The 72,089-nt window shown below is 36.5% G+C and overlaps 2 protein-coding genes, 1 long non-coding RNA gene, 1 other non-coding gene and 1 pseudogene across 4 annotated transcripts; 4 read left to right on the top strand and 1 right to left on the bottom strand.

The window, feature by feature from the left end:
• Positions 1-25,988: 25,988 nt before the first annotated feature.
• On the bottom strand, positions 25,989-26,061 carry TRNAA-UGC (transfer RNA alanine (anticodon UGC)). Its single transcript has one exon. It is a non-coding gene; the product is annotated as a tRNA-Ala (tRNA).
• A 72-nt stretch (positions 26,062-26,133) lies between these two features.
• Positions 26,134-27,446, top strand: LOC145112235 (uncharacterized). The gene is made up of 2 exons (XM_079048426.1): positions 26,134-26,573; positions 26,994-27,446. The coding sequence occupies exons 1-2, from the start codon at positions 26,177-26,179 to the stop codon at positions 27,344-27,346; spliced, it is 750 nt and encodes a 249-aa protein (XP_078904552.1). The 5' UTR covers positions 26,134-26,176; the 3' UTR covers positions 27,347-27,446.
• Positions 27,447-34,601: 7,155 nt separating this feature from the next.
• Positions 34,602-36,937, top strand: NFD3 (Ribosomal L18p/L5e family protein). The gene is made up of 4 exons (XM_079048331.1): positions 34,602-35,239; positions 36,074-36,168; positions 36,292-36,342; positions 36,906-36,937. The coding sequence occupies exons 1-4, from the start codon at positions 34,602-34,604 to the stop codon at positions 36,935-36,937; spliced, it is 816 nt and encodes a 271-aa protein (XP_078904457.1).
• A 1,122-nt stretch (positions 36,938-38,059) lies between these two features.
• On the top strand, positions 38,060-40,735 carry LOC145112119 (chaperone protein ClpC, chloroplastic-like; annotated as a pseudogene).
• An 11,122-nt stretch (positions 40,736-51,857) lies between these two features.
• On the top strand, positions 51,858-53,768 carry LOC145115284 (uncharacterized). Its single transcript, XR_013711494.1, has 3 exons — positions 51,858-51,969; positions 52,060-52,144; positions 53,730-53,768. It is a non-coding gene; the product is annotated as an uncharacterized LOC145115284 (long non-coding RNA).
• Positions 53,769-72,089: the final 18,321 nt, after the last annotated feature.

Raw genomic sequence — 72,089 nt, 5'->3', positions numbered from 1 at the left:
AGGTAAGATCAATAAGGGTCATGTCGTGGTCTGTCATATAGTAGTCGTTAATGAACCCGCTATATGACTCAAGAAATAATTGAAGAACCCAGTTAACAACCAACTTCCTCGAGACTTCGAAACCCAACTCTCCCAGCCTATCAATATGTAACTTCATCTCCAAGATGTAAGCACATACATAATTTCCATCTTTGTGTTTGCTTGCCAATAGGGCTTGAAGGATCTTGAACTTTTCAAGTCTTTGAACATGTGGGTTAGGGAGAATAATCGGAGGAGGTGGAGGAAGTGAAGTATGATTTCCAGTCCCATTAATGCACGGCAAAGGGATTAATCTTTCACCTTGATCACCATGTGAGATATCATCTTTATTAGGAAAGCTTTTTCCAAAAGAATAAGGAAGACCATAGTTGTCAGAACTAGACATCTATTTGGGAGAAATTCAAGTTAGTTGATTTAAGTCTTTAATATAACACCCAAAATGAATGTATTAAGGTTAGGACCCAACACAATATTTTACAATTCGGAAGGGGGATGCCGTAATCCAATTGCAAAATATTTGAAGGTAGGTAAATGACGACTTACCAATTTCCACCATGAAAAATGAAAATGAACTTTAGGTTTTAAATGAATTAAAATTCCTAGATTCTTTGAGATTCATTGAACTTTTCAATGCCATGTTTAATCTCGATTATGCCCTTCAAGTTTGTGACTGGGATGCCGAGGATCACAAAAAAAAAGTGTGAATAACCATGCAAATTAGATTGGTACTCTCGATGTCATTTATCACCTAATTAATGTGTCGGTTAACCACACACGCTCCATTGATCTATGACAAACATCAAGCTACCATTTTCCACACACTGTCAGTCCCAGATTAGTGTGTCGGTTAACCACACGCGCTCCACTAATGACTTAACAAGGTGCAAAGTGAAATTTCATGGGTTAGCACCAAATTCATATTTTTCCTAAGTAACTAAGATTGGGAATTTATAAGTGTTTAGTAACTTGGTATTTTCATTATACTTTTAATGAGAATTAATGTCCTATCCTACCCATTCGGCTAACGACCCTCCACCAGTCAAGGAAGCGGTGGGTGAGAGTGGACACCCATTAAACCGCCATTTTATAGGCAGTAACCTTATACCCCCCCTTATAAACCGGCTTCGTGAATGAGGCCTACTAACGGCAAGACTGAATTTTTACTTATACATATAATATATTAAACTTTTAATATTATAATAGTATAAGGGTGTATTTTAAACTTTTAAAATACTAAGTGGTTTAATCTATTAATTAAACTATAATCTTAATTTAATTAAACTTAAAGCATGTCATTATGGAATAATTAATTCTCTTTTAATTAAACACTTTAATTAACTATTAATAAAGTTCATAAAGATGTAATATGAATTATTCAAAACATCAAGATGCTAAAACAAAATTAAAATTATTTAATTTATTATGAAGTTATGAACCCATGAGTTACACTTTTGAAAAGTTTTAAATAACTTTAGTTTTAGAATTCAATGCCTCATAAAAAAAACTTTTCAAAATCCAAAACTTGAGGGCAAGTTTTGGAACTCTTGAAAACTTTTAGAATTCCATAAAAGAGACTTTCCAAGTTCCATAACTTGAGGGCAAGTTATGAAACTCTTCAAATCCATTTATAACAAATTTTTTAACCTTTGAAGACTCTTGGAATTCATAACTTAAAGAGTTAATGAATGAGACTTTTCACATCCATAACTTATGGAAGTTTCAAAAGTCTTAAGATCATAACTTTTAAAAAAGACTTTTCAGTTCCAAAATTTTATGACAAAATTTGTAACTCCTTAAAAACATTTAGATCAAACTTTTAAAACAAATAAAATAATTTTATCATTCTATCTTTTAATAAATTGACCTAATTCAAATCTTGTAGTAAAATGACTCAAATTTTACAAATAATTCGTTTTTCATAAAATCAAGTAATTATCTTAAAATTTTACAAACTTCATGTTTTTTTTCTTTCAACTTTGAAAATCAAACATTTGCATCAATATAACAGAAAACAACCCATGACTCTGATACCACTATTGGGTTTTTGTATACTACAACATCCTATGGTGCACATACAACCCTAAATGCTTTGGATCTATGTTTTCTCTAACTATACATGCAATATTGTTTCCAAAGCATTAAGCCTACAACTAGCATACAATTGACATAAACAACATAAAATACTAGTTAGGAGTTTACCTCTTTATGTAGCTTGTAGAACTTGTTGTATTTGGCCTTAATGAACTTAGCACCCCACGTGTGATGCCTCAAACGGTTCACAACACACCTAGGACAAAGAAGAACTTGAGAGAGATGTTGCTAGCTCCAAAATCGGCTCTAATGAACTCCAAGAACTCTATTCACGATTTTGGGTGCTAAGGGAGCCCTTTTATAGTGTGGCAAAGTCTAGGGTTACATCTATGCAAACCCTAATGCTCATGACCTTTCATATTACTTATGCTCCATGGGCTAAACCTCCATGGACTACCATATTGGTTTAGCCCATACTAAATAACAATTGGCCCACACTATAAGAATCATTGATTTACCAAATCAATCCCCATATATTTAATTAGTCTCTTTTGATCACAAAATTAATTCCAAATTAATTCTTGATCAATACTAGTTAAATAATATGATTTCATATTAATATATTAGAACTTATAATATATTAATAAATCATAAGTAATCTCTTACTCAAGTATCTATCCTATCAAATTGTCCTGGTGATATGCAACCAGAAATGGACCATGCTACTCTCGGGTCAAGTACATACCAATTATTATTATGGGCTTAGACACCTAATCTAACAAGAGGAGCCTGTAGATCTGACTCTACAACATCTTGACATCATTTTGAAGGTAACAAGTCGTTACCTTGGCTTATCTTTAGCTAAATCTCTTCATGTCTGGGTTTAGGGCTATCTTTAGCACAATTGGGAGTCATTTCGAGTATTGGGGAAAGATCTGAAGTTGTACAGTCAGATCTGGACTCCCCTTGGTCCCTATATCTATAAAGTTATGAGGTTTGGCAAGCTTGGGCCTTTTTCCTTTGAGTTAACCTTCCCCTTAGTATAGTTTTGGCATTTAGGACCATGCATGTACGTAAAGTTTGCAACTTTATGTGGAAACCATGCCCTAGGAGGTTGGATCAGCAATATGGAGCTTTGGGGTAGCTTAAAAACATTTTTTTAAGAAATGGACTGCATTAACTCGACGATTCGCTTAGCCGACTCGACGAGTCGGATGAAGGTTGTCGTATTTGATTCTGCATGGACTCGGCGAGTCAGGAAGAGGGCTCGACGAGTCAGTTAGGGTTTTCCCCGACTTCTGGACACGCATGGACTCGACGAGTTGGTTGGAAACTCGGCGAGTTAGTTAGGGTTTTATGCCTTTCTGAGTTCTTAAGGAACTCGACGAGTTGCTAGCTGCACTCGATGAGTTGGGTCAACATGGACTGTTGACTTTAACCGTTGACTATGACTTTGACCAAGAGTTGACCAGTTAGACTTTTGGGGGTATTTTGGTAATTTTTGAATTTATGGAAGTGGATCATCGGTGGATGTAGGTGTTGGATTTGGAGTTGCTTTTGGTGGAGTTTGACTTTATCACTTCGAGCTACTTGTGAGGTGAGTTCTCCTCACTATATTAACAGGGTCTAAGGCACCAATGCCGAGCCTTTTCGGATTTGTATCCGGGTTATTGCATGATATGCTTATTGATTTACATCCTGGTAGTTAGGATGGTGATATGCTTAATGACCTGGTTAGGTCGGTATCCTGGTACATAGGATGATGATATGTTAGTGACCATTTAGGTTTGTATCCTGGTTATAGGATGTTGCTATGATTGATGATCTTTTAGATCGGTTTGACTGTTATATATGCTAGCATATGATATTATGTGCACATGTTTGTTTGATTGGGGGTTGGGTTGAGGCGGTCCTGCTTTGTGCTGAAGGCCAACATACCCAGGGCGGTCCGGATAGACTACAGGCCTAAGAGGGCATATTAGTCAGACCGAAGGCCCGACGAGCTGTTCGGAAAGGTTGTAGGCCCTGATGTTGGGTTTTTCGTACTATAACACTCCTATGGTGCACATACAACCCTAATAGCTTTGGATTTAAGTTTTCTCTAATTATACATGCAATATTCATTTTCCAAAGAATAAAGCCTAAACTAGCATATAAGGTGATATTTGAATCATAAAAACTAGTTAGAAGATTACCTTGTGTAGTAGCTTGTAGAACTTTTCCCTTAAGAGAGCAAGCACCCCAAGTGTTGTGCCTCAAACAAGTCACAAACACCAATAAACAACTAGATGGATATGAGAGAGATTTAGGAGACTAGAAATCAGTTTCTACTTCTCGGAATGCCAGGTGTAACCGATATTAGCTTATGAATACATACATACATATATATATATATATATATATATATATATATATATATATATATGTGTGTGTGTGTGTGTGTGTGTGTAGAGTATATATATATATATATATATATATATATATATATATATATATATATATATATATATATATATATATATATATATGTGTGTGTGTGTGTGTGTGTAGAATATCAAGGGTCATGTGTAACCCTAATCCATACCCATAAGCTTATGATCCACCCATTTGATTTAGATAAATACTTCATGGATTAACCCATAAGCCCATCACAAATCAAACCATGGATCATTAGCCCAACTCATATGTATCAATTTAATTAGTCTCTTTTGATCACAAAATTAATTCTAAATTAGTTCTTGATCAATACTAATTAAATAATATGCTTCCTCAATTAATATATTATACTTATAATATATTAATAAATCATAAATAATCTCTTACTCAAATATCCATCTATCAAATTGTTCTGGTGAAGGTAACCCGAAATGGACCATGCTACTATTGGGTCAAGTATATATCAATTATAGTTATGGGCTTAGACACCTAATCCAACAGTCTCCCACTTGGATAAGTCTAATAACTATAATTTCCAATGCAACTTAAAATCCGATTAGCAATCGTAGCTCTCAAAAAGCTGTTGTCGAACTCTGAACAAATCAATGACGCGTCCATTAGATAAGGGATCATATATTCCTCCATTCTACAAGATATCGTATGAACTGAGACATGGATTATAATCATTCTCTCTGTTCATGTGTTGTTTCCCGATTTCCGATTTATGATGACTGACTAATTGAACAAATCATATCAGTCCAGGCTTGGCCAAGCGCTTAGGGTTGTCATCACTAAATCATCGAGGGGCCCACATATATCGCTTTTATCCCACATTAGGTAAAAGGAATGGATAAACTTCAACTCATGTGCTTGCTCTATTTACTCATCAAATCACACACAACAATATGTTTTATAACACCAAGTTACTGGTGCGTTTACATATGTCAATGTGCAATCGACTTGTAAGCTACAACTCACATGTCTTGGTTTCAAGAATATAAGATATTATCGTCTCATGATCACTCGTGATAAAATCCATGAAGTGATTCAAATGAGAGTGGGTTGAATTCAATACTCAAATCTTATTACAGGGGTACTCATGAATATTGCAGCAAACTTGTGCTATGTCTAAACACCTTTAGACAATCTACAGACCCATTCATGACAGTCTAGCTTCAATACCTACTTTCAAAGTATGATCGACTGTGGATAGTTTGAATAATCTAGTTATTCGGGAATTCAAAACATGCAAAGTGAAACACAAGAATAATCGAATCCAATATGATCTCAAAACTTTTGATTATAAATAAAACACCTTTTATTTAATCACCATATTGATTACACATTATTCATTGTATAATGTTTCGATTTATCAACTTTATACTTGAATTAAAGCAATAGTTATCCCATGCTCCAAGCATGCAAACTATGTTTATCTATGGTCCTTACTATGTGAAATAGATCAATCGAAAACATTTCAATGATGCTCATTTCACAATTCCAAATTCTTATTGCAAGTGTAAGAATACCAAATTCTTGTCACTGCTAGAATGTGTTAGGATCTAACCCTTATGCAATATTCTTAATGTCAATGCACCAAAGCCACAGAGACTTGGACAATGAAATTACAAAGTATTCAACTGGAGATTGATAACAAAAGCAATTCGATGGAAGCGAAGTTTCAAATTCAAAGTACATTCCTTTGAACATCATTCTTTCATAAAAGTTTCTAACCTACACATAGATTCTTAATATCCAACTCCCATTATGGAAACATTTCGATATTTCCCATACGACAACTCATTATTAATAGAATCATGTCTATTCATAATAATGTCAATATGGTCCATCCATTACTATACTTCCAATTGCCCACAAGCAACCAATCTTTGGCGAACCTTAGATTGTTCTTAGCAATTGTTTAGCAACTTTAGTCATATCCGATTCTGGTCCTTTTTCCTTCTTAATGCCCTAGGCATTTGTAAAATTCAGAACACATAAATATTATAGCATATGCAATCGATCCTATACCCGAAGCATGTGGGATACGATTCATAATGTTTTACATAAAGACATGATACTTTACCATTCTCTTGCTATAATATTTCAATATATAGAATTTCCTTATGTTGAACTATTCCAACATAACATTCATATATATCCTTGACTAAATTTGATTAAAATCTCACAATCTAAACTTTTAAATTTGAAATGAAGTATAAGTTCCTCTCCCTTAATTATAGCAAAACAACTTTTCAAACCCTGTAACTTTGCGAATTGAAACCTTTGTTTTCTATAATTAACATTGCTGACTCGCAACACTTACCATAATAATTATGCTCCCACTAGCATAATAATTATTATCTTAATAACATAACACTTATGCTCCCACTAGCTTTGACATGTACCCAGAAAATAGCTAGATTTCTAGAAATCAATGCCTATTGACTTTCTTACCAAAATTCAGATTTCTGATACGAGATGCTTCGATAAGACTTTATCTAGGCTTCTCAAATTCATACACCTTTCCTTAGATAGCTCACATGTGTGTCTAAACAAATTTATAACTTACAGCAATAAGTCTCAAATGTTTTAGACCTTTTGTCATTTCTCACAATTCGAACTATGAAGAGGGATGTCGTAATTATAATCGAATTTGAGAATGTAAATGTCACAAATGCTATCTCCTTAAAATCTACTTAGTGATAATGTTTCCTCACAATCATTTTAATGAAGCGGAGAGAAACCTTTGTCACTTAGATTAATGGTGTATGTGTTCCTATCCATCTGAATTTGTCATAACCATAATCACAAGACAAGGTTAGTGACAAATTCAAACTCATATGGATTGAACTTGTTCAATCTAAATTTCTTGCCACTTGGCACCACGAGGGCCTACCATTGCTTCCAGGTTGTTATGCAAACAAGTTTGAACTCATAGAACTCACATGCATAGTCAACTTAACTGGAATGGGCACAGAAACAAGAATATGTCAACATGATGGGTTACAAACCTTAAGTCGTGTGCTAGTGATTAATAACAGGTTTATTCTTGATTAGTTCTTAAAACTTTTCAAGATCTTTAAGACTCCCACTGACCTCTTGACATATAAGATTCTCTTTGTCAAGAAACATTCCTTGACAAACAAATATTCAAGAATTAGTGTGGATTCTTAACAAGAATAACACTTCACACAATTGGTCTTAGTTGGTCTTTGTTTTATCCAAAACATCACAACTTACCAATTTCAAATGTACAAGAGTAAGAAAAATTTTACTCTACATTTGACAAGTGTTATAAACCTTTCTTAAGATTATTTCACTCAAGTTATAATCTCAGAGTATGACTCTAAGACTTAATTTTGGAACAAAATATGATTCACCTTCTGATTTGACCATTTCAACAATTCTCGATTCATCTTCTTAGCCATACAAGTGTACTTAGAGGATCAATTGTGACATGGTTCCATAATCACTAAGATGATCATAAAACATGATACTCAAGTAGTTCTCTCTTCTTTTCAGATTGGAGAACCTTTTATCTATCTGTCTATTTTATTCTTCTTATTCGTTCTGCTATACATTGAAACTTTTTCAATGATTCACAATTACACTTAATCTTGTAAGTATAATCGTATTCACTAAACTTTTAGTAAATCATAACGAATAGTCTTATTGTTCTTTGTGGTGGACCTGACCAGCGCACAACCAAGTGTACCCGATCTCCTAATCCTTCACTCGACTCACATATACATGTGAACAAGGAATTAGTCTTAATTTCCCAAAGACGAAGGTTCTCATTCATCACACAATACAAGTTTTATGATTCCAAGTTTCTATCCAATTGAAATTTGGTTGATGATAATCTTTCCTTATTTGGTAAATTTAGACACTACCACAAACGAAAGAATCAAATCCATTTTCCAATATTGCTAACAATAGAAATATATAATCATCAATTGTCACAAATGCCATTGCAAGGATATATAAAATAAGATAAAACAAAATTTTCTTTATTTATAAAATTTGCAGAAAAAACTTTTCCTTACAATGCAATTCCAAATGAAAACTATGTTACTACATATTCCTAAGCAATCTATCATAACTCCTAAGCAGCAGCTCAAAATTCTGATCATTGAATCATCCGATCGAAATCCATTTCTTCGCGATCAGACTCAGCCTGCTTTTTCTTTAAGTTTTCATTCTCTTCTTCGATCCTACAAAACATCAAAATTTAATCTTATCACATCATGTATTAAGAATCTCCAAATAGGAACTTAATAGAGTTAGATAGTGGACTTACCTGAAGCAGAGTCAAACATTTTGACTTTACCATCCTTGTGGTCCTTCAGGTAGCTACGGCAGCTTCGCAACCAATACCGCTTCTCTTGATAAAAAAAGCAAACGGACTCTTTTGGAATGGTACATAGGACAATCTCAGACTTATCATTTCCCTTTCCCTTGGAAAGAGAAATCTTTTCTGGACTTCCAATGATTCCATTGTCATTGACCATGGAAGTTTGGGAAGTAGATCTTCCAATCAAATTTGCATTACCAGTGCACCAAATCACTTCTGATTCAGCATCAATTAGCTAATAGGTAAGATCGATAAGGGACAAGTCGTGGTCTGTGACATAGTAATCTTTAATGAACTCACCATATGACTTAGGAAGTGATTGAAGAACCAAGTCAACAGCCAACTTCCTTCACACAACGACTACTAACATTCCCAGCCTATCAATGTGTGACTTCATCTCCAAGACATGTTGTAACAAACTGTTATTTCAAACCTATGTAATAATGTAGGTCAATTTGTAGTTCTTTTTAAAATAATAAAGAGAAATTTTAGCATACTGTGTATATTTACATAATTGATCCTCAAAAATAAAGTATTAAACAATCTAGATTGGGATAAACAAAGTGGTAGAGATTGTAACAAGGTTTCCAAAAATATAAAGAACACTAAAATCTGAGTTATAACGAAGAAGTTATGACCAATCGAAGATCTGCGACAAAACCGGCAAAACACTGTTCAGTGTAAAAAATGAATTTTCAATAAAAGGCTTTTTTTACATAACAATCTAAATGAAAGTTGTAGATTATGTTAAACCGAGAACTTTCATAAAAAGAACGTCAAAATCTGACTTCGTATGAGGAAGTTATGATTTTTCTAAGTTTCAATATAACAGTATACAACTAAAAACTCGAAATAAAGATCGAGTGATTTTTCGCCAACACAACCTAAATGAGAATTTAAGGTCTCGTCAATAGTAGTACAACGGTAAAAAGACAGACAAAAATGGACGTCGGATGAAGAAGTTATGAATTTTTAACGGATTTTCCTGTCCCGATCTGTTAAAAATAATAATATTAAAAATAAAGTCAAAGTTAGCCGACGAAGTCTAAACTAAAGTCGTAGAGTATAATTTTACCTACGCGTGTATATAAAGAACATCGAAAACGGAGCTCGTATGCGAAAGTTATGAATTTCGCAAGTTTTGGGCACGAAAATCGAAAAATGTTGAAAACCAGGAAAAATCGCATGATGCATAATCAGCCACGTCACCTCGCATGCGAGGCTTCCTCGTGTCCGCCCCGTGTCATCTTCTGATTGGACCGAAGCCGCGGTCATGTGGCCATCCGACACTCCCTTCGCACGCTGGAGCTTCCGAACTCGCACCGTGCCCTCTTCCGATTTGACCAAAGTCCGGTCCACTCCTGATCTGACGCGCCTCACCAGCTTTCCGAAGCGAACCCTCCCCCTTGCCACATGTCCGAACATGCGTCTGCTTCTCCTTGCTTCGGATCCGAGGCTTCGGCCTATATAAGGCATGCGAGACCCTCCGGATTTTTCACATATTTCACACCATTTTCCATTTCTTTTCACTTCTTTCACCACTTTAAAATTTCCTACAACCCCTAAAGCCCCGGTATCAAGTCTAAAACCCTAAGCAAGCCTCGAAGCCCCAAGATTCCCGAGAAAAACAACTTTCTCCAGTCGAAACTCTGCCCGGTTAAAGCCGGTTTTTCGTCAAATAAACTCCTTTCAAGAAACCGAAACGCTGTCCAAATCACCACCTATCAAGTGAGTTCATACCCTCGTATTTTCATAATTTTTACTGTTTTAAGGGGGGGGGGGGGGAATACAAGTATAACACAAGAACTTTGTGTTACAAATAAATGATTTCAAATCATGATAAAACGACATTAAGTCATCAAAAATACTCAAAATATTAAACTCTTTTATAAACTTATATTTTTCCCCAATTTTCATATTTATATATATATATATATATATATATATATATATATATATATATATATATATATATATATTTATATAAAATAATTTAAAAGGCTTAGGACTGATAACACATTTTGGGTCCTTTTCCTTGTTTGGATGTGAGCTTATATTACCGGTTATTTGTCTGAATGTCGTTTAAATTTTACTCTATATAATTGTATATGTATATAAATATAGAAGTTATTTCATTCAATTTAAATACCCTTTGTAACATGTTGAGCAAAAGGGGTTTCCTTCAAGAACAGTAAAATACCCATTTAGAAAGTACATATAAATTATAATAGGTATAATTTATGATACATAGAACAATAATACATGATTCAAGTATACTAGAATACACAGATTTACAAGAAACAAAGGTTTGGTTCAAAACAAATCAAGGGATATACAATTTTCAAAAACATGTTAAGAATACTAATTCATGAACATACAATCAATCATTATTTCAGGATGATTAGGTTTTCATAACTAATATACATGTAACGTTTATATGCTTTTTATGAGTCATTCAATTCAGGTTGTTTAATTCATTTAGACAACAAAGTTAAAGTCTTGATATTATAACCAGAGTCTCCAGTCAGGGGATCGAAACAAGTTGTGTGTAGATCTATATTGGGATTGACAACCCTGCACTCAGGCTGCTAGCTACAGTCAGGCATACACGCCAATGAGTGACAATTGTTATCAACAGTTTAAACGCGTACAAAGCGTTTGTTTCAGGCCATCCAGTCTCAGTATGGTTATAATAACTCATTAAAAAGCTTTTAACAATACGTTAGTGTATAATCAACTAAATGTAAGTACACCTTCAAAGTACTAGTTTACAGAATAAAAACTACAATAGTACAATACAGTTTTCAATAACAGCTGGTGAAACCAGGCACACTCTCAGTTACAAGTTTTACATAAAGGAATACAAATACAAAACATCGATTTACAAATAGAACGGTTTTATGGGAATAAAACTACTTTTCATATACAACAGAAAATATAGGATTTTCTGGAACAGTTTACATATGCAAGATATAGAGACATCCTTTCAAACATAAACACTTATGCACTCACTCAACTTTATGTTGATACTCTCTTTTCAAATTAATTTTATTCTCAGGGAAATAATAAACAGGTATTCCCCGAGCTTTTTGAGAAGATGGAGCTATTTTGAGTCATATCTTCTTCTTTTGTATAACTATTTTGGTTTCAATATACAATGATTGAACACATGTAAATACTTACACTTTTTAAATACAATGGTTGTTTGTACTTTGATTACTATGATGCATGTGTTGTGATATTACAAATGAAGTCATCCACCCCCAGACGTTTCTGTCGTCTGGTTTGAGGGTGTGACACATGTGCACACATAGACCTTCCATCTTGGTGTTTGCTATCCAATAGGGCTTGAGTGACCTTGAACTTTTCAAGTCTTAGAACTTGTAGGTTAGGGAGAATAATTGGAGGAGGTGGAGGAAGTGAAGTATGATTTTTGGGAACATTATCTTCATGAGGAAAGCTTTTTCCAAAAGATTCGGGAAGACCATAGTTGTCCGAACTAGACATCTACAAAGGAGAACTTCAAGTTTAGTTGATTTAAGTCCTTAATATAACACCCAAAATGAAATATTAAGGCTAGGACCCAACACAATATTCTACAATTCAGAAGAGGGATTCTGTAATCCAATTGCAAAATATTTGAAGGTAGGTAAATGACGATTTACCAATTTCCACCATAAAAAATGAAAATGAACTTTACGTTTTAAATGAATTGAAATTCCTAGATCCTTTGAGATTCATTAAACTTTTTCAATGGCATGTTTAATCTCGATTATGCCCTTTAATTTTTTGACCGGGATATCGAGGATCACAAACAAGGTATGAATAACCATGCAAATTAGCTTGATACACTTAATGTTACAAATCATCCAATCAATGTGCCGGTTAACCATACACGCTCCATTGATCCATGATTAACACCAAGCTACCCTTTTCCACACAATGTCAGTCCCAAATTAGTGTGTCGGTTAACCACACACACTCCACTAACGACTTAACAAGGTGTAAAGTGCAATTTTAATGGGTTAGCACCAAATTCACATTTTTCCTAAGTAACTAAGATTGGGAATTTATAAGTGTTTAGTTACTTGGTATTTTCATTATACTTTTAATGAGAATTAATTTCCTATACTACCCGTTCGGCTAACGACCATCCACCAGTCAAGGAAGCGGTGGGTGAGAATGGACACCCATTAAACCACCATTTTATAGGCAGTAACCTTATACCCCCCTTATAGACCGGCTTCGTGAATAAGGCCTACTAACGGTAAGACTGACCTTTTAATTATACATATAATATATTAAACTTTTAATTTTATATAGTATAAAGGTGTATTTTAAACTTTTAAAATACTTGATGGTTTAATTAATAAATTATACTCTTAATTTAATTAAACTTAAACCATGTTATTATTATGGATTTATTAATCTTCTCTTTTAATTAAACATTTAATTAACTATTAATAAAGTCCATAAGAGTTTATTGAACTATTCAAAACATCAAATTAAAACTATTTAATTAATATTAAGTTTTTGAAAGAGTAATTAATATTAAGTTATGAACCCATGAGTTACATTTTTGAAAACTTTTCAAATTCCTAGGGTTTTTATGAATTCAATGTTTCTTAATTGAGACTTTTCAACTTTTAAAACTTGAGGGAAAGTTTTGTAACTTGTCAAAAACTTTTGACATTCATAACTTATGAACTTTTATGTTCCATGAATGAGACCTTTCAAATTCCAAACTTGAGTACAAGTTATGAAACCTTTCAAGACTCTTTGAATTCTATAACTTACATTAGTTAATGGTTTAATAAATAAAGACTTTTCATATTCCATAACTTGAGGACAAGTTATGGAACTTTTCAAGAACACATATAGATCAAATTAACTAATCCAATTATGATAGGATGATTATTTACCAACTTGACCTAATTTGTTCATGTTACATGATAACTTCAAATTTTACAAATAACTAGTATATCACAAAAACAAGTAGTTATCTTAGAATTTGATAAATATCATGTTATTGGATGGGGATAGACATTACCATATCATTAAAATCGAATTTTATGAACCAAAACAGTTTGTGGTAATGTTCCTAATGCAAAACAGGCCAAAAACTCGAAGATTCTGCCCACTGACTGTCCAACTCGTCGAGTGCACTTATGAACTCGACGAGTTCATCATCATAGGGCACCTACTCGTCGACTTCATAAGTGGACTCGTCGAGTAGGCCCTGGAAGAATCCAGCTTTGCAGTTTTTTCAGCTTTAAAAATTACACAGTTGCATCAATACAATAGAAAACACCCATGGCTATGATACCACTATTGGGTTTTTGGTACTATAACACTCTTATGGTGCACATACAACCCTAATAGCTTTGGATCTAAGTTTTCTCTAATTATACGTGCAATATTCATTTTCCAAAGCATAAAGCCTAAACTAGCATACAAGGTGATATTTAAATCATAAAAACTAGTTAGAAGATTACCTTGTGTATTAGCTTGTAGAACTTTGGCCTTAAGAGAGCAAGCACCCCAACTGTTGTGCCTCAAACAAGTCACAAACACCAATATACAACTAGATGGATATGAGAGAGATTTAGGAGACTAGAAATCAGTTTCTACTTCTTGGAATGTCAGGTGTAACCGATTTTAGCTTATGAATACACACACACACACACACACACACACACACACACATATATATATATATATATATATATATATATATATATAATATATATATATATATATATATATATATATATATATATATATATATATAGGTGTAGAATATCAAGGGTCATGTGTAACCCTAATCCATACACATAAGCTTATGATCCATCCATTTGATTTGGATAAATACTTCATGGATTAACCCATAAGCCCATCACCAATCAAACCATGGATCATTAGCCAAACTCATATGTATCAATTTAATTAGTCTCTTTTGATCATTAAATTAATTTTAAATTAGTTCTTGATCAATACTAATTAAATAATATGATTCCTCAATTAATATATTATACTTATAATATATTAATAAATCATAAATAACCTCTTACTCAAATATCCATCTATCAAATTGTTTTGGTGAAGGCAACCCAAAATGGACCATGCTACTATCGGGTCAAGTACATACCAATTATAGTTCTGGGCTTAGACATCTAATCCAACACCTGCGAGGCGGTCCAGACGTGCCGAAGGCTCGGAGAGCGATCCAGATGGGTTGAAGGCCTGCGAGGCGGTCCAGTCAGGCTGAAGGCTCATTATGCATGTTGTTTGCTTATATGTTATTGATATGTTTTATGTCGTTGGTATTTTGGGGGTAACTCACTAAGCCTTCGAGCTTACATTTATCGATTATTGTTTTAGGACCTTCTGATGATGGCGGAAAGGCGAAGGCGTGATCGTACAGATCCTCATATTTCATGATTTTATGATTTGATTCTGGGTTACTCTGACATTATACTATTTTCATAACAAGTTTTGTAATAATCATTGGTTTTGAAATGTTTAAAAAGTTTAAATTTGGCATGATTTTTATAGATGTTACAATAAACAATAAAGAGAAATTAAAGACAAGAACGAAGAACAATATAGTGTCGAATGCTTAGATTAACAAAGCTCTAGAAGAGTTCAACGTGAACTTCTCTTGTAACAACGTAAATTTTCAAAACAATTTTTCATTTTTTAATCATATTTTCAATCATCAAAAACGATATCAAACAAACTGTATCCAATATCATCATAACAAACAAATCCCAGAATCTCAAAACATAATCTCTATGAGTGTGTACGGATCATGCCGGCGCCTTCCCACGACCCTCGCTAGTACCTGAAACACATAACACAGCAACTGTAAGCATAAATGCTTAGTGAGTTCCCCAATATACCACATATAACACATACGCCTTTCCAGGCCATAACTCTGTAGGATCTTCCGACCCAAGTGTCTCAGGGGACTTCCGTCCCGAATCCCGGTAGACCTTCCGGTCCTACCCGTATCGACCTTCCGGTCCGTGACCTCCTGACCTTCCGGTCCATGTCATCTTGACCTTCCGGTCCATAACATCTTGACCTTCCGGTCCTTATCATACATAACATACATAACACATACATATCACATAACAGCATATAGCACATACATCTCATAGCATACAAGACCTTCCGATCACACATAGGTACCCTTCCAGGTACAGTATAGTGAGAAGACTCACCTCGTACGAACTCGGATAAACTCTCGTGCTTGACGTCCCGACCTAGCCTCCTCCTATCATACGAATAAGATTGGGTAGAAGGCCATTCTACCCCTCCCTGAACTCTCCTGAATCAGCTTGACCAAAAACCTTAAGGTCAACTGAATTCAACAGTCAAACTTTGACCCGACTCGTCGAGTGCACATGGGCGACTCGGCGAGTCCATGCGGGTCCTCTGAATCCTTCTAGCCTCACTTGGCACGTCGAGTCATCCTTTCACTCGACGGGTTACACCTGTCACGAATCGCGGGGCAAACTCGACTCGACTCGTCGAGTCCACTTATGAACTCGGCGAGTAGCGTCCATGGCAACACTCAAATGACCTTCTGAGGTCAGATCCGCTTCTCTAATCTATAGATCTGACCTTTCCATACCCACTAATCATGTAAAGGTGAAACCTTTACAATCATGCAACACATATATGGTTCCTTTTGAAGAAATAGCCCCAAAAATGGCAACCTATGTTCATTCCTTCCATAACACTTCATAAAGCAAGGTGGGTAATGCTCTCTGGACCTCTATGGGTCCAGATCTAAAGTCTAATCACATAGAGGGACCATAAACTCATCAATTCAAGCCATAAAAAGGGTATAGAAAACCCTAGATTCATAGATCTTAACCAAAACAGAAGGAGAGTTCGATTTGCTACCTCAATACTGCATATCCAAGCTTGAAAACCACGAATTAGCAATCCTCTTGACCTCCTCTAGCTGGAAACACCTTCTTCTTTGCAAAACAACACCAAAAATGATTAAAATGGCTTGCTCTCACACACAACTCGCCCAAGCTCTTTAGGTTTTCTCTCTCTGGACTGGTAGCCACAAATGAGGGCTATAAGGACCCTTAAATAGGGCACAGGCCTAAAGATTTAGGGTTTATGTCCACAGCGCGGACTCGTCGAGTCCACCCATCGACTCGTCGAGTCCCTGCATTAATCCAGTCAGCAAATCGCGATCCTACTCGACGAGTCTAGGCGTCAACTCGTCGAGTCCCTCCTCATAACTCAAAAAGAAATACTCAAATTGTCATGCCTGGAAATCCGGATGTTACAATTCTCCCCCACTTGAAATAGATTTCGCCCTCGAAATCGCTCCTCAACCACAGAGATAGAAACCAAACACTCGAAAAGCACCACTGAGAGGTTCTCACACCAAAACGATATCTTTCTCCATGAATACCTGGATCCGACCAGGAACTCCAAATTTGGAACAAAACCGGTCCCTCTGACGCTAAAATACCCCTTTCTGACCTTCCCAGAATCGGGAAACTCTAGTGGCCTGGCCCGCCGCCAGACCGCCCACTCACGCTATCACCATGATATTCGCTCCTCGAACATCAAACCCTGATAACTCACTGCTCCTCTGATTCTCACAAGACAAAATCCGACAATCGGCTACCGATCACTCATACCAACGTACCAAAACAGTCTGAATCACGCCCCAAGGAACGAAAGGGTTTACACCCCACCAGGGCTCATCCACTGAACTACTATCAGAATCCATCCGAACAATAAACTTTCAACATCCTGTTCTCTGACACAAGAGGATCATGCTCGCTCAGAAGTCCTCAGACATCTAAAATCATAATCCTCAGCTGCATCCCTCGTATCCCTTTTTATCACTGAGTATCAGGTCTGATCTCGACCCAACAGTTGAACCCCCAGGGTCATCCGATGCATTATCCCAACCATCTCCATGGTTTCCTTCTTACTATAACTACATCGGCCCAATGTGACACACAAGCAGCGAAGTTTGCTTAACCCTAAGCGAATGATACCTTCCCAACTGGAGATCGACTCAACCCCGACCTCTGTCATCTGTTACTCATCGTTCCATGCAACTTGCGGTACCTCCCGTACCAAAGTACTGACCCACACAGGTCTAAGACATCAGATAACAAACAATACTCCTCAACATGGAACCCACCTCAGAATCCAAGATCTCATCTCGCCTATCCAACTCACCACCAGAGCCAAACTCAAACTCGAGAGTTTGGTCCGACCCAGAGTTGGAACCACTCGTCTCAACGAAGCACTCAACTCAAAACTCATTTCCCGCAACCCATGCGTACCTCACTTATCCCATTCTTTCGGATTGCGATGATCACACCTTACTCAGAACATAATGACTCCCTATCATTGAGGAGACCCCGGTCTCGCCCCTGGTCCGACCACCAGGTTCCCAAAAACTCATAAATTAGGGCCACCCCATGCCTAAAACTCTTCTGCGCCATGCTCTGATCAAAGAGTACTTTATCATGACAACTTCTTGCTGACTAGTGTGTTCTACGTCTTCCCGTAGCATCACATCAACCTCTCACTGACTGGTGAGTACTACGGCTTCCCGCGGTATCACCACAACCTCTCACTGACTGGTGAGTACTACGGCTTCCCGTAGCATCACAACAACCTCTGACTAGTGAGTACTACGGCTTCCCGTAGCATCACAACAACCTCTGACTAGTGAGTACTACGGCTTCCCGTAGCATCACAACACCCTCTGACTAGTGAGTACTACGGCTTCCCGTAGCATCACAACAACCTCTGACTAGTGAGTACTACGGCTTCCCGTAGCATCACAACAACCTCTGACTAGTGAGTACTACGGCTTCCCGTAGCATCACAACACCCTCTGACTAGTGAGTACTACGGCTTCCCGTAGCATCACCACACCCTATGACTAGTGAGTACTACGGTTTCCCGTAGCATCACAACAACCTCTGACTAGTGATTACTACGGCTTCCTGTAGCATCACAACAACCTCTGACTGACTCACAATCCGCGGATCAATCATAGATAGGTGCATGCACTTACCCAAATTATGCATCACTATATCTGGCGGCAATCGTCATAACAAAACACCCTTCCCTGCTATGATCCATAGTCTTGGACAATCTCACTTGCTGTCATTAACCGAAAGGGCTCCCACTGGAATCATCGATGCTTAACCCACCACTTGCCGTCTCCACTCAAGTCTTAAAATTATCCGAATCCAATGCATTAAATTCGGATACCTCGATACACCACATAGGACCTCACGACGTCTCGTCTCATCCACTGATCTTCCTGTTCCACAACCTGAAATTGGTTGTCTAATCAACTTCTCTCCTTTCCAAGCTGAATAACAGCCCCATCATCGAACCAGAATTTCTCAACCGCCGAACTCACCCTATGAGCCAACCATCTCGAATTCACCATTATGACCTTGAAGAATTCCCGTTCACCCCAAGGTCTCCGATCAACGGCCACTTGCCGTGGAGGCACTCATCCTTTTCATAACACATGCATTATCTCGTTCTGCACCTCGTCTCAATCACCAACAACCTTGGGCTCAAAGAATTCGCACCGCCGGTCTCTATATCCGGATCTCTAACCATTCTCAATCGAATCTATGATCTCCTCAAGAAAATACCCAGTTCTCCCCCACTTAGGGTTCGAACCATCCCCAATCGGTGCACCAGCAATCTATCACACCGACTGTTTCCACCAGAATCATCGCACCTACTCTTGGAAAGTGCTACGCAACGCTCGATGATCTCCCGACAGAGATAAAGCAACTCCAAATGACCTGAAACTCAGATGAAATCCTCAGAACTTCCCACCATGACTGCCTCTAGTCATTCAGAATCTCACACCATTCCATCACCGGACCTCCCAACTATCCAGTATTAACCCTGACCCTTAGTCTTGAAGTAATGATCTACCGTACTTCTCGTCATCGACTCCTCAACCAACGTTCCATCACGTCACTTATCATAAGAGCAGAAACCATATTTCCACTCTTAATACCCATCAAATACAATAAGGGCCACCGCCCTGATATATTCCTCTTGATCGTCCAACGTTGCAGCTAACACATGCCCTACTATACTCAATTAAGGTGTATCCTGGTCCTTGACCATATCAGTCCCCACTGACGACCGGTTCAAGCTATATCTTTACCTCGCGGCAGACCTACTGCCATATACTCTGGTTGGAGATCACCATCCGTGCAATCCCACAGGGCTCACCCCCAAACTCAATAACCGAAATCTCATCACCTCTTACGTCTCCCACAGGAAACAGAAATAGCACCACTCGGGTCACAGAAAGTGACCTCTCCACTATCGGTCGGTTGCCCAGCCCAGACCGTATTCTCCCATAATACACCATCCCTACTCATCTATGAGTCTTGCGACTCCAACTGGCATATCACCCACAATCCCTCGGAGCTCACTCGATTTCCTTTTTCAAGGGATGCTCCACTAAAACTTGTTCATCAAGGCCTTCTGGCCCCATACTCATTCACCTCTGATCTCAGTCTAGACAATCCCCACGGAATAACCGGTAGAACCAGAAATACTAACCGCCACATGCCATGGTACTCAAACCGCGTGGCCACCTCTCGATCTGCTATGAATCATGGTACCTGCACCATGTTATCTCCTCTTAATCTTCTACGAATCCTGGTACTCGAACCATGTTCCCTCTTCTCATTCCACCTCACATCATGGCACTCGAACCATGACATCACCTCTCGACTTGCTACAACTCATGGTACTCGAACCATGACGTCACTTCTTAATCCTCTACTTATCATGGTACTCGAACCATGTCATCACTTCTCAATCCGCTACTTATCATGGTACTCGAACCATGACATCACTTCTCAATCCGCTACTTATCATGGTACTTGAACCATGTCATCACTTCTCAATCCACTACTTATCATGGTACTTGAACCATGTCATCACTTCTCAATCCGCTACTTAAAATCCTCCGGATTAGCCTTCCGGATCGCCACGGTCATCTCGTCATGAATCATACGGCGAATCTCATCATCGCTAACACTGCTGCTCTCTGGTGTGTGTGGTGTACCAACCATGATGTCTCTGAAACACAAAACAAAGATACCAGAGACTCGATCGAGTATACTCGCACTCGATCACCCAACCCTACTTGTTCCTTAGTACCCTAAGGATTCTTACTTGGACTGTTCACTGATCCGGTGTTTCCAGTAGTACGGGCCCTATACCACCTTTCACACCGCATCAGTATTCATCCCAAGTCCTCCTCCTAGGATCCCAGATCACAAGTACTCTACACCTCGCTAAGCATAGGCTACCCTTCGGTAGACCTCTCATAAGCTCCTCACTGCTACCTACTCACTCTCGAAGCATCACATAGCAGCAGTAATCTCCTAGGCTAAGGCATCACAAATCAGGCCACTCTAGTCCTAATATGAATACCTAGCCTACTCTAGCATGCATAGCATATCATATCATATCTCATAATACATAATGTAAGGGTATTTTGGGAAATCACCGTTCGGGCGTTGGCTGATCGTACACACTGCTCCTTTCTGCTTTCCTCAAAGTCTTTTACTCTTTTAGAAAAATTGTTCCTTTTATGAAAAACTTTCTAAAATCCTCAGTTTGAGTTCAGATACGCCCGAAGGTGCATTCGAATCACTCAAACCAAGGCTTTGATACCAACTTATAACAACGTAAATTTTCAAAACAATTTTTCATTTTTAAATCATATTTTCAATCATCAAAAATGATATCAAACAAACTATATCCAATATCATCATAACAAACAAATCCTAGAATCTCAAAACATAATCTCTATGAGTGTGTACGGATCATGCCGGCGCCTTCCCGCGACCCTCGCTAGTACCTGAAACACATAACACAGCAATTGTAAGCATAAATGCTTAGTGAGTTCCCCAATATACCACATACAACACATACGCCTTTCCATGCCATAACTCTGTAGGATCTTCCGACCCAAGTGTCTCAGGGGACTTCCGTCCCGAATCCCGGTAGACCTTCCGGTCCTACCCGTATCGACATTCCGGTCCGTGACCTCCTGACCTTTCGGTCCATGTCATCTTGACCTTCCGGTCCATAACATCTTGACCTTCCGGTCCTTATCATACATAACATACATAACACATATATATCACATAACAGCATATAGCACATACATCTCATAGCATACAAGACCTTCTGGTCACACATAGGTACCCTTCCAGGTACAGTATAGTGAGAAGACTCACCTCGTACGAAGTCGGATAAACTCTCGTGCTTGACGTCCCGACCTAGCCTCCTCCTATCATACAAATAAGATTCCTGATCAATACCCTCTCATAGTCTCATCTCTAAAGATTGGGTAGAAGGTCATTCTACCCCTCCCTGAACTCTCCTGGATCAGCTTGACCAAAAACCTTAAGGTCAACTGAAGTCAACGGTCAAACTTTGACCCGACTCGTCGAGTGCACATGGGCGACTCAGCGAGTCCATGCGGGTCCTCTGAATCCTTCTAGCCTCACTTGGCACGTCGAGTCATCCTTTCACTCGACGGGTTACACCTGTCACGAATCGCGGGGCAACCTCGACTCGACTCGTCGAGTCCACTTATGAACTCGGCGAGTAGCGTCCATGGCAACACTCAAATGACCTTCTGAGGTCAGATCCGCTTCTCTAATCTATAGTTCTGACCTTTCCATACCCACTAATCACGTAAAGGTGAAACCTTTACACTCATGCAACACATATATGGGTCCTTTTGAAAAAATAGCCCCAAAAATGGCAACCTAAGTTCATTCCTTCCATAACACTTCATAAAGCAAGGTGGGTAATGCTCTCTGGACCTTTATGGGTCCAGATCTAAAGTCTAATCACATAGAGGGACCATAAACTCATCAATTCAAGCCATAAAAAGGGTATAGAAAACCCTAGATTCATAGATCTTAACCAAAACAGAAGGAGAGTTCGATTTGCTACCTCAATACTGCATATCCAAGCTTGAAAACCACGAATTAGCAATCCTCTTGACCTCCTCTAGCTGGAAACACCTTCTTCTTTGCAAAACAACACCAAAAAGGATTAAAATGGCTTGCTCTCACACACAACTCGCCCAAGCTCTCTAGGGTTTCTCTCTCTGGACTGGTAGCCGCAAATGAGGGCTATAAGGACCCTTAAATAGGGCACAGGCCCAAAGATTTAGGGTTTCTGTCCACAGCGCGGACTCGTCGAGTCCACCCATCGACTCGTCGAGTCCCTGCATTAATCCAGTCAGCAAATCGCGATCCTACTCGACGATTCTAGGCGTCAACTCGTCGAGTCCCTCCTCATAACTCAAAAAGAAATACTCAAATTGTCATGCCTGGAAATATGGATGTTACATCTCTGTAAGAGCTGGTAGGGCGATACAATTGTTAAAACCTAATGTTACATGCATGCAATATTTATAGCCTAACCCTAGAAAGTAATAATCACGGAAGGACAGGCCCAACCTGAAATAAATGAGACTACAAAACATTTGACACAACACATTAATAACCCAACAAACCTTAAACCTCTTACTGGAACCAGAACCGGAAACACTATTTCCTTAGGTGACGGGAATTGGATTTGGCTTTCCGCTTGTGCTTGTTGATTGATTATGTTATCGTATTTGGTTTCACATTCTTTCTATAGATTTAAAATGCTAGCAGATCCTAATGTTAGCGGTGGTTGCATTTGATTGATGTAGCTGCATATGCAATGTTCAAATCAATCAAAATCATAATTCAATAATTATATCATCTCCTATCTAGAATTGGTAAGAAACATAGAACGGGATCTTAAATCTGAAATTGATGACGATAACAACTTTCTTATACATCTAAACAAAGAAATAAACAACTCTTAAATACTACTTCTAGTCATCTATCTACTAGGCTAAAAAGCAGGAAACAAAGTTGTCCATATGCTCTTGAAATTTGCACCCATTTAGGCCTTATTCTTTTACCTAGTCATATTAATCAACAGATAAAACATGTTGGCCCACTTATTTCCCAAAGAAACGGGCACCACTTTTGACTAAAGTCAGAATTAAACCCAACACAATCCGAATACATCAATCAATCGAGTATAGTGCTAAAGAAAATGGTTGAAGCACTTGTGGAGAATGTGGGAGTCCATGTAGTAGTTGTAGGTCGGTCGGGTTTTGACTTGAAACAGAGAGAGAGAGAGAGAGAGAGAGAGAGAGAGAGAGAGAGAGAGAGAGGGAGAGGATAAGGTAAGGAAAGAAGCCATTAAAAAGAAGGTCGATAAACTGGAAGCCCAAAACAATGAGGAAATGGCAAAGAAAAGAGAAGTTGATGATGCATGCAAGACACACAAATCTCCAAACTCCAACTCAAATATCAAATTAACACTACGAGAGGTGATGAATGAGAAATCAGAATACAAATATCATAATGTGACTGTTGGAATCAGGAATTGGTTAGATAAAAAAAATACATACAAAAGGCCTCTGGTCTTCTCTTTTCATAAAGCAGAAATACATGCATTGTATATCTTCAAAATCAGAATTACATAATCAGATAGTATCTCTAAAATATACCACAAATCAGATTGTATAATTGTATATCATCCACAGAGAAATAATTGATGCCTAGAACATTAGAACAATAACTTAACCAGAACATAATCACAGTCTACAAGACCAGAAGTCAATAATTAAAGAAACCAAAACTTCACATTACTGAAATTAGACTATTTTGAAATTAGAACTCGACTCATAAACACTTTGGGATCTATGTATTCGACTGTTAACTAAGAAATTTTAAAAGCAGAAAATCATATTTAGAGAGAAATCAGAAATCGACAAATCAGTTCTTACTTCTTAATACTGAGATTTAAATCCATACCAACAACATAAAAATTAAAAAGTTGTTACTAATCAGTTTTCTTCCTTCCTGTGACTTATTTTTTCTTCTGATTTGGGCATTTCATCATTATAGATATGCTTTACAAATGTTGATCTTCTAATTTGCACATGAAGCACGTATAATTAGTTTTATGGAACATATGTTTGGGAAATATGAACAAACAAGAAGGAAGAAGAAGTATAATAAAAAGAAAGAGAATAAAGAGAAGGCAAAGACAAGAAGAAGAAGATACCTTGGAGGCATCGGTAGAGGGTAGAGGGGTTGATTCCATAGGCGAAAAGGGGAGAAAGAACAAGGGGGGGGGGGTAGTTTTTTGGGATTTCATTTCCCCCGCTATTAAAAAAACCTAAAGCGCGTTCATGATTTTTTTTTTATAAAACAAAACTTTTACATGACACACATTTAAGATAGGCGCCCTCCCTGTTTGTAATTTTGTTGGAAACTAATTTTAGGGCACGCACAAATGCGTGTCCTCTATCTTCAAACTTTGGAAAGATGACATTATTTTTAGGACACACAAAAAATATGTATCGTAAATCAATGTGTGCCATTGTTCGCGTGTCATTAAAGGATTGTTTTCTAGTAGTGATACGTAAATCCACCAAAATCCACTTCACGAACAGTTTTTTTACCTGGTCCAAGTATACCAACGACTTTGGCACAAATATCCCCTTATAATGAAAATCTATAGGTGCATACATACCTGTAGAAGATTGGGATGCCTTCTTACAGTCGACTTCAACTCGAACCTTCAATTGCAAACCATAATCTTCGATTTGTTGTATCGATTTCTCCCAAACTGTTAATCGAAGTGTTTTTGGAGCAGACGAACCCTAATTAAGTGAAAAAGGGGTGTAATAGCCACGTACGAATCCACATAATACGTTTTAGTTGACCTCAATCGATGTAACCGGCTAAAACTTGTGCTTGTCGGTAATAATGTGTATTTGTGAACATATGAAACAAGTTTGTTGGATAAATGAGAAAAAAAAAATATTATCTAGATGTGAATATACCAAATAGTTAGTGATTAAGTTATTTTCCCTTATAATAATCAATTTTTAAATAAAAAAATTACTATATTATTCGTAGTTTAGTTAGTTACAGACTATTACTTCTAATTGATTATTGTCGTTTACAAAAATGCAAAAAGTCAAATTTGGAGATGCGGGGGATCGAACCCCGTGCCTCTCGCATGCAAAGCGAGCGCTCTACCATTTGAGCTACATCCCCATTTTATTTTTACATTCGATATGGTTCTTAAAAACACGAGAATATAAATATGATATCCAACGCATCTCTATCGCGTAATCTAACATCACACTCACCATACCACCATACCAATACCATGGAGCACGACGGCGTTGGTGCCCTCCGTACTCGGTCGAAGGTGGCGCCCGATTGGACCGTGGAGGAATCCCTAATTCTGGTCAACGAGGTCTCTGCGGTGGAAGCTGATTGCGGCGACACCCTCGCTTCCTTCCAGAAATGGAAGATCATCGTCGAGAATTGCAACGCGTTGGGCGTGAATCGCAACCTGAACCAGTGTCGTAGGAAGTGGGACTCTTTGCTCTCCGATTACAAGAAAATCAAACAGTCTGGATCCAAAAAGGTGAGTTTCAATTCGGAGTTGTTTAAGGTGATTGAATGGTACGTGAGGGACTACGAAGGTGGATATGATACGGATCCCGATAGTGATCCTGAGGCGCTGCCGGAGCCTGTTCTTGCTTCCTTTCTTCAATCTGGTATGTAATTTATACATTTCATAGCTTTTCCATTAAGTAATTGGGCTTCAACTTTGAATGTCGAATCGATTCCTATTCAGTTATGTTATGATGATGAAAATTGGGAATATCCGCCTCACTCAAATCACCAGAAAGTTCGTATGAATTCTAACTAAATTAAAAAAGGATTAGGTTTTGTTATGTTGCCATTCGTCTTAGCTCTTTAAATTAATTCTTCTTTTTTATAATCCCCATTGGGATCTTCAGTTTGAGCTTCTAAAATGTATTTGTAGCTCACTGAATTCTAAATTTGAACTGATTTTGCTCCAATTTTGCATACTAATCTGCAACTAAACAAGCCTGTTGGTAATTCAGGGAAATGAGATTTTCCCCATTTAGTCCAAACTTTTTACATTTTGCCCTTATTTTGTTTCCTTGAAGCTTCAAAGAAACAAAGATCAAAGATAATGCCTCAAAAACGCACCATAGAAGAGACACCAAAGTCAAAGAAACCCCTCAAAACCGAAGAGAGGAAAGTGGAGGAATACAGTTCAATACCAACAAACAACACTTTGAATATAATCTCAAGGCCCGAAGAAATCAACCATGAGGATCAAGAACAAATCATGGCTGAAAATCTTAGAGAAAATGCAGAGTTAATCGAAGCTATTGTGAAACAAGATTTAATCAATGGTGGATCTAATGAGGAGTTGACTAGAATCAATGGTGATAAGTTGATCGTTTGCCTTAGCAATCTTGTTGTTGCCCTTGATCGCCTTTCTAAATTTGTTTGATAATCTTTTGGTTTATGAAAACTTGTGTTTAGGGTTTACTTGTTTAGGTGTTGTTTCTTTTTTATTTAATGGATTTAGTATGTTATTGTTAAGTTATAAATATGGATCTTTCTGTTTTACTTAATGAAGAAACAACACTTCATAGAAAAAATGGGGATAGTAGATTTTTACATTAAGTCCTATTTTTTACATATTTGTTCTCATTTATCTTTTCCTTTTGAATTTCTCAAGTATGCTATTATCAAAACTTGTAAGTTTATGCCAAGGAATTGCCGCTATTATTTTTGCTTATTGTTTGCCGAGCTTAGAAAGTAACACAACAAACAATAAAAAGAAAAAAGACAATAGCCATTGTAAAGAATGTTAACGGTTCATTAAGCAATTCACTTTATTTTTTTAATTTTACATTTCTAAGGTTTTTGTGGTCACACTATTTCCTTCATATTAAACAAATGAAACATTCCTCGATTGCATCAAGATATTAAAATTAGTTTGGTAAGCATAGCCGACTCACCAAAACATATTAAGGAGTTTAATGTAAGATTTTAGTTTATGGATCTAATTAACATGTCGTTAAAGGGTTTCATTGGCATTCTAAATGATTGATTTGCAACATTGAGAAGATCCAACACCTCTCATTGATATCGATCACATTGCTTAGCAAGGAATCAGACAACATTTTTCAAAAGTGAGGTTGAGCCATAAGCGCCATATGATTTTCTTTTTGTTTAGGTCATTTACTTTGTCACTATCATATGTATTTCTATATTTTCTTGTCATAGGATAAGCATATCACACATATCATATACAAAGCTCTCATTTTTGTCGACAACCAAAGCCACATTAAACTATTTCTATTCACAACCAAAATAAACTCAACTATCTATTAAAAAATTAATTTTTATCTCTTCTACATATACAATCAAAGTATCTGGAAAATTTACACCCATTAGCAACTTTATCCAATCAAATCCAATCCAATATACTATATAAAAATATATTAATAAAAATATCAGAAAAATATATCAATAGTGATATCGTTTTGTAGATAATTGTTTTCTACAAATTTTAATATATTTTATTTATTTATATTATAAATATATCATTTAATTATTGATAAAGTACATATATTAAAAACCTAAATTAAAAGGAAAATTAAGAAATAAACAAGTGACAGAGAGAGGGAGAAAGTTCAACTATATGTTTGGTGGACCAAACCATTGTTGGGTTTTTGTGATTATTTAATTTCTTTTTAATTGTTTTGCACAACGAACCAAACTTTTAATCGCCATGAGAATGGTCTTATAACAAGTATCATCAACAACTATAACTATAACTAGAATCGGGACACACAAGAATACAATTCACTCATCAACTATAACTATAACTAGAATTGGGACACACAAGAATACAATTCACTACATAAAGGGTGGACATTACACAATACTATTTTAGTAGACAAATTATCTAGTTTTGTTCTATTTTTTCCTCTCTTTTAAAAATCTAAGGATGATCGTGGGACGGAACCGGTACCAACCAGTATCGGTTCTGATTTTTCAAATACCGAGTTCGATCTAAATTCAATCCTAAGTATCGTACGTAATTAACGTTATTGGTATCGGTACCGGGAATGGTACAGATTTTCGGTACTAGTACCGGTTCCGATGGTACCGAATCCCAAATTTCATGATTTTGGAGTACCGAGTATCATCCCATATTTTTAAATTCGGTACCTGTTTCGGTATGAAATCAGGATTTTGTATAAACTGCTCATCCCTAATAGAATCTAGAGTCATATTGTCACACCCCCAAACCGGAACGGCGGAAACGTTCGGGGGCGGAGGACGTCATATGTAGTATCACAACACATGCATCATAGTAATCGAAGTAACAAACAACCATTGCATTAATATTAAAGTGTTTACAAAGTATGTGATTCACAAAAGATTGACTCCAAAAGTATATAACAAAACAAGACATGAAGCTACTATACTCCATCTTCTGAATCTCAGAGCGCGTACCTGTCTACTAGTTTCCTGAGAATACAAGTTATTTTGAAAGAGTAGATCAGCATTTAAGCTGGTGAGTTCATAAGTATTTTAGTTATGAAAGTAAACTGTAAGTTCTTTAGAAAAGTTCGCTTGTTCCTCCAAAAAATCCTATATTTTCTGATGTGGTGAAAGATAAGTAAAAATGACTCTACAATCCCTTCTATGAGTATTAAATGGATACGAGTTATATACAATCTAGAGTAAACAGACAATCGATTGTGTGAATCTGCCCTAAACCCACAACCAAACAAGGAACAGGAAGTAAGGCGGAAAGCACACATCCCATTGTTTGTTAGATCTTCATTTTATATAACTCTGGCGTATTCATTTGGTACTTACGGAGTTAACTGTAATAGTTCTTTATATTTGGTGAAAACGTTCTTTAAGAAAATCATATATTTTCTTTAGTAAAAATGGTAACCACAATAGTTCCTTCTATAATCACTTAGTTTATACTAGTTATATATAACCTAATATCGAACGGACAGTTAAATGGGTGAATCTGTCCTAAGCCCACAACCAAACAAGGAACAAGAAGTAAGGCGGAAAACACACATCCAATTGCTTGTCGGATATTAATTATATATAACCCTGATGTATAAACTAAGGTATTATAGAATTAACCACTAAAGGTCCTTTAAGTTATACTGGTTTAATAATGTTTATCAAACCCTTTTACGGATGAGTCTCTAGTTTAGCCTACTTAATGTTCTATCTGAAAAGTATGTTTTTGTACTAGAAAACGGTATATTGAATTTGTATACTATGACCTGACCCATACCTGATACTCCTTATGATCACTTGGTATATATATATATATATATATATATATATATATATATATATATATATATATATATATAGCTGAGATCGAATAGATAGTAGGCTGTGTGAATCTGCTCTAAGCCCACAACCAAACAAGGAACAGGAAATGAAGCGGAAAGCACACATCCTACTGTCTGTCGGATCCTATTAATATATATCCCTAATGTATCCACTAAGGAATCATAAAGTTAGCATTATAGGCCCCCTTCTAACTGAATGTACCAAGACCCGACTGTTCTGTTTGTTTGTCTTTTGTAATAATGTATGTTTTCCCAAGTTTAAGACTATCTTTACTAGAAAATAGTTTACATTACCTTTTATGTGAGAATATCATTATATGAATGTAATGGGAAAATGAAAGTATTCAGTAATGTTGTATAAAGTAACTACTGAAGTACTAACTACCTTAAAACCAGTTTGTTAATTAAGGTTAAAATGTGATGTGGTTATAACCATACTGATTGACGAGTGTTTAACACGACGACCTGCTGGCGTCGAAAGTATGTGACATTTGTCACCCTTTGGCTTGCCTGCCAGACTGTAGCTAACATTTGGGATGTGTGATTGTCAGTCCCGTATAGATCTATACTCACAATGCCCGTTCTCCCTCCAGGAGACTCTGGTTACAAAACGCGACATAACAAGTATATTGATATGTCGTGAAGTAGTGGTTTCACATTAATGTTATCTTGTTCTTGTAAAAGGATGTATGTTCCTTTCTGTTCTTGTTATTGTATGTTCCTTTCTGTTCTTGTTATTGTTTGTTCCTTTCTGTTCTTGTTATTATATGTTCTGAACCCCTAAACTATACCTATTATAGTTTGCTAGTATGTTTGTTTTGAACTGTCTCTGATTTGTAGAAAAGACTCGATTATCTACTGAGTTATACTTGTACTTTAAAACAACGGAGTTTTATAAACAACAAAGTAACATAACTTAAAAGAGTTTTTGAATTGATTTGATCACTTACAAAAGCATAAGAAATCTTTAAAAGTGATGGTTATCACAGGTAAATCTTAACACAATAATATTGTGTTCAACTTGTATTCCCCCCTTAAAAGCATTTAAAACATTTAAAAGATTGATTATAGGGGTATGAACTCACCTTATGTGGGTGATTCAATTGAAGATTCGAGTAAGGATGATAAGTTCCACGAATGAAGTCCCGAGACACAAACAAGTCCTAAATGACATATATTGATACATATAGGCATGTAATTAGCAAATCTAACTACAAAAGATATTGGGAAACAACCTAGGATGCAAGAATAACTCACCAAAAGAGTGTTAGAAGAAAGTTAGGAGGTTGAAGGAGTGTTCATGGCTCTATGGTGTGATCACGGCCCAAGAACACATGAAGTGTTCACGACCCAACAAGGTTCACGACCCAAATGATGGGTGGTTCACGACCCAAGATGATGGTTCATGGCCCAAAGATGAGTGGTTCACGGCCCAACTTGATGTTCACGGCCCAAAGATGAGTGGTTCACGGCTCAAAATGGTGAAGAACACTTGAAGATCTTTGTGATTTGGCTAGTGTTTGAAGATCCTAGTAAGCTTCTATGGAGTATCTAAGGAAAGGGGTGTTTTAAGAGTGAAAGATTGAAATGTTTATGGATGATACTTGAGAGAGACTTAAGGGTTCACGGCCAAGGGATGAGAAATGAAGAGAAAATGGACCAATCTCTTATATATAAGAGTAGTTCACGGCCAAGTGAGGGTTCACGACTGTGAACTCATTTTGATGGTGATTCCATCTTGATTGCAACTCATAGAACTCAAGTTAATACTTCCTAACACACAATCCTTGAGTGTACTAGGCTTAGAACTCATTAAAATGACCCTTAACAAGGCTAAAAGGTGATAGAAACAAGTCTGACTTTTGGTTGATTGGATTGACTTACGAGGTAGAAATTCTCGGGTTGTCACACATATGGTAGAAACTATCAAAATAAAAACATGAAATTAGGTCTCAAACCGAAGCCGACCCGATATCAAAAAATGAATCGGTCTAGTTCCGACACCGACCCGATATCAGTCTAAAAAACGACCGAAAGCCAAAATATATACACACAACATTTCTGTGTTAACCGAAAAAGACCGAGAATAATCCCAACAAGACTGGTTTGAAAAAAGTCCAGAACAAGAAGAAAACCTCTCGAGACCGACATTGGTCCATAAAAAGACATGATTGTTCCAAGACCGGTTCCAAAAATACAATACCATATTACGAATGGACACGAACCGATCCATTTCCAAGACTGGCCCAGTCCAAAACAGTCTAGATAAATGTGTAGACTTGCACAAAAAGACTGGTCTCATATCAGACCCAAAAAAAGACTGAGACCGAACCGGTTTAAAACGAGACCGGACCGAAAAATGACGAGCTCGAGACTGTCCCAGACTGGATCGTTCCGAGACCGAACGAGACTGGTCTGGAAAAAAAGACCGGTAACCAAACTTTATAAATATATAATTTTTGTGTTAATTATACAAATTTTAGTCACAAACTATCTACTTTATTTCATTTTTTTATTAAATTTAAATTATCATTTTTAATAAATCTTAATTTATCATTTTGGTGATAATCTCATATTTGCTAATGGAAAAAACTCGAAACCAAAACAAAAGAATCGAAAAATATTGAAATCGAACAAAAAAACCCATAAATCGATCCGAAAAAGGCGCACAGAAAGACCGAGAGTCGAGACCGAAAAAGACCGGTCTAAAAAAAGACCAGTCCGAAAAAAGACCGGATCAAAAAAAGACCGAACGGGACCGATTTGAAAATAAACCGGACCGTTCCGAAGTCGACCTCAAAAATCGGACCGTTTCGAGACCGACTTAAGACTGGTCTGGGACTGCGATATACAACTCTATGAATGTGTATGAAAGATATTATATATAGAATTTGGGCCAAAATATAATTTAATAATTTATGCATAGGGCCCCGGTGCTTTTGGGCTTTTGGCCCAAGTTACCAAAAAAGAAAGCGTTACGAGTGGAGTTACGCCTATCGCTTCTCTTCTCTCCCGTTACCATCTCTCAATCGGAGCTCTTTCGTCGATCTCTCTCAGTCTCGGTCTCTTCACGTTCGATCTATCATCTATGTGCAATCACTGACTCTCACGCTCGCCTTTCGCCTCTCTAATATCAACTCTCAAGTAAGTTTAACCTAATTTCATGTTTTTATTTTGTAAACCCTAAATACCTTTCATCTAATTAGCTGTTGTTCGTTGGCTGCTCCCATTGCTAAGTATTGTCATTGTGTGTATAAGCTCTAAATGCTTTTAATTTTTTAATTTTTTTTTTACTTTGCCAACTGTTTGAAAGATCAGTACGCTTATGAATTTGGGAATTTTGTGTATTCAATTGTTATTTTGTTGATTACTTGTATTTGGATGATTAGTAATGTGTATATAGCTGCTCTACATACCTCTTCCCCATCAAATGTGTTTGAATCTATACTCAGATGTTATTAGAACTATAACAAACAGATACAAGACATTATATTCTATAAAATCATTTTTTATTATGCACTTCCAACTTTATTTTATTGTAACGTTACTTTTTGTAAAATCTACTCAACTATAGCAGTGAAATTATTTTGTACTTGGATGACACTTTTATGATTGGATAGATTTTTTCAAACTACCATGTTGTAATAGGAAGAAACAAAAATCTCATGGTATATTAAACAAATCAATAAAGGCATATTGTTATTTCTTGTATTTAACCTTAAATTTTTATATTATAAGCCAAATGAGCCTAATTTGGAGAGTTTTTTATGCGAATATTATTTCAAGGTTTTGTTGTAGTAAACTAGAGGAATAAAGATTTTGTGTCCCATGAAACTTTCAACCTTTTATTTTTTCGGTATCTCATTAAATTTGCTACATTTATTCTTTAAAAACTTCAAACTATTGTAATCTCTTACAAATTTTGTATGGATATAAAACGGAGTTAGGTTTTTACAAATATGTGTTAATGCTAAATGCAAGAAATAACTATGTAGTTTCATTTATTTGTGTATTATAGCATCATATTTTCAATTTTTTTTAATTACGACATTGTATTTTCAATTATTTTGTTCTTTAGGCATTTTTTTGGAAAATCTACCTAATTATAGCATTGTGCTATGAAGGAGTGAAAGTAGGATGTTATAATAAATAAATAAATCAATGAAAGTACATTACTATTTCTTGCATTTAGACTTAAAAGCTGTATTTTTTAATTGCTATTTCTTTTTTGTTTCTTATTGGGCTAATATCAAGAAATAACAACATATTTTCATTTATGTGTATAATGAAAGTACATTCCTATTTATTGCATTTACAAAATACATGTTATTTTGCAGGGACTCTATTCTCGACAACACCATGCCTAGATTCTTAACTAATTTAGCAACAAAATTAAAACTTTCACAACCAAATTCGTTAAAATTCACAAGTCCAATTCATTCCATCACCCAAAAGGAGTTCGAGAGAGGCCCCACCACAGGCCCCACCGGATTCCCCAACACTTCAAATCAACAACCCCTGGTCAACCCTAACCGAGCCGGTGGTGGTGGCTACTTTGACGGTCTGAGCCGGAGATTCTCCGGCTCAGACCGTCAACCCCCGATTGAACCGCTTCGGTTCAATCGGGGCACTCGTGACATGAACTTTGTCCGAGGAATAATGAAAGACAATCCTTCAACTGGAAGCGAGCAAAATGCGGATATTGTCCACATCAAACTAATGAGAAACAACACGTTTGTGACTGTGACCGATTCGAAAGGGAATAAGAAAATGGGGGCGAGTGCGGGATGTTTGGCGGAAATGAAAGGCGGGCCCAAGGTTTCGAAATATGCGGCTGAAGCGACGGCTGAACATGTGGGACGCGTGGCGAAAAGTATGGGGTTGAAATCGGTTGTTGTGAAGGTTAATGGGTTTACTTTTTTTAAGAGGAAGAAGTTGGCGATTTTGGGGTTTAGAGATGGGTATACGCATTCAAGATCTGATAGGAATCCGATTGTGTATATTGAGGATACGACTAGAAAGCCACATAATGGGTGTAGGCTAAGGAAACAACGACGTGTGTGAGGTGTTTGTGTTTTTTGTGTTGATTGGAATTTTGATTTAGCATCGATGTGGTGTTTTTCTTTTGAGATGTTTTTTGTGTAATAATTATGAGTTTGATGCAAATTTCTAATGCAAGATTTTACTCTTTAGGAGAAATTTTGACTTAAATTGATTGGTCACTATGTATATTTTATTCTTTTATTTATTTTAGAAGTTCAAATACTCTTTTTAAAAAACTCTATTTTGTGACCGTATAAGCTAATAAATTTTACTTTTTAGGAGAAATTTTGACTTGAATGAATGGTGACTTTATGTATATTTTATTTTTTTTATTTATTTTAGAAGTTCAAATATTTTTTTTTGAAAAAAAACTCTATTTTGTGACGGTATAAGTAATAAACATTTTTACACAAAAATATAAGTTGTTTTAAAAATGGTTATTATATTTTATAACAACAAAATCAGGAAATAAATCAATTATTCTTCATCGTATACTTTCTTTTCCCGCAATATATCAATTTACTGTTAAAATATGATATATATCAATTATACTAGATGGTATAGATCCCATAAAATCAGGAAATAAATTATCTTCAACTCCTCAACTTAATCCCAGTAAATCACGATTCAAATCTTATCTAATTTTGAATCCGATAATGAGACTATATAAACGAATTTTAATCTTTAAATTCACGTCAAATGATTTTGTTTCTGGTCGATTTCATACAACTAGGGTTCATCAATATTAATAAGGTTAGTGTAGTTTTAATGTTTGGTTATTTTTTCAGTTTGATGTTTTTATGGTTTATTTTTCTTTACATGTTACATGTTAAAGCTTCTGTTTCAAGTCCGTTTCATTCAAGCATTGTTAATCAGTTTGGAGGTGATTTTTTTAGAGTTCCATCTTTGTACTTTTTCTAAGTTTTGATAAAAGGAAAAAATCAGCATATTGCTCAATAAATTCATACAAAAGTAAAAACATAAGATGGTTGTTAAACATATACAGATCAAGGGCATTTTAGTAATTTGACTGTTCATGTTACCTATGTATTTGTTTGTATGTAATGACAGTATGACACACAATTAGGATACACATAACTGGAGAAAAAAATGGTAAGAATGACCCATTTGACCAAAAATGTCAAAATGGTCATTTTAATTTCTGTTTCAGTGTTTTGATATTGGTATAAGTTTTTTTTTATTTTTTATTTTTTTTAAGTGGTTCAAATAACAAACAAGGTCTAAACTGTAAATTTTTACCAAAACAAACTTATATTTGTTATAAGATTTTCTTAACAAATATGATCCATCTCCACTTTTAAATCAACTACAAACAACCCCCCAACTGGTGGGGGAATTTTTAGTCATCCAGGGATACATCCGGGATATGAAGATTGACAGGGTTTTCACTTTTACCCCTTAACTTTCTCATAATGATAAAAACGGCCCTCAAAACCAAGAACTTATAATTTTAAGTTTCTAAAGTTACCCCTTTTAATCCCTCACCTAAAATATATTTCTTTTTAGGTTACATAATTTTTTTTAAATATTATTTAATTTCTTTAAATCTTTTATAACTCCTTTTTGTTTATTTAACTTATTTATTTCTTTTTTGTTCAGTTTTAAGCCGTCAAAATGACCAAATTGACTAAAAAGGTAAAAATAGTTATTTTCACAAAAAATCCTTTATACTTTCTATTTTCAAAATTTCATGTCATTATAAGGTTTATTTTTTGTTCGGATTTAAGTGCTACAAATAATCAAAACATTAGCAAAAATGGTGAAAATTACCAAATTGACCAAAAAAGGTCAAAATGGTCATTTTAACTAAATAAAACTCTACTTTCTGTTTGAGTGTTTCATATATAACGTTCTTTTTTTTTTCTGTTTATTTTTAAGTGGTCCAAATGGCCAAATTAACCGAAAAGGTCAAAACTGTAAATTTTTACCAAAGAAAATTATACTTCTTTTTGTAAGAGTTTTTTTTTTTTTTTTTTTTTTTTGGTTCAGTTTTAAATCGTTGACAATTTCAAAATTTCATATCATTGTAAGGTTCTTTTTTGTTCGGTTTTAAGTGCTACAAATGATCAAAACATTAGAATATGTAATTAGCAAAAATAATGAAAATGACCAAAGTGACCAAAAAGGCAAAAATGGTTATTTTCACAAAAAAAATTTCTATGTTCTGTTTTCAAATTTTCATATCATTTTAAGGCTCTTTTTGTTCCGTTTTAACTGCTACAAATGACTAAAACATTAGAACTTATAATATTTATAATCGTATAATGTATAGCTGTATGATTGTATGTAATATGTATAATTGTAAAATGTACATGTATCAAATTATCAATGTATATAATCATGTGATCACTGATTCACTTATCAGTTTTAATAGTTAAAGTGGTATGCTTATGACTTTATATTGCATGTCTGCATGATCAATGTTGAAGTTTAACTTTATAATTGTATATATATCTAATATCTTGTATAGTTTGTTGCTGACTTACTGTATGTATATGATTATGTGTATGTAATATTACGCTTTTTAAAACCAAACTTCTATTTATTGTGAGATAGATTCCTATGTTTTATTCCATGCCAAGTTGCGAAGTGATTGGTTATGCATTACACTTTCTTCTTACTATACGCATATTATTTATTGAGGGAACTATTGCAAGTATCTACATTATCCTAAAATACTAGAGAAAGTATGACACGTAATTATTATATAATAATATAAAATGTATTATTTGCAGAATTCTTCAGTTGCAATCATGCAAGGGGCTCTGGTGCAATCTTCCACCTTTCCTTGGGCAGTTTCCAATAAAAGCAAGATCCATTCAAAGCAATCTGGAAATACAAAAAGACAAGTCAAGATGATGTGCACCTTACAAACTCCTCCATTAACGAAAGCTACGACTTTCTCTGGTTTAGACACCATGGTCAACAGAAGCGATGATTTCCATACCTCAGTTAGGAGAGAAATGTCCATGATTTAGACAATACCCTTTACAGAGGACGCTAAAAAAGTTATTAAGTTTGCACAAGAGGAGGCAAGACAACCTGGACACAATTTCGTGGGTGCAGAGGTAATTTTATTAGGTCTTATTGGCGACTTCAACAAAGTATCTAATGAAGAAGACGTTGACATATCAGCAAAGGTCTTCAAATCAATAGGGATTTTTTTAAAAGATGCACGTCCTGAGGTAGAAGAAATAATCGGAAGTGGTAGTGGAAATGTATGCGATGTCATTCCATTTACACCACGTGCAAAACATGTATTAGAATCCTCACAAGAGGAGGCCCAACAACTTGGTAATTAATTAACGCTAAAACAATATTTTTGTTGTCGAAACGTTAATAAAGTTAATTTAATTTAATTAGTACTATGGCTTTATTTTTATTTTTTCAGGTCGTAATTATATTGGATCCGAGCATTTGCTTCTTGGGTTGCTTCGTGTGGATGGAGGTGTAAATCATGTTCTTAGGAAGTTAGGTGTATCCCTAAATGACATTGGCACAAAGGCAAGTCTAGGTGTCCAAGTTAACAACTTAACATATATTTCGTATGAAAAAAAAAAAGACCCTTTATGTGAAATCTTGAACTCTTTGAGTAGGTGATGGAAATGGTTGAGAGTCCAAAAGCTGTTAATGATTTGATCTTTGACAACAAGATGCCAATTCATGAGGAATATGGTATTGACTTAACAAAGCTAGCAAAAGAGGTAACTTGTGTCCAATATATATATATATATATATATATATATATATATATATATATGCATGTGATTTACCATTGAAGTGTGTTTCTGTTAGAATTAGTTTATTACATTTTTCAGGGAAAGCTGGATGTTCTTCTTCGAAGGCAATCACAATCAGAAATAAAAAGAGTTACTGAAATTTTGGGAAGGCTTACAAAAAACAACCCATGCCTTGTTGGAGAACATGATGTTAGAAAGACATCTATTGTAGAAAGCCTCGCCGAAAGTATTTCATACTATAATAACGTTCCAGATTGTCTCAAGGATAAGAAGGTGTGTTGTAAGTATTCAGTTAGTTATAGTTAGTTATGCTCATGGGCTTTTTAGTAACTATGCATGTACACTTTAGTCGATAAATGCATAGAAAATTCTTTATTCTTGCTTTCGTATTCCATTACATGAATTTATGCAAGTAATAATATGAGACAGTATGATGGGTCTTGCGTTGGGAGAAGGGTTGTGAACACAAGATTTTAGTGAAGAGAGTTTGAAGTTTCATTTTTGTGTTACTTTTTCTTTTTAGATAAAAGGGTCATTTGAAATTTACGATCTTGTTTTTCAGGTGATTAGTGTAAACATGCGTCAATTTGGTCATGGAGAGAGGCAGGAGAAACTAAAGAAGCTAATTGAGGAAATCAAGGAAAGTGGTGAAATTATTCTCTTTATTGAAGAGATCCATACAGGAATTGGAGTAGAGGGGCCTATTGGTGTTGCTAACATCTTGAAGCAAGCTCTTGTTAGAGGTGAATTACAGGTAAGTAAGACCTAATGTAAGCATTATATGATACTTGCTAGAGATGAACTACACATGATATGTTTGGTTGCCAAATGGACACTCCTTCAAATTTCATGTTTAACAGATTTCACGATTCAAAGAAATTCGATTCCATATGTAATAATAAAACTTGAAATATTTTTTGTACGTATTTTTGTTTTTCTTGTAGTGTATTGGAGCAACAACCCCCGATGAGTACCAAAAACTCATTGAGAAGGACCCAACATTTGAGAAACTATTCCAGCCTGTAAAAGTGCCCGATCCAACATTTGATGAAACCTTAAGTATTTTATTTTGGCATCTTGGAAGGTATAAGAATCACCACAAGGTCCGTTACACTTATGAAGCATTAGAAGCTGCTTGTAATATGTCCTGTGACTCGATAAGGTATATATGTCAATCTATCTATCTAGTGCATATATATTATCATTGGTTAATTATTACAACTTCAACAAACATAAACTACTCATATAATACTTTTCTTTTTCATGTATATATCCATATATAGTAACCGCTTTCATCCCGGAAAGGCTATTGATTTAATCGATGAAGCCGGTTCATTTGTTGGTGACGATGAAGAAGGACTAGTAGGTCTAACCTACCTTGAGCTTCTAAAAGAGCTTAAATGGATGAAAGAGGTTATGCTAAAAACAAAAGAGGACATGGATGCATTTGGTGATAAGGACTTTAAAAAGGTATATATCTTATCTTATTTTAATTTTCTTGGCTTTTGTTAACTAAATTTGATAATTTACTCTCAACAGGCTAACAAGTTATGGGACAAGGGAATTGATCATAAGATTCACATGTTGGAGATTGAGGAAAGAATCAAGGAGATTAATAATGTCGTATGGGAGGGTGTTACCATAACCAAAGCAGACATTGAAGCTATCGCCAATATGCACTTTTGTTAAAACCGATTATTTGGTTGTGAATATTTGGTATTGGGAGTTTAATGTTTGCAGTTTTTACATGGAACATCTATTCTAATAAATAAAACCTATTTTTATCACTTGTCAATTTCTACTTCAATATGCCACATATAAATTTGTTGTTGTTTTTATTATTATAAAAAAATCTAGATGTCAATTTGTTGTGTTTTGTAATTAATTGATTTACTTAATGTTTTAGTTCCATTATAAATCCGTATTAAAGAAAATTTCCTATGTTGCCGTTTCTTTTGTTGATATTACACATTTTAATTTCCTATGTTGCCGTTTCTTTTGTTGATATTACGCATTTTATCATATATTCGCATTCTATCTACACCCTTTTTAACTACTAATCACATATCCTTTCCTAATTAATTGATTATTTCTTTTATGGTATATATCAATTTACCATAACCCCCATTGGTGCAATCATACAAAGCTTTGTAAATCCGTTCAATATGCTGTACCTTGTTGTTATAGGAAAAGAACCAGAAACTATGTTTTTATTAAGTGTAAAAAGGTAAGTATGTTGATATATTATAGGTTAGATATTGCTATGATCCTTAACATACATATTTTTGGGGACCTGATATTTCCACTGAATTATTTTCTCCATGCACTTGAAATTAAAGCATTTTGACCTTTTTGCCCTTGTCCTTATTGATAGTTTATAAAAAATATGAAATAGAGATAAATGGGTTAATATGCTGCCGCTGTTATCCTTAATCACATATCGCCTGTATCACCATTCACTTTTACCATACCTCTCTTTCAGCTGATTATCTTCTACATCTCAACCACAACCTCCAAAAAAAAAAACACTAAAACGGTGTTATTAACAATACAGTAATACTATGAAGAAACCCACTTTCTTCATAGTGCTTTGGGTTTTCATCCCAAAATGGGTAATACACCACCGGCAAAATCCTAATTATCCGACAATTTCATTTTTGTTTGAAGCATTAATATACAGCTACAATAGATGATGCACGAACAAAATGAACCAAATCAAAGGGATGACACATGTGACATGTGATGGAGGAAAGAACACAGAGCACTAGGTAGAAGCACAAATGTCAAAATTAGTTGTCGATAGGAGATGTCTAACCACAGATCGTCTGCATCACCATTCACCTTTACCGTATCTCTCTTTCGGTCGATCATCTTCTACATCCCAGCCACCATCACTATCGCAAATATTAATCACCATCGTCTTCTTTGAGAAGCCTTCATCAACAGGTTCCCTGTTCAGTCCATTCACGCCATCAAGAAGCGAAGCAAAGATGAAGATATAGACCTGCACACACAGCAAGAGCATATGTCGGGGGTGGGTCTCGGTTTTATTGAGGTGTATTCTGATCCTGGGAATCGATTCAGAAGGGAGGCAGGCGAATTGGAAGAAGCAACGGCGACCGGTGAACGGAAAAGAAGCAGCGTGTCCTGCTTCTTGAACGGCCACAAGAAATCGGGGTTTCGGCAAAAGTTTTTTTTTTTTTTTTTTTTTTTTTTACAAAATTCCTTTTTAACTTTTTGGTTTTTTACAAAAGAAAAGTTTAAAATATGTTTGGTTTATGTTTTGACTATTCAAAATCTAAAAGCCAAAAGTTAAAAAAAAAAAAAAAAAGTCATAAATTATGACTTTTGAAACAACTTATTTTTGTTATTACAAAAAGCAGATCTAAAAGAATTTTTTGAAATGCCAAACATCTTTAAAAAATTTTAGTTTTTTGAAAAACTTAAAAGTCTTAAAAGTCATTTTAAAAGATTCTCAAACACCACTTTCGTCTTTGGAAGATGCGTCCAAGGAAAGGAAGAACTAACGTTTGGATTTTTCTCTGTCTTTCACTTTTCTTATTTTTTTAATTAAAAAGGACAAAAAATTAAAAAAAAACTCTAATTTCAAGTGGATGAATAAAAATATGCAGTAGAAATATGAGCACCCATATTTTTGGATTGCATTTTTTCCTTTCATTGTAAGTAAACTCAACTTATACTAATATTTTGCCTTATCCTATTATTTTATTGCTTTCAATATCATATTCATTATTCAAACATATTTATTAAAAATGGATGTGTTTTTAAACAATTAAATTGATTCTAATTTTCCTTCATTCAGACAAGAATTCTGTCAGCAACATTTGCAGTCCATCTGATTCAAGAAGCACTTTATTATGTTTATATCTTTTCATTAGATTTCGAGTAGGTGTATGAAATTTAGGAGTAATTGATTATGTTTATAGCTCATGAACTATGGTCTTATTTATCAATGATATTACATTTAGAGTAGTTTGGAACAAAGAAATAGATGAACATGGAAATGAGAACAAACCTTGCTCCCAAGGACAACGACTGGGATCCTCTGCAAAATATATTGCAAGTGAGTCTGCATATTGATCCTGAAAACCATGTAAGCTTGTTAGAGAGTAAAATCATATAGCTTTTTTTTCTTCTTTAACTGGTGTTAATTTCGGGACGAAATTCCCTCTAACGGGGGATGATGTGACAACCGTCAACTTTCGCTCAAGTCAAAGTCAAACAAAGTCAACAAGTCAAACCGGTCAACTCCATTAACCCTTGTATGTTAGGCTTTACATTATACAATTCGCTATTTCAATGAGAAAACATCATTTGAAAAATTCATGTGTTTGATTTTCCTTAGCCTTAACAGTGCTAAACAACAAACCAAAGCGATAAAACACTATTGCATAATCATCGGGATTGTGTAAGACACTAAATCATGGCTTAACGGGGTTTATGGACCTTTCGTTGCGAAGCCGGACACTCAAAAAGATCACAAACGAAACCTCTCACAATCTCTTTCACTCAACCTCTCTCTATTAAAATCTCTCCCAAATCTCTCCCGAATCTCTCCCAAATCTCTCTCAAAAGTTCCTTTAATTTTTTTTGTAATCATTCGGGCCATCCCGACCCTTAACTGGGTCAAAAACCACTTGAAACGGGGTAAAAACGGGTAAAATAGGCTTAAGGACCCAAAACTGAAGCTTTAGGACCGAAGTCCCTGTCATAAAGGAAGACGACACACATTTGTCTGTCGTAACCATACGACTCGCGTGTTGATGACACGCAATGAGTATAAGGAAGCCCCTGTCATAAAAGAAGACGACATGCATGTTTGCGTGTCATAAGTTTTCCGGTTTTTCGACTACGACTTCGTTTTAACTCCGTTTTTCATTATTTTAACGTGGGATTTTCACCCAAAACTTTATTTTATAAACTAAGGCCCCAAAATATATAAATCTCCAGGGTTTTTATAAAAATGTATTAAAAGAATTGGTGGTTGGACTAATTATTGAGGGAATATTTGCTTTTCCTTATTTTATGACAAAAGCAAGCCACCACCACCTCACTCTATGATCATCCACTCTTTCCCACTACTCCTTGTCACCTTAGTGGACCTTTACACCCAATCTCCAGATCTTCCCATGTTCTAAGAGCTGGAGGATTGATCCTCTCTCCTCATTCTCCATAAAGTTCTTTCATTCTACACTTAGCAACCAAAGGACACTCTCCAAAATTCTCTCATCTTTTCTCTCAATTTCAAGAACTTCAAGGCTTTCTCCAGGGATTTCTTCCTTCAATTAGTAAGTATCTTCATCATTCACATAATTATTAAACTCCATTCTACTCAAATCATTGATATCTTACACAAATTCCATCTTATTCGGTGTTAGATTCTCGAATCATCAAGACATCTTCTTAGTGTTCTTGGGTTGAACACTTCCTCTATCTCACTTTCATCTACTGAAATCACATAAGGTGAGTTCATACCCCTACATTTAGATGTTTTTCTTAAGTTTTAAGGGGGGAATACAAGTAAAATCATCAAGAACACAATTAAACGTTTTCTAACAGATTACATCAGAAAAGATGGACGTTAATCACGGACTGTTTTGGTGAACTTAAATATTTTAGTTTTCAAAACTGTTCCAGGTGCAAGTAGTTCAAACTCGTAGCTTTAAAATGAATACTTGCACATCTCCATGTGATTTTTCTACAATTTATGGTGATTTTTACAAAACTGCCTATCATTTCAGAGGCAAACCCGGACCGGTATGTGATTATGAACATTTTCACCTCTGTTAGAGATCACTAAAAATCTTGATAAAATTTACAAACAAGCTAGACTCATATTCCAAACTCTCAAAATTTGCGGATTTGGATTTGGAGCTTTGATGATTTTTCTATAAAGTTTCTAAAAACAGTAACAGAAACTGTTTTCAACAAAAAGTTGCTGTCAGTTTCATTTCACCTTGTAACATGTTGAGCAAGGTGTATATTTTTATATGATTATATGTTATTGCAATATATGTCATTTTATCTTAATATATGGACACACATCAGTTTACAAATGGATTTGGACATATTGAATATAAAGAATAACAAGTGATTATAATCAAAGTACAACCGATATATTCAAACATTTAATAAACTATTTTAAATATAGTTTGCATACATTACTACGTACTACCCTTGGTTGATAAACTATAATAGGTATAGTTTATGATACATTACATAACACATACATTTCAAAATGGTACATTTATACAAAGGATATTTTCATTAAGCAAGGTACGGCCATACGGTACCAAGTTTTAATAACACGTATTTCCGTTAACGATACATTCAAACATTTAATAAACTATTTTAAATATAGTTTGCATACATTACTACGTACTACCCTTGGTTGATAAACTATAATAGGCATAGTTTATGATACATTACATAGCACATACATTGAAATAGGGTACATTTATACAAAGGATATTTTCATTAAGCAAGGTACGGCCATACGGTACCAAGTTTTCATAACACGTAATTCCGTTAATGACTTTGTGAGACATTTACTTCAAATTACCATTAAGTCCTGTATTGTAACCAGAGTCTCCTTGAGGGAGAGCGTGATAGTTGTGTATAGATCTATATTGGGTTTGACAAACCCACACCTAAGCTGCATGCAACAGCTAGACCGGCAGGTCTGGGGTGACAAATGTCATAACATTTCCGACGCCTGAAGAACGTCGTTTCAGGCCAACTAGGTCATATCATGGTTATAATAACTCACATAAAGTATTAATAAACGTTGGAATTTACGGGAACTTCATTAAAATTTAACGAGTTTATGTCGATATTAAACTTGCATTGTTTTACTATAAATATGACAAATTACTTGTACATTTCGGTCTTTGGGTTTTAAGACTACATTTACACATTAAGGAAAATATTGGATTTTCTAACACAAATACTACTTTCACAAACGAAAGGCTTTTAATAATACCAAACAAAAGCTTATGAACTCACCAACCTTTGTGTTGACACTTTTTCAAACAACTTGTATTCTCAGGAAATCATTAAACAGGTAATCAAGTGCTTTTGAGGATGGGACGCTAAGGCGTCTACTATTTCATATTTTGTCAACATATTGTAATTGATTCGTAAACATGTAATTCATACAATGATGTAACCTTTTCAATTATATATATGTTGGTTGTGTTTGTTTGAATTACTATTACAATTGTTGTTATGATACTATACATGAAGTCCTCCACCCCCGGACGTTTCCGCCATCCTTGGTTTGGGGGTGTGACAGATTGGTATCAGAGCACAGTTTATAGTGAATTAAGTATATCAAACCACATAAGATATACAAACTATAAACACAATTGGGACTAATAGTCTCTGATTTGTGCATTTTTCAAATAAATATACTTTTAGAAAATAAATGATTTTTTATTAAAAGTATAAATACATGCATACATGCTCATATAGTGTCATAACTAGAAGAACATAAAATAAAAGAAGAGGAGTTGTACATTATGGGTATGCCTTGGTATATGTAAATCAAGTCTGGGAAGGATATAGCCTGATCAACTATATCTGTCCGAGGAGTGACTTACATATACCGGGGGATAGTCATAATGGGCAACAAATCTATCAACCTAACTACACCCTACAAAGAATACTTTAAGAATCGAATCTAAACAGCTAAAAATACTATAGGAGTATTTGGTGATACTATAACCAACTTATGTGAAAACTAAAGACCTCTATTAGTAGGCCTATGATAACTGAGTGCATACGCCAAGGTTATACATAATTAAAGATATTATAGACTCAGAATCTATGACTATTGCTCTACTTCCTGTTCCTTGTTTGGTTGTGGACTTAGAGTAGAGTCATTTATTCGAAAGTCTATTCTATCTCAAATTATGTATAACTGATATGCACTACGTGATTATAGACGTAACTAATAAGGATCACCCCTATAAGTAATTATAGGATTAGGCGTCTATTAATTATCTCTTCTACCCCTATTCTCGCAGGAGCAACATGATGTGTACATTTTAACGCCCGTACAAAACCTACTTCTACCCACTACCATAACTCCATCTCCAAGACGTTAACAGAAACACCAAGAATAGTTCACTAAAGTGCGAAAATATACATGTGTATATAAATGGTAAGGATATTTACTAAAAGGTTTATCAATGAAATAGGCATGCATTTTATTTCATTGAATCTCACTACTTGGTATTACAAACAATTTACAACTGGTAACTATAAGATTCTTTAGGTGTACCTCGAAGTTATGTGTAATTAAGGAATGATTGACCTAGAAATGGTGAGTCCGCCTTAGGACCTGTTCCATGTTTGGTTGTGGACTTAGGGTAGACTCATTAGGATCAACAGTCTAATAAAATTTTAATTACACATAACTGGGGGCATGTCAAGAGAATCTTAGGAGTGGATCAGACATGGAACAAATCACAAGATTATAATCAAGTTATTCCTACTAAATTCATAAGTCTATTTATATAGACCTCTGGTATAGAGTCGTCGGCGTAGTCGTGTCGGCAATCTAAAATATGGCTAAATACATAATACAAACTATAATACCCAAATTATACAAAATTTTCTGCATTAAAAATCAATAGACAAATACATAAAATGAAACTAAAAAAAAAAAGAGTATCAAACTATCAAGAGAAAAACACATACAATGTAGATTAAAATCCACTAATGATAACAAAATGGCTAAAAGAAAAGGTAAGGACTAAGGATTGTTAAGTCCTCTCTTCTTATAAATAGCTTTGAAGCAAGCTAGCCTAAGCTTCTTTGTTCTTTCTGTCAGTTCCATACCTGGCAATTTCTCCATCATCTTCTTGTGCCCTGCTAACGTCTCTACATCCTCCTTTAATCCCAACTCCTAGTTTTTTTAGGTAGATGCAATATATTTTTCGTGTGAGTTCATAAAATTTACAATGAGTTAAGTTTATGTAAATATAAATCAGAAATCGTAGTAAAACAATTGATTCGATGTGGCATATGCCTAGGGCCTATGTTTATGTTATAAAGAAACTAATAATTAAAATTTTAGAAAATACCAAAACTACTTTGGTTACCAAGTGCATGCATACATGCATGAGTAATGTATAGAAGGTTATTATCGTAGTTTACCTTGGCATTTTGAATGAGGGATTGAAGGCTCTTAAGTTTTCTATGAGGCCATCTGTTTATGTTTAGCTCTCTGCATCTTTTCTTCAACAATGTTAACCTTATCCCTAGTTCCTTTGCTGCCATGATTATCGGCATCTCAAAGTACTTCGCTATCTCTTCAAACTCCAATGGTCTCAATCTATTTGCCACCTTCCGGCCACTGTGATCAGTGGTGGCAGCACTAGAACTACCTGTAGCCTCACCACCGGATTTACAGTCTTCACTGAAACTAACCAATGGTAAATTACCATCCTCCCAACAATCCCATAAGCTTATGTCTTCAAGGGGATCAAGATCATGAAACTCATTTCTAGAAATGATGTTTTGATCTTTGTTAAGTACTGTGGAAACATTCTGATCGAGCACTTCATGCGATTTTTCCGAAAACTCGAAATCCTGATGGTTGAGCAGGTCACCACTGCAAAAATCAAACCATGTTTTGATCAATATAAACAAAATCACTTTTCTGTGCGAAAGATGGTGTAATGAGTGACATTTATATATAACTGAACAGATCCTGATGATCAAAGTACTGAAACCGATCGAGGTCATCTATGGGGTTTTGATGATCTGCAGGCGGATCCATTTGTGAGGGAGAAGTTAAAGAGTCGCGGTAAGAATGTGCTGATTTATATAAGGGAAGTGGGAGAAGTAACGAATAACAAATAAAGAGGAAATGAATGGTCTTTGAGCCGTAACCTTCTTCTGTGATGATTTATATAAGGTAAGTGGGAGGAGTAATAAATAAAAAAATAAAGAGGAAATGAATGGTCTTTGAGCCGTAACCTTCTTCTTCAATTCACACACATATACGTATATGTTGCTGCAAATTAGGACTTTTGTGCCTCATGCATTTAATGCATCACATGCCTACTGCATATTCTTGACTTTGAAGCTACGTACCAGTTTCGAATTTCCCCAGTAGCACACTTTTCATTAGAAAGTACTCCAAGTCTTCACACATGCAAATTATGACTTGAGTGTCGCTATAGGTAACTAATAAAACTTTATTTTTTTTAACCCCTTAAATATCAGTACAAGCATCTAACATCGAAATTTAAATTCTAAATTTCTTTTTATTACTAAAACTAGCATCTATTCAAGTCTATAAACCATGAATCTTGGGAACACGGCAAAACCCAAATAAGTCTTATCATCTATGTAAAAACTCAGGGTTTTTACCAGTGAATCTATCAGTAGCGGAGCTTGAACAATTAACTTGGGGGAGGGGGGCCGAAAATATTATAAACTGAAATTAAAAAAAAAAAAATCAAAATCAAAATTTGAACAATAACCAATAACTCATTTAACAATAACCAAATCTATAAGTTCATAACTTGTAAATCAAATTGGAAAATCGCCAAATCACAAATGACAGCCAAATTAAAAAGAAACTCAGTAAGACAGTAGTAACGCATAAATAGGCAACGGATTGACTGAAAACAGCAGCAGCAGTGCAATACGCCAACACCAACAATCAACAATCTTACAATTAGAAAAGAAAGAACAGCTGAACAGGATATGGGTCTCGGGATTACATACCTGATTTCTGTGAAGTGTGAATAGGGATTTGGGCATTAGGCGATGGCGATTGGCGAGAGTGAGACCAGGAGACTGACTTAGCGAGACAGCGAGAAACGAACAGCAGGCGAGATAGGCAGCGAATTGGGCAAATAAGGATGAATCGATTTTGATTTCTTGATATCGGGCTTGGTAACACTTGCCTATAACCCAAGTGGGGTAACAAAGTGGATGTTCATTTGAGTTGGCCCAGTAGGCAATGTGGACCTGAAGAGCCGAGGCATGTTATCTATCCACTGTCGAGAGAGAAGAGTTTTTGCAGCTCTGTGAAGACAGCCTGACACATTGCCTCTTTCTCTAAGACCCAAGCCTAAGCTCAAGCCACATGAATCAACTCTCGACTTGGAGCGGGCAAGAGTATTGGACCATTCTGATTAGGAATCGGGAGGGGCCAAAGCCCAAGTTTGAAGATAGCAGGCTTATAACAATTTTATTTTGAACTACAATTCCTACTCCTGCCCCAATAATACTACGCCCCTGGAATCTATGATGGCTAGTGTAAACGTTATGGTCATATATCATTAAGATTCTATGGAATTAGAATGTGTGATTCCGCCTCATTCCCTGTTCCTTGTTTGGTTGTGGGCTTAAGGCGGGGTCACCCATCCAAAATGCCCTTGCAATCTTAATGATATACGACTAGTTTACGCCAATCGACTATAAAAGAACTAGTAGGACTTATAATGCAAATTTCGTCAAAATTTGTTGAAACATTCGTAATGATGGAACTCGCTAACTATAAAATATTCATAGTGGTAATACCAAGGATAAAACAGGGAGTATAAAAGCACACATAGAATACTCTATCATCCTAAAACAATAAACTCCTTTTAAATTGACTCAGCTCAAGTTACAATAAGAAATTTCCAAGGTCGTCATGTGACATCAGGCAAGTTGTTCCTCGCCATAATCAATTTCTTGTACTACGAGAAGTTTTCCACATCTTTTTCCAAACTCTTGAAGTCCCAGTCAAAATGCAAATTTCGGGACGAAATTCCCTCTAACGGGGGGATGATGTGACAACCGTCAAATTTCGCTCAAGTCAAAGTCAAACAAAGTCAACAAGTCAAACCGGTCAACTCCATTAACCCTTGTATGTTAGGCTTTACATTATACAATTCGCTATTTCAATGAGAAAACATCATTTGAAAAATTCATGTGTTTGATTTTCCTTAGCCTTAACAGTGCTAAACAACAAACCAAAGCGATAAAACACTATTGCACAATCATCGGGATTGTGTAAGACACTAAATCATGGCTTAACGGGGTTTATGGACCTTTCGTTGCGAAGCCGGACACTCAAAAAGATCACAAACGAAACCTCTCACAATCTCTTTCACTCAACCTCTCTCTATTAAAATCTCTCCCAAATCTCTCCCGAATCTCTCCCAAATCTCTCTCAAAAGTTCCTTTAATTTTTTTTGTAATCATTCGGGCCATCCCGACCCTTAACTGGGTCAAAAACCACTTGAAACGGGGTAAAAACGGGTAAAATAGGCTTAAGGACCCAAAACTGAAGCTTCAGGACCGAAGTCCCTGTCATAAAGGAAGACGACACACATTTGTCTGTCGTAACCTTACGACTCGCGTGTTGATGACACGCAATGAGTATCAAGGAAGCCCCTGTCATAAAAGAAGACGACATGCATGTTTGCGTGTCATAAGTTTTCCGGTTTTTCGACTACGACTTCGTTTTAACTCCGTTTTTCATTATTTTAACGTGGGATTTTCACCCAAAACTTTATTTTATAAACTAAGGCCCCAAAATATATAAATCTCCAGGGTTTTTATAAAAATGTATTAAAAGAATTGGTGGTTGGACTAATTATTGAGGGAATATTTGCTTTTCCTTATTTTATGACAAAAGCAAGCCACCACCACCTCACTCTATGATCATCCACTCTTTCCCACTACTCCTTGTCACCTTAGTGGACCTTTACACCAAATCTCCAGCTCTTCCCATGTTCTAAGAGCTGGAGGATTGATCCTCTCTCCTCATTCTCCATAAAGTTCTTTCATTCTACACTTAGCAACCAAAGGACACTCACCAAAATTCTCTCATCTTTTCTCTCAATTTCAAGAACTTCAAGGCTTTCTCCAGGGATTTCTTCCTTCAATTAGTAAGTATCTTCATCATTCACATAATTATTAAACTCCATTCTACTCAAATCATTGATATCTTACACAAATTCCATCTTATTCGGTGTTAGATTCTCGAATCATCAAGACATCTTCTTAGTGTTCTTGGGTTGAACACTTCCTCTATCTCACTTTCATCTACTGAAATCACATAAGGTGAGTTCATACCCCTACATTTAGATGTTTTTCTTAAGTTTTAAGGGGGGAATACAAGTAAAATCATCAAGAACACAATTAAACGTTTTCTAACAGATTACATCAGAAAAGATGGACGTTAATCACAGACTGTTTTGGTGAACTTAAATATTTTAGTTTTCAAAACTGTTCCAGGTGCAAGTAGTTCAAACTCGTAGCTTTAAAATGAATACTTGCACATCTCCATGTGATTTTTCTACAATTTATGGTGATTTTTACAAAACTGCCTATCATTTCAGAGGCAAACCCGGACCAGTCTGTGATTATGAACATTTTCACCTCTGTTAGAGATCACTAAAAATCTTGATAAAATTTACAAACAAACTAGACTCATATTCCAAACTCTCAAAATTTGCGGATTTGTATTTGGAGCTTTGATGATTTTTCTATAAATTTTCTAAAAACAGTAACAGAAACTGTTTTCAACAAAAAGTTGCTGTCAATTTCATTTCACCTTGTAACATGTTAAGCAAGGTGTATATTTTTATATGATTATATGTTATTGCAATATATGTCATTTTATCTTAATATATGGACACACATCAGTTTACAAATGGATTTGGACATATTGAATATAAAGAATAACAAGTGATTATAATCAAAGTACAACCGATATATTCAAACATTTAATAAACTATTTTAAATATAGTTTGCATACATTACTACGTACTACCCTTGGTTGATAAACTATAATAGGTATAGTTTATGATACATTACATAACACATACATTTCAAAATGGTACATTTATACAAAGGATATTTTCATGAAGCAAGGTACGGCCATACGGTACCAAGTTTTAATAACACGTATTTTCGTTAACGATACATTCAAACATTTAATAAACTATTTTAAATATAGTTTGCATACATTACTACGTACTACCCTTGGTTGATAAACTATAATAGGCATAGTTTATGATACATTACATAGCACATACATTGAAATAGGGTACATTTATACAAAGGATATTTTCATTAAGCAAGGTACGGCCATACGGTACCAAGTTTTCATAACACGTAATTCCGTTAATGACTTTGTGAGACATTTACTTCAAATTACCATTAAGTCTTGTATTGTAACCAGAGTCTCCTTGAGGGAGAGCGTGATAGTTGTGTATAGATCTATATTGGGTTTGACAAACCCACACCTAAGCTGCATGCAACAGCTAGACCGGCAGGTCTGGGGTGACAAATGTCATAACATTTCCGACGCCTGAAGAACGTCGTTTCAGGCCAACTAGGTCATAGCATGGTTATAATAACTCACATAAAGTATTAATAAACGTTGGAATTTACGGGAACTTCATTAAAATTTAACGAGTTTATGTCGATATTAAACTTGCATTGTTTTACTATAAATATGACAAATTACTTGTACATTTCGGTCTTTGGGTTTTAAGACTACATTTACACATTAAGGAAAATATTGGATTTTCTAACACAAATACTACTTTCACAAACGAAAGGCTTTTAATAATACCAAACAAAAGCTTATGAACTCACCAACCTTTGTGTTGACACTTTTTCAAACAACTTGTATTCTCAGGAAATCATTAAACAGGTAATCAAGTGCTTTTGAGGATGGGACGCTAAGGCGTCTACTATTTCATATTTTGTCAACATATTGTAATTGATTCGTAAACATGTAATTCATACAATGATGTAACTTTTTCAATTATATATATGTTGGTTGTGTTTGTTTGAATTACTATTACAATTGTTGTTATGATACTATACATGAAGTCCTCCACCCCCGGACGTTTCCGCCATCCTTGGTTTGGGGGTGTGACATCTGGTTTCAACTCAAATATACTTTCAAGATACAAAGAGAGTTTAGACAGAATACATGGGAAAAGTTATCTATCTCTAAGTACAACTCCTATTTATAGGAGAAATAGAAAGTATACAAAAAATACTAAGGACTAGACATTACAGTTTCGAAACATAACATGCCTTAGTAAATATATAACCAACATTCGAAACTTACTCAAATACATTCGACACATTACAACATAATTCGACATTTACAATCTCCTCCTTTGTAATCAGTGTCGAAATCAGTTCATAAGTATTTAAGCAACCATATGCATTGATCTTCTGATCTCAGAATACCAACTCACAACCTTTTTCAACTCAGCTTTATCTCCTTTATTATTTTTCTTACAACTGTTCATACGCACAATAAAGTTTGTATATTGAGCAGTTGTATAACGTTCAACTTCTGAAGCTTGAAACAAAAACTTCGTTGTCTTCCCTTTCTTGTTCTTTCCAGAGAAAACTAATCCCATAGGTTTCAAGGAAATTTCACCATCAGCAAACTTTTTCAATTCTGCTTGACTCTTCACCACTTCTTGAGAAACTTTCACTTCCTTTCCCATTGACATAGCTAACTCAACATCAATCAAGGCTAGACAATTATAATAATTGTCTATGAAGATTTTGATATGACCAAGAGCAAGTCTCAACACCTCCTTGCCTGTTCCTTAAAGTTTCGAAGCATCCATATCTTTGAGAATCAATGCAACTTAAATAAGATCATTCAAATTCATTAATGGAAAATCAACAACTTAGAAGTCGAAAGCAACATTATTTTCCTTTACAACATGTAATCGAAAGTTTTGAATCATATTCTCGAAAAGAACATACTTCGTCACACTCAGTGCCCGAACAAGCTTGACTAAGGACCAAACCTCCTCCTGATCCTTTCCCAACACAGCATGAAACCTCAGCTTAAAATGAATAAACTCATCTTTGTCTGGAAACTGATCAACTATTTTGTATTGAGTTGTGATGAACATTATTTCATTTATTGGGAAGTCAAGCTGATTCATATTAGAATTTTCTATGGCACAACTCTTCCTTGGCTTTTTCTCGAATGCATACATTTCGTTGTATGACACCCTCGCTTCAATATTTTCATAACTATGAAGTTTTATTGGATCACCTTTATCCATAGTAGGAGGATCATTTTCTCGAAGCCTCAAAATACTCTGAATTTGGCGTTGTTTTACCATTTCATCTTCGCTTTCTACCTTTCTTTCTTCTTTTGACTTCTCTATCACAACCTCTTTTCCTTTCCCCCTATCCCTTTTTGAATAGGTCTTGTTGTTGTTTTAGTTGCCATCACTGCATCAGCCTTTGAAATTATTGGAGTTGGTATTTGAGTTGTTATCACCTTCCCAACAGTTTTCGCTTCTTCTTTGTTTTTCAATGAAGCGTCTCCTCTTTTACTAACCTTCGCATCTTCTCCTTTACCAACCTTCATCTTTTCTTCCCCTTGCACCCTGTGACAATAGGTGGGGCACTCGTTGGTAAAAGATTAATGAAACTTGACAAAGGTGCCAACTTCTTCTGTATTATAGTCTCAAGATTGCGAAACTTCTGAGTTAAAAACTCAGGAGTTAAAACAGATGAAGACCCAAACTTCGAAATAGACTCCTTTAAATCAACAAGCATGGCATTAAGTTTGCCAAAGCTTGAAATATCAGCATCAACCTTGTCTTCTACTTTGGGAACAAGTGATTGATACGTCTCCACGAACTTTGTTACAGCAGCAACAATAATATCCAGTTTCGAAAGTATAGAGGAGTAATTGGTACTCAACTCATTAATTTCTTTAGACACTTCAACCTTCAGCTCTTCAATCTTTCGGTTCACATCCGCCCGGACAGTTTTTACATCCTTGACAAAAAGAACATGTCGTTCCTTTGCCACCATCTCAGTTCTTTGAGTTCTCCATTAAATGAGTCGGATTGAGCCTTGATTCGGAGCTCATTACTTTTATCCATCATATCCAGTTTATGTTGAAGTCAAAGCTCCTGAGCCTTGATCATCACGTCGACTTCAATTCCAGAAACTAAATGCCTACCCCCTGCATCAGCTTGTGATTGAAGAATGGAGTTGAGCTTCATGTTGAGTATTTTAAATTGCTTCCCATACATTAGCATATGATCCAGAATATTTTCTTCCTCAGGATCAAATTCTAAGTCTGTAAAAGAACCTCCAAAGCCTCCTCCATCGGTTTCGTCATCGGACATAGGTTTGGGTGGGTTAGTAGATTGAGATGTGAATAAGGAAGTGATAGGTTGTTCTAAGATGTTTTCGAGAGTAGGTGAATTGGTGGTGGTGACAACTTTTGAAACAAAGGGTAGTAATGAAGTAGTGGGAATGGTAGTTGTTTTGAAAGTAGAAGGAGTGATAATATGAGATGTACCTTGTGAATTAGCAGGATTCGATACACCTTCACCCATATTGACATTTGCATCCGTATCAGATACGTGTGCAGGGATGCCTGAAGCTCTAACCTCCTCAGTTAATGACTTGGTTACAGAGACTTCGGGTGGTATGACATCAGTCTTCTTAGGTGTAGACGTTGGTGGTGATTTAGTTCCCAATGGAGTTTCTGGAACAACTTCATCTTCTAACGAATCATCTTGAATGATGAGATTTCTCTTCTTTTGTTTCCCAATAATGTGTTTCGCCACACCTTCTGCTCTTATTTTCTTCGATTTGGGAGAAACCGGTGGTGGAATTTCGCGAACAATAACACCCCTCGATTTAATTGTGTCTTTCGAACCAATGGTGAATGCTCTTCAAAAGATGATTTTGATTTGTGAGCTAACTTCTTCAATTGCTTTAGCACCCCAGAATTTGAAGGTACCAATTCCTTCAAAGGACTAGTTTGTGTAACTTCGATTGGCTTTTGTACTTTCTTTGGTTCTTTAACTTCATCACCAAATGTCTTCTTTGGTGACATTTCAATTTTCTTCTTTGTAACAACTTTTGAAGGACCGGCTTCAATCTCTTTCTTGTACTTCCTGGATTGCTTTGAAGAACCCTCATCAGAACGAGGGAAAAGAACCCCAGTTTCAATTGAAGGGTTGATAGTTTTCAAGTAAGCCACCAATACAGGGTTCGAAGGATCAATCTTCTTTAGCATAGCATCTGGAATTCTTGCTACACTTGGAAACACCTCCACATCATCTTCAACGGATTTCAGAAAATGATACTTCAGAAACTCAACTTTGGGTTCATCAACGGGCACCTGAATGCCTTCCTTCTCATACATATATCGAATTATTAGGCTCCAATATCTTGCACACGAAATGCCATCAACTACATTCGTGTTCTCCACACTCTTTAGAAATTCCTTCCACATCTGAGTAGCATAATCACCTGGCAGATCATAGTAAAAGCCAGCAACCATGGCATAAACTTCCAGTCTTCCCTTGTCAAGACCAACACTTCGTCCAGTTAAACAACGAAGGTAAATCCCAAATAAAAAATTCCAGTTACACGGTAAACTGGACTTCTTGAACCCGCTTATCTTTGTAAGAATAGGTTGATAACCCATCTCATTGAACATGTGTAACACTTGTTCATTAGTAACTTTATAGAATGGTGGAGAATTGGGGATTTCAAGAATTTGGGCAAACAACTTCTTGGATATGTGAAATTTCTTGTCATTCACCATGTTAAAAGTAACCACATCCATTGTCTTGTTGTAAGTAGCAGTAGAACCAACCAATGAGAGCCAAGACATCGGAACTTCAAACGAGTTGAACATCGCAGTTGACAAAACCGAGTGTTTCAGGGCTACAACTAGCATCTTGAGTTCTTCTGGATAAACTGATACATCTCCATCAACCTGATAATTGGTACTTTGGATCTTCATTATTGGTTGAGAAGACAAGTCTTCAATGGTGTTGGATTGACGGACTGTCATTACTAGGGTTTTAAGAAAGCTTGGAATACAGAGAAAAATTAGGTCACTGATCGACTGAGAATACTTTTGAACGCGTAAAGTTGGAATGAGAAACAATGTGCCCTTTTATATGTATCCTCAATGTGAATATCAATCGATCACATTAATGACCAAGCCACGTTTTCCCTTGAAAATCACACCACTAGCCGTTAAGGATGCCATGTCAGACAAAGTAATGAGCACTTTATCCTTGAAACGCGCATTGTTGCCAGACCGTCACATCACACTTCTGTTCGTGAGTACCAAGTGGATAAGGACCAAAACCTTTGGAATGGAGGTTGGGATCTTTCGCTTTTGGGTTTGGAAGCGAAGTTATGTACCAGACTTTCGAAATCTTCAGCCTGGGTTGGTGTTACTCAGAACCTCAAGGATTTCGTGAGTGCAGTATGCCAAAGAAAAAGATAAGAAGTAAAATAAGAAAATTTTGGTTCTGTGATGTCGAAAAAAAAAATTCAATATAAAGGCAGATGAATCTCGAGCAAAGATTGCTTCGCTGATTATCAAGAGAGATAATCAATAGCTTGTGTGGTTTCCCGTGAATTACAATCGAATACTTGTGAAGAAGTATCCAAGGGCATCTTTTGATATGGCTAAATAGGTGGTTGAAAATTTCGTTACATATCACAACTAAACATAAGTGTGAGAAATTGTAACCGAAATTACTTGTTTGACCAGTGTAGTCAGTAACAAGTTTGCTTTGAAAAACTTTATGATGTAACGAAGGTAAAGAAAGATACTCATACATAAATCATATTCTTGAAAATAAAATGAACACTGGATCTTTGTTGGGAAACAAATGTCGTGGGCTTCGAACATTTGATCAAGACCACTCAAAACGAAAAAAAATGATTTTGAGTATCGAAAATAGGTACAGAAACAAATGTTTCGTGAAAATCTGGAACAAAGTTCCCCGTCAATTCCTTATAAATTTTGAAAAATTGGGTTTCACTTTCATCACGGCCTCATGAATCTAGATCATAAACATAGATGTTTGATATGTCTAAATCCTGATTGGTTTTTACCAGGGATCTCTTGGACATATGTCTTTGTGTGTGATTGTGTAAGAAATTTAGGATGAAAAAGATTGTTTAAAGACACACATGTACCTCTGCTATGATTGGACCAAGCAGTAAACTCTTAACTCATATGAGAAGAGTAAGGTAGCTCTGGCACTAATGTGAATACAGCCTGATTAGGAAGAATTTTCGTGATGAAAAATTCATTACGGCTTTCGAAAACACATTGAGTCAATGGAGGCTTGGGTCGACATGCTGCAGCATGCTTCTAGGGACATCCTAATTAGTATAAAGTTTTTCGAAGAGATACCTGATCTTAGAACTGCAAGCATGACCCCTTGAAAGTCTTCGTTGAAAGCTACATTAACAATGTAAAACACAAACTACAAAAAGAAGAAAATCTTTTTGAATTTTTGTTTAAGTAAAGTAAAGAACTGAAATAAGAAAATATTTTTGTTATTTTTGATTTTTCGAAAAGAAAGGACAAACAAAAGAAAATATTTTTGATATTTTTGATTTTTTCGAAAATAAAGAACAAGTAACGAAAATATTTTTTGTTGTTTTCAAATTTTTCGAAAATAAAGACAAATAAAAGTTGTACCAAACTAGCGAAAATGTTTTCTTGTATCCATATTGTTGTGATATCGAAAGCGAAGCATATCGAAGCATTGACTATGAACAGTAACCGTTGAATAGTGAACAGTAACCGCCGAATCAACATCTTTCCTCCGCATTCACTTTTCATTCTTTCGAAATTGATCTTGGAACTGAACTAGCATTGATCATCCCCATACTTGTCAAAATTCTAACAAACAAATTTTCATCTAAAGGTATTGTAAAGATATCAGCAAGTCGATCAATTGTCTTTACAAAATGAACTTCGATATTTCCATCTTCCACATGATCTTTTATAAAATGATAACGAAGAGCAATGTGCTTCGTTTTTGAATGTTGCACTGGATTATGACAAATGCGTATAGCACTTTGTGGATAACAATACAAAGGAATCTTTTTCATATTTATAGCATAATCACGCAATTGGCTTTGAATCCAAATGATTTGAGAAGTAGAAGCAGCAACAGCAACATATTCAGCTTCAGCTGTCGAAATTGCGACACAAGTTTGCTTTTTCGATTGCCAGCTTACAAGCTTCCCATATAAAAGTTGACATCCGCCACTAGTACTCTTTCTATCAAGATTGAAACCTCCTAAGTCCGCATCTGAGAATGCTTGAATGAAAAAGCTTGATTTCGAAGGATACCATAATCCTAACGAAATTATTCCTTTGAGATATCGTAAAATATTTTTCACAGCAGTTAAGTGAGGTTCTCTAGGATTTGATTGGTACCTAGCACAATTACAAACATAATATATAATATCAGGTTGACTTTCCGCAAGGTAAAGTAACGAACCTATCATGCTCCTGTATAAAGTAAGATCAACAGCAGGTTTATATAACGAATGTGTGAGCCTTGTTCCAACTGCCATCGGTACTCTTAACTTTGTGCTATTTGTCAATCCAAACTTTTCAAGCAGATTCTTTGTGTATTTCTCTTGATTGATAAAAATGCCTTCTTTACTTTGACGAATATTTAACCCCAGAAAGTTATTAATTTTTCCCATCATACTCATCTCAAATTGGCTTTTCATCAAATTTTCGAATTCACTAGACAAAGCAGGGTCAGTAGAGCCAAAAATAATATCATCGACATAAATTTGAACAAGCATGAGATGATTCCCAACTTTATTTCGAAATAAATTGGGGTCAACTGATCATTGTTTAAATTTCGATTGTTTTAAGAAATTGGTAAGAGTTGCATACCAGGCTCTTGGTGCTTTTTTTAACCCATAAACAACTTTATCTAAAATATAACAATGATCAGGAAACTCTTCATTTACAAAACCTGGAGGTTGTTCAACGTAAACAGTCTCTTCAAGTTCCCCGTTGAGAAAAGCATATTTAACATCCATTTGATATACATCGAAGTCCTTGTGAGCTGCATAAGCTAAAAATATTCGAACAGCCTCGAGTCTTGCGACAGGGGAAAATGTTTCTTCATAGTCTATGCATTCTTGTTGCGAATATCCTTTAACTAAAAGTCTAGCCTTATTTCGAACAATATTACCATCTTTGTCTTTTTTATTTTTGAAAATCCATTTTCACCCGACAATTGAAACATCTTTTGGTTTAGGAATTAATCTCCAAACCTTGTTTCTTTCGAATTCAGCCAACACAGACTGCATAGCAACAACCACCCAATCAGAGTGTTCCATAGCATTCTTAACTGACTTTGGTTCTATTTTCGAAATAAAAACATTAAGCATGCAAAATTCTTGATTAGCATTAAGTACCTCATTCTTTGCACGTAATTGAGCTCTTGTTAACACACCATCTTGAGGATTTCCAAGTACTTGTTCTTTCGGATGATTTCTTGTCCATTTCTCCAATGGTGGATATGTTGGATCAAAATCCAATGGTGCATCTTCAAACATTTCATCATTCTCTGAACCTGCAACAAATATATTATCATTTGAGTCATGAAAAATTTCATTTTGAATATTCGTCACATTTGGTTCGAATTGCTCCCCCTGGACACTAACATCATTTTCAGAATGCTCAGGATGTTCCCTCTCAATATTATCATCCATTATCCTATTATCCCCTTCGAAAGAATGCTCCCCCTCAACATTAGAAGTTGAATCTAAGTGCTCCCCCTCCACTTGTGAATTCGGCATACTTTCGCTATTTACAGGAGAATTAGATGGCGATTGTATGTCAACATCAATTTGAGATAATGTCGAAAAATCAGAATGCTTTGAAGATTCAGGAAGTCGATTATCCTTAGCATTGACTTCAGCATCACCAGCTTTATACACCAAAAATTAAATCATAATAAAAATCAAGTGAATTAATATTTTCAGATTCGTCATTTGATTCATTAATAATTGGTTTTTGTTCAAAACATTTTTCAACTCGTTTAACGTAATAATCATCAAAAGTGAGATTAAACGTTTCTTCAACGTTTCGTGTTCGTTTATTCAACACTCTGTAAGCAACCAAGTTTTGAGAATATCCTAAAAATATCCCTTCATTAGCTTTAGACTGAAATTTCGAAAGATTATCCTTGAGATTCATGATAAAACACCTATAGCCAAAAACATGAAAGAATTTGACATTAGGTTTTTGGTTATTAATAATTTCATAAGGAGTAATGTTGAAACGTCGATGTATGAATGATCGATTTTGCATAAAACATGCAGTGGAAACAGCTTCAGCCCAAAGATATTGAGGAAGATTTGCATAGGTGAGCATCGTTCTTGCTGCTTCGCAAAGAGAACGATTTTTCTTTCAACAACACCATTCTGTTGAGGTGTATATGGTGATGAGAAATTATGCGAAATTCCTTTATATGTTAACAAAGAATCAAGAACATTATTCTTAAATTCTAAGCCATTATCATTTTTGATCTTTTGAACTTTCTTTTTCAAACTTGTCTCTATTTGTTTGATGAAATCGATCATTGTTTGAGCTACTTCAGATTTTAACCTAAGAAAATAAACCCAAGTAAATCGTGAAAAATCATCAACAACAACCAAAATATACCGTTTCTTATTGAGAATTTCAACAGTTGATGGTCCACAAAGGTCAATATGAAGAAGTTCCAATGGTTCCACAAATTTTGAATCGATGACAATAGGATGTCCTTGACGATGTTGTTTCCCTTGTTCGCAAGCTGCACATAAAGTATCATTATCAAATTTTAAAACAGGTAAACCTCGAACAAGATCATTTACCACCAATTTGTTAAGATTTCGAAAGTTCAAATGAGAAAGCCTTCGATGCCAAATCCATCTAACATCTGTTGAAGCTTTCGAAAGTAAGCATACAGAGGGTATTCCAACAATGGGTTTGATGTCAACTGTGAACATGTAACCATGTCTTTTAGATTTGAGCAAAACTTCATTTTTATTGACATTCGAAATAATACTTCCTTCTTCATTAAACACCACTTGATTACCAGTGCCCACAACCAATTGTGAAACACTTATCAAGTTATGTTGAAGTCCTTCGACATATGCAACTCTATTGACTGTAAATTTCCCATTCGTGACTTTACCATATCCTTTCACTTGGCATTTTTGATTGTTTCCAAACTTCACTACTCCTGCATTCTCTAAACTTCGAAAATCACACATTCTCCTTCTTTCCAGTCATGTGACGAGAGCAACCACTATCAATATACCATTTTTCGTCATATTGCTTGTCACACATCACCTGCAATCAATGGAAGAATTTAGGTACCCAAGGCTGTTTGGGTCCTTGGTGATTAGTTTGAAAAATAGAATGAAATTTAGAGCCTAAAACCCAATTACAAATTTTTGTTTTGAGACTATGAACTAAGTCCACATCATGAGTTAAAGGCGCAGAAATATAATTTTTCGAAAGTTTTGGATTGGCAGTGCTTTCGCCTTTTGCTTCTCAACTTGTTTTAGTTTCGAAGTTGGCTGCCATGTTTGAACAGAAGGATTTGATTCTTTCAAAGATGAACTTCCAGTTGAAGATTCATTCAAATACTTCTGATAAGCATCCTTTAATTGTTGTTGAGAGAATTTTCCTGATTGATAGGATTTCCCTTTCCCTTCAAGCCAATGATCTATATTTCGCACATTTGGTTTACCCTTGGTATATGAAACTTTGGTATCTTGTTTTGCAGATAGGTTGGGAAATTTTGGTGAATGTGGAATGAACTTAACACTTGGTTTTATTCGAACATTTTCAAACTTTTGATTTGCAGCATTTGAGTGAAAACTTGTTTATGAAGAAAATCAATTTTGAAAATTCTTTGAATGATGTGTGAAATGATTTTGTTTTGAAAAATGATTTTGTGAAAACCGTTGTTGATTTTGTGAACTAAAATTCTTTTCTGATTTATGATTTTGAAACTTCCTTGTTTTATATGTTTGAGTAGGATTTTGAGGAAAAAAGTTAGTTTCTTCATATTTTGATTTCGAAAGATTCGGTTGTAAGGTAACAAAATTTGTCTTACTGTCTAAACTTGTTGAAGACATTGTCTTAACTGATTTAGACATTAAGTTTTCAGACTTTTGCTGTGTCATATCTTTTTGTTTCTTTCGAGACTCAACAACTTGCCAAAAAAATTTCTTTCGTGCTTGTCTCTTTGAAATCTCATTTTCTTTCAAAAACTTGTCAATTTGATCTCTAAAAGCTTGTGAATTTATTTTGACAGTTTGATTTGTTTCAACATCAACTTGTTTTTCCACTTCATTTGATATTTCTTGTTTTTCAACCCATTTTCGTTGTGGTTTTTGTCTTTGAAAAGTATATGAGTTCTGTGTGAAATTGTTTTCGATAGTGCTTTGATTCGAAAACAATCCTTCAGTTGATGTGTGCTTGTTATCTTGCTCAACTAATTTGTTAAATTCAGGTTTGATGTTATCGATATTTCCAGCTAAGACAAACACTTGATTGGGAAAGATGACATCATCTGTGCATTTGAAATTAGGATACACGACTGAATGTGTTTCAAGATAATGAGCACCTTTTTCTTTCATCACTTTGTCGATTTTTTTTGTTTCTCCATACACCTCATCAACAACAATTCATGGAATTTCTGTTTCTTTCGAAACAACATTTGTTATGGTTGTTGTTTGAAACATCATTATCCTCATCATCACTGCTATCAGTTTGACTATCTCTAACACTCACATGATCGAAATCACAGACTTTCGAAGTTGAGGGTTTGTCAATGTCAATCTTAACCATCGAATCATTACAGTTTTCTTTGCATTTAGACTTAGATGTGATATTAGTGACAGACAACTGAGAACAATCAACACATTCCTCTTCCTCAATTTCACTGATTTTGCTAATATTGTCATAATTATCTTCGATATCAGCAAAATTAAATTGAGAGTCAGATGTCGAATTCTCATTTCTTTTCAAAATCTTTATTTGTTCATTTTTGGTAAGAGTTTCATTCACAATGTCAACTAATTCATTTGCATCAAGACATTCATCTATTTTCACAATACCATAAGCAAACCTATTGTTAGGAACTCTATCAAATTCAACTATGGTTTTATCACAATCATAAGATATGCTATCAACCTTCTCTCTTTTGAAAGCTAGAAAAGGTAATAACTTCTTATGTTGTTCTTTGCTTATATCAAATGAATGATGCAATGTTGTCAATTTTTCGTACAAACGCTTAGCTGTATTACAATAAATGTTTCTTTGTGCCAATAACATGCAAACATCCTTACTTAAATTTTCCCTATCACACATGATATTTTTCAATTGTAATTCGAGATATTATACTCTCATTCTCTTTGAATCCAACTACTTATGTGTCTCTAGTAATTGAGGCATAAGCTATCACACGCCCCCGCTGCATCAACATTGATCCCATACATGCGATCAAAGCGTCACAGTAGACTACGAAGTCATCTACTCCCTCTGGCTGGGTGAGAATCGGTGCTTCGCATAGTCGCTGTCTGAGCGTCTCGAAGGCTGACTGCTGCTCAAGACCCCATCGAAACACCACCGACTTCTTGGTCAGTCGGGTCAGCGGAACTGCTATCTTGGAGAAGTCTTGGATAAATCTCCTGCAATACCCTGCTAGACCTAGGAAGCTCCGAATCTCGGATGGAGACCTTGGGACCTCCCACTGCATCACGGCCTCTATCTTGGCCGGATCAACTAATATACCCTTCTGGTTGACGAGGTGCCCAAGAAACTACACCTCGCGCAACCAAAACTCGCACTTGGAGAACTTTGCGAAAAGTCTCTCCCTACTCAAAGTCTCTAGCACCTCCTTCAGGTGATCCTCATGCTGCTCCTGAGTCTTGGAATAAACCAAGATGTCGTCAATGAATACTATTACAGACCGATCTAGCATCGGTCTGCATACGCGGTTCATGAGGTCCATGAATGCGACTGGAGCGTTGGTGAGCCCAAACGGCATCACCACAAACTCATAATGACCATAGCGGGTCCTAAAAGCGGTCTTCTGCACATCATCATATCTGACCCGCATCTGGTGATATCTGGACTGCAAATCAATCTTGGAAAACCAAGACGCTCCCTGAAGCTGGTCAAAAAAATCATCTATCCTCAGGAGTGGGTAACGGCTCTTCACTGTTACCTTATTCAGCTCTCGATAATCTATGCACATACGATGCGACCCGTCCTTCTTCTTCACAAACAGGATCGGGGCTCCCCAAGGTGAACTGCTCCTGCAACTGTGTAGACAACTCCTGTATCTCAGGAGGAGCCAACCGATATGGTGCCTTGGCTATCGGAGCCGCACCAGGGACCAGGTTAATCCGGAACTCAATCTGTCTCTCCGGAGGTATCCCAGGCAAATCCTCCGGGAATACGTCCGGGTACTCTCGCACTACTGGTACATCATCAACTGCCGCCTTACCCTTATCTCGGGTATCCATGATATAGGCGACGAATCCTGCGCTTCCCTGTTAGAAGTAGCGCCTCGCTCTCGCCGCTGGACAAAGAATCGGTCTGCGCTGTGTCCTCTCGCCTTGAATCACTAACTCTCCCCCACTAGGAGTGCGAACCCTCACTAACTGCAGCTCACAATCAATCACTGCCCCGTTGGGACTCAACCAATCCATGCCCACTATAACCTTATTCCCTCACAGGGGAATAGGAACCAAATCCACTGAGACCTGCTCATCAAATAATCGTAGTGTACATCCTCTATGAACTCTCGCGACTCTAACGGTCCTGCCATCAACTATCTCAACGTAGAGTGGGTAATCCAGCTCCCCTGGAGCTATACTAAATCGCTTGCTAAGTGCGAGCGACACGAAAGATCGGGTAGCACCCGAATCAAATAGTACCACGACTGATATGTCGTTCACTAAGAACGACCCCGTAACCACATCAGGAGTGCTCGTGCCTCCTCTGCTGTCAACTGGAAGGCCCTGCTCTTCGTCACTGGCGCCTCAGCCCGACCCTGACGGCCGTCTGTAATCCTCAATGTAGCAGGGGCGGGTGCCACCACCTTCCCTGCTGCTGCTAAACTCGGACACTAGGACCTCTTGTGGCCCCTCTGATTGCACTGAAAGCAAATCAGATCAGAAAGTGTTGTGGTAGTAGTGGTAGAAGTAGCAGTACAATCCCTACTCACATGCCCTGTTCGGCCGCACTTGAAGCAGCCCGAACTCCCTGCCCTACACGTCCCCTCATGCGACCTGCCACACTTGCCGTAGCGGCCTCGGCCCTGCTGGCCCTTCCCTTGGGAATCTGTCTTGGGCTTCTTGCCCGAGCCTTCCATGCCAGATACTTCCTCTGACTTCCTCTTCCTCTCCATCTCTAAATCAATCTCTCTCTCACGAGCCCTCGCTATCATATCCTCCAACGTCTTGCAGCTGGAACGGCTCACAAACTGGCAGATATCACTCCGCAACATCTCATGGTACCTAGCCTTTTTCATCTCCTCGTCTACTACATACTGCGGAACAAGAAGGGCCCTCTCCCTGAACTTGGCGGTGATCTCCGCCAAAGTCTCAGTCGTCTGCTGGAGGTCCTGAAACTCTCTAGAAAGCTCTTGCACCTCAATAACAGGTGCGAACTCGGTCCTGAACCTGGTCGTGAAATCACTCCAGGTCATCGTATCCAACACAATGTCATCACCAATGGCTCTCCTAACCTCCTCCCACCAGTCACGTGCCCTGTCCTGTAGAAGACAGGACACAAGCCTAACCTTGTCCCCCTCGGGACATCTGCTGGTGTGGAACACGTTGGCGACATCCGCCAACCATCTGGTACTCACAAGGGGGTCCCGAGCGCCATGGTAGTCGGGATCTCCACAAGCACTGAACTCCCTGAAGGTCAGTGTGCGCGACCCCATCATGGCCGCAATCTCAGTGCGGAACGCACTCAACCTCTCATCCAAAAGCTCAAGAATGCCCTCCTTGATCGTGCCAAAGATCACAGGAGTCTGGTCTAGTATAATGCACATGATCTAAGAGGAGATGAACTCCCTGATCTGCTCATCTAGCTGCTCAGCTCCAGAGCCTGAGCCTGATCCCTCACCGGCACCTGAACTGCCGACTGCTGGTCTAGGGCGTAAAACCACCATTCTGAAAAACATAACATAACAACATCAGAATACTGAACATAACTCGAGGGATCTCATACACCACAAGTTTCCTGGATTCATCTCAGCCTTCCTTGGTTCGAGTACGGATCCTATGCTTTCAGTAGTACGGGCCCATACTACCTTCCACATCTATCCGTACTTTGCTCAAGAACTGCCTTGACTCCACCAAGTCCTTCTACTACTACTGCTTCACACGCTACTCTCATCCTAGGCTTGACCTAGGGTAATCACCATCCTACTCTCCGCCATCAGCTGCACAAGAAGTCCGTGTCACCTTCCCCTAACTAGTTTGTGAATACTATTACATATCACTAAGGCTAGATAATTCTTCGAATGAGAGATCCTACCCTACAACGGTTGGACTCAAACAAGAGCTGGGCAAAATAGAGCTAGAACTAACCTTCTGAAATTATTTAACCCTTGCAATATGTAACGTAGCATATTCATTCACTAGTTAGTAAAAGATCACTAAGACTCCTAAAAGCACAAAGCAAGCAACATTCGAGCATCGAGTACACATAATCAAGCATATACTACTCTGGCTATCATACAGGAAAATCTGTACTAGCATGTAGTTCTCATAAAGCTGGAAAACATTTAACAGGCACATATGGCATCCTTCCTAGATCCTTAGTCCTAATCTAGCATGCTGTTCTAATAAAGCTGATAATCATAATATAGCATAAACTTGTATGAGTAGTTTGGGAGTACTTACTTGAGCTCGATTGATTGCATGCACCACACCCTTTTTCAAAGTTTTCTTATATTTTCAAAACCCTTTTTGTAAAAATGATTTTTCTTTTGAAAATTTTATACCACTTCCTTAGTTTGAGTTCAGACACACCCGAAAAGTGTGCTCGAATCCCTCAAACTAAGGCTCTGATACCAACTTGAAACATCCCAAAAATACAACCCAAAAATTTCGTTTTTAAAACATGATTAAAACCATAATATCATTCCCAAAGTATAAAAATCATAACCCATGTGTTTCAAAATGTCATAATATCTATCACATATCAAATCTGATATCGAATATCAGAGTAAAACTCCCACGCTGAAGATTGTGGTGTGTGTCATGCGATCATCCCGAGCCCTTTCCTTTGCTAATGGAAGTACCTGAAACCAAAACTGAAACTGTAAGCACAAAGCTTAGTGAGCTCCCCCAAGCTACCACACACCATACACATATAACATGCAACTAAGAGATACGGTCCCCGCCCATACTCATGGAGATACGGGCCCCTCGCACACTCCACTGACTCTGAGACACGGGCCCCGCCCACTCTCAGCTACTTCGAGATACGGGCCCCGCCCACACTCGGCTACTATGAGATACGGGCCTCGCCCACACTCAACTACTATGAGATACGGGCCCCGCCTACACTCAACTACTATGAGATAAGGGCCCCACCCACACTCAGCTACTAACAAACATACAAGTATCACATAGAAAACAAGTATAACTAATTCTATGTGTCAGGCATATATCCTTAATCGAACTAAGCTGTGAGATACGGGCCCCGCCCACACTCGGCTACTATGACATACGGGCCCCGCCCACACTCAACTACTAACATATCAATCTACGGGCCGACCTTGGTGCCTTAGACTCGTTCCTACTGAAGGGAAACTCACCTCGTACGACTGACTGCAGAAAACTCGAGTGAGCAGTCCCTGTCTGCTGCTCCGGCGACTCTCCGACTATCAATTCCATACAACACTTAATCAAAATATGATAATCCTTCTTAGGGTAAAATGACCATTTTACCCTCTGGTCAAAGTCAAAATCCTGGTCAAAGTCATCACCCAGTTGACCTGACTCGTCGAGTTGGTTCACCAACTCGTCGAGTCCCTATTCTTTCATTTGTTCCCAACCCCGACTCTACTCGTCGAGTCTAGCAAGAACTCGACGGGTTCTCCTTCAAACATAACATTAGGACTATCTTCATCTGACTCGCCGAGTTCATCCTTGAACTCGTCGAGTTCATCTTCATCATATGAGTGTGGCTAGTCTGTGACTCGCCGAGTTGTATGAACAACTCGTCGAGTCCGTCTTCATGGGTTGGGAGATTGCCTTGGACTCTCCGAGTGTGTTCATCCACTCGCCGAGTCCCATGGTTTCCAGGTCCATAACTACGTTTATTTTGTTGAGTCCTCCTTTTGGACTCATCCAGATCCCTTCCATACTCAACTAAATCCCTTCGAATCAGAAAAAGTTGGGGAACTAAACCCCTAACTCGCCGAGTCCCATGAATGACTCATCGAGTCAACTAATGTCCATGCCCATAACTCGATTTCTGATGTGCTAATCTCATCCAAAGGGTAGATCTGGGCTCCTAAGGTCGATATAACACGTAAAGTCATGAATTTTACATCCATGCATGGGACTTATAAGCTCAAAAGACCAAAAATAGGGTTTATTACATGCATGGGGTTCTCATGGCCATAAAGCTGGCACCTTTATGCCATGATAACCCTCCAAGGTTCCAATCCGAAGCATTTACCCTATATTACACTCTACAATCTGGAATGGCTTGGAAATGCCCCCAAAGATGACAAGATTCAAGCCTCAAAGTACATCTAACAATTAAGGAGTCAAGGTAGAAGCTCTTTACCTCAAATAACTGGAAGTGCAACCATAACTCTGGATCCACTGACTTGCTTCTTGATTCACTAAGTGTTCCCTTTCTTCTTCTAACTTCAAATCCCATGGGAAGGCACAAATTGATCAAGAATGCTCACAATTGATTAGGGTTTCGAGGAGAGAGCTTGAAGGCGATGGAGGCTGGGGTAGAAGCCTCATAAGATGTTTAAATAGGGTGCAAACCCTCCAATTTAGGGTTTCACTCAGACAGCTCCTACTCGCCGAGTCGGTCTTCCGAGTCGTCAAGTAGGTCACTTAGTCCCCCGAACTGGAGTCGATCCTACTCGACGAGTTGGGCCTCCAACTTGCCGAGTCCAAGGGTAAAATATGAAGTTTGGCTTGAATTTAAATACGTACCTGAGACCGGATGTTACAACTAAGCAGGTGCATTTCATGATTATATTTACATTTCCAATCAAATGATTTATCGTATCATGGATTCTAGACAAGTCTACAAACGAGTGGAATCACAAGTGCTGTGATTTTTAAGTTTACTTAGTTTTAAGATCGAATTCATGGGATAAGATACAACATCAATATGTACAATATCATGCAGCTTTTGCAGACACATGACCATAATATACCTTGAGGTAAATGTTTATGCTGATAAATATACCTCTCATACACAGTCATATCTTTTTGCAGAGAGGTGTTGATAGCTAACCACAGTAAGCATAGCATTGACCATGTTTTAGCGAAGTTACCTCTCCGAAACGCTCTTCATATACGTTATGGCCAAAGATGGTTGTAGTCTTTGATAATTTTGCAACTTTAATTTCATTTAACTTTTTGGGGAAAATGGCTCAGGAGGGTAACCAACTATTGCGTTTCTTCTCATTTGGCCCCTTTTCTTTTTCTGTACTCAATATACCATCGAACCTGTTGTTTATGTTCACCATAACCCTTTGACCAACTATCATAGGTCAAAAGTCGGTCAAAAGGGTTATGGTGAACAGAAACAACAGGTTCGATGGTATATTGAGTACAAAAAAAGAAAGGGACCAAATGAAAACAAACGCAATAGTTAGTTACCCTCAAGAGTCATTTTCCCAAAAAACTATTGATGTCACATAAGTACATAAATATTCTCTCCAAAGCACTTAAGGTGTTTGTCATTAGAAAATAATTATTAGGGTCAATTTCTACTGAATTGAGTTTGTAACTGGGTCAAGAGACGTTTCTCATAAACTCATTCCAAAACATGATGAGTGATTTTTTCTTATTAATTTATTAAAACGATTTACCACACAAAACAGGAATAAAAATGAAATTCACCTCTTCTTAATCTACATAAATTTGTGTTTCGTTTGAAATTTCAAAAACACGCTTCAATTTT

The sequence above is a fragment of the Lactuca virosa genome, chromosome 5 (genome assembly GCF_052849685.1).
Source record: "Lactuca virosa cultivar CGN04683 chromosome 5, Lactuca_virosa_CGN04683_v6, whole genome shotgun sequence".
Classification (NCBI taxonomy): domain Eukaryota; kingdom Viridiplantae; phylum Streptophyta; class Magnoliopsida; order Asterales; family Asteraceae; genus Lactuca; species Lactuca virosa.
Note: the sequence above shows the minus strand (reverse complement) of the source record. Positions and strands in the feature narration are given on the sequence as shown.

What these genes read in the sequence shown, in the direction of transcription:
- NFD3 (XM_079048331.1), top strand. Translation starts at nt 34,602, where the DNA reads ATGCCTAGATTCTTAACTAATTTAGCAACAAAATTAAAACTTTCACAA. An exon ending in TCTGATAGGAATCCGATTGT is followed by an intron (nt 35,240 to 36,073) that starts GTATATTGAGGA and finishes TTATTTTTTCAG; the next exon opens with TTTGATGTTTTTATGGTTTA. An exon ending in CATTGTTAATCAGTTTGGAG is followed by an intron (nt 36,169 to 36,291) that starts GTGATTTTTTTA and finishes AAACATATACAG; the next exon opens with ATCAAGGGCATTTTAGTAAT.
- LOC145112235 (XM_079048426.1), top strand. Translation starts at nt 26,177, where the DNA reads ATGGAGCACGACGGCGTTGGTGCCCTCCGTACTCGGTCGAAGGTGGCG. An exon ending in TGCTTCCTTTCTTCAATCTG is followed by an intron (nt 26,574 to 26,993) that starts GTATGTAATTTA and finishes GTTTCCTTGAAG; the next exon opens with CTTCAAAGAAACAAAGATCA.